This window comes from Drosophila guanche, unplaced genomic scaffold (assembly GCF_900245975.1).
Source record: "Drosophila guanche unplaced genomic scaffold, DGUA_6, whole genome shotgun sequence".
Classification (NCBI taxonomy): Eukaryota; Metazoa; Arthropoda; class Insecta; order Diptera; family Drosophilidae; genus Drosophila; species Drosophila guanche.
The window spans coordinates 4,691,616-4,763,704 of NW_022995744.1; the positions used below are offsets into that span (position 1 = coordinate 4,691,616).

Consider the following 72,089-nt stretch of genomic DNA (forward strand, 5'->3'; position numbering starts at 1 on the left):
TGCTGTTGTGCACGCTCCGCTTTGTTGCCTGCGGTGAGGCTAAGGACAATGCCTCCTCATCCACCTTCTGTTCCCCCTCCTCACCGACTATGTGCAACTGCAGCAGCAGCAGCAGCACAGGCAGCCGCCCTCGTTCCACTTACGCGTGTGTGTGCTCAAGTAGCGAAAGGCCCCAAGCAAGAAAATCAAGCGGCGCAACATTTGTTTTTCTCTCTTTTTTTTCTATGTTCTCAACAGCCTCAAATCCCCCGACTTACCCCCTTTGGATGCACTGAAATAAAATTAAATGGAGAAAAAAAATTAAAAAAAAAAATTGTATAAATAAAAAATAAATGGATTCGTATTTTTTATTATAAATATATTTATAATTATAATTATAAAATAAAATATTAATTTATCATATAAAAAAAATAATAATTAAATTAATAACATATATTTGAACCTAAATCATTTTTCTGTATTTATTTATTTTTATCTTTGTATAAAAATAGTAATTGAAAAGTTATTTAATTTTATTTTGTTGCATACAAAAAATAATATTTCTTGTTATATTATTTTTAACGCAAAGATTAAAAATAAATGTATTATTATATTTTATTTTTCTCATTACAATATTATTTTTATTTTTTTTTAAATTTTATTAAAAAATAAAAGTGTTATACATTTTTTAAAAAACTTGTTTCTTGGTATTGCCGTCTCTTTCAGTGTAGCTCAAGTTTGTTAGTTTGGCGCTATGCCAGCATCTGTCTCAGGAGTCGTGAAGGGGAGGGTAGGGGTGAGGCGGGAGTCCCCGCTGTCGCAGGAAGCCAATGTGTTGCACTCATTTTAAGGCCACGACGCGACGCACAGCTGAGCGGACAGCATTTTGCAACATGTTTCGGTGCACCGAAATGCAATGCAACGCCATGCCCCATGCCCCATGCCCCATGCCCCATGCCCCATGCTGCCTGCTCCATGTTCCCCGGCGATCTGGTTTCGGTTTTGCGGTCCATTCTGTCCGTCTGTCCGTCCGTCTGTCCGTCTGTTTGTGTGTCCGTCCCGCTCTGTGCTTGACTCTTGCAGGTGTGCTTCACACGACTTGTCAGTGTCAGCGCGCGAATTTTGTTCGTGTGCTTCTCAGTTGAGCTACACTTTTTTGTGGCATAGACAAAGAGTGGCTACATTTTTTGTGGAAATACTTTTTGGGTTAAATATTGAAAGAGCTTGGCAGGAATTTGCATGCAGCCAATTGGAGTGCCTCCAGATGTGGTTTTTGGATTGAAAACGGGGCAGAAGGCATCAAGAAGCGATATAAAAAAGGTTAAAGTTGCTGTAAGCTCTTGAAGAAAAAAGAAGAGGCCTTTGGAGATTACACAGATCCCTTTTCAATAATCTTGTACTGCTCTGAAGATACTCAAGTACACGGACTGTCAAGAACTTTGAACCCAAGAGGCCAGCGAACCCACTCACTGTCACCCCCAAGAAGTGATGTTCCACACACGACATGGGATCGCGACTCGTGATCTGCATATGCGTTGAAGAGGCAGTCAACCAATTAACTAAACTGCGGCTAATTAAGAACTTAATCGAGCTTGAAACTGCAGTCTGCAGCTGCCTTAATTAGCCGGACTCTCACAGTCGTCGCTCTCTTTTGACTCACTCATAAATTTTCATAATTTGACAACAAAAATTGCAAATAATTTCTAATGCTTGATCAAAATCTTTGACATCAAAAGGAAAGACGACACGACGCGCTTCCTCTCTCCGGCCCAGAGAGTCTATTAATTCGAAATGGCTTGAGATAAATTACTAAATGACTGCCGCTTACGTGTGATCCATCCATCAATGCCATCATTAAGCCAAAACATGTGACAGAGCAGCGAAGGCATCAGATTCGTTGGGGTTGGGAATCGAATCAGATGGGAGCCGCTCTCGCTATCTCTTTTCCAATACCCATTCGAACTGCAAAAATTCGCAATCCCAGTCCCAGTCCCAGTCGCAGTCCCAGCCCAAGCAACAACTCACTTCTGGTTTGGTTTGTGTTTGGGTCTCAAAGAAGACCAGAGACCCCACAGTAGTCTCGACTCTTCTCTCTCTGTGTGTGTGACATGGCGACGACGGCTTCGTCTATGTCTTGGCTGTTGTCATCTTTGGCCTGCCTCATGGGTCTGATCTGCTCTGCTCTGCTCTGGGCCTGGGTTTGGGCTTGTACCCTGTTTGTCGGAGGGTATATCAGGGAGAGGCGATCATAATAGAAGTATTCCTGAGGGTTTTTGAAGAGGTACTACAGCAGTCTCTTCGCCCTTTGTGGCAAACCCTCGCGTAGGGTGCTGTCAATAGGTTTCCTTCAGCGGTTCGCAGGCGGCACAAAGGCGGACCGCCACGGCCAGTGACTGCACTCAGGCGTGTCCAGGTATTTGCTGTTGATTACGTTGATAAGTGGCCGCCACATATTTTCCAACTGCACTTGTAATAATTTGTTTGCCATTCTGCCGCGCTGCCCCTGAAGTGGCTCTCTTGTAATCAATGCCCTGTTGAGGGAGGCAGAAGAGGGACAGAGAGAAACACAGAGGGAGGAAGGCACATAGAGACCCACACGAGAAGCGGCATTCCTTGGGACAAAAATGTTGCCTCTGTGGGAGCAATTTTTTGCTGCCGCTGCTGGAGCTGCTGTCACCCCGACTTCCAGGAACTTCTGGGATCTATTTCTGTCGTGCCGGGGTTATCTTTTTGATTTCGTTTCGTTACTTTTGGTATTTTAATGAGTTTCAGCTTTAAAAAAAGGTCTCCTCACATCAAAAAAGTTTATGAAAAGGTTGCTATTAGCAGCAATTTCGGTTGGTCTTTGATGTGCACGTGGAGCCTCAGCTCAACGCACGCGTGCACTGAGATTTGCCAATACATATCGCCTCGATATCTGCAGGTCTCTCCATTCCCTCCATTCAAGTCAAGTGGAGCAGCCGAAACAATAGCAAAATATATTCAGATATTCAGGATACATATATGATAATGAAGCATAAGCAGTGGAAACTATAGCCATGGATGGATGCCAAGGCATAAATAAAATCATGGCATGCAGCATTTAAAAAGGGGGAACAGGGATGTAACTATCTTCATTGAAAACTTTGCCGAAGGTAAAGCTAAACTCTTGATCGAAAAACCTTTTGACGGACAGATTCCGATAGTTCCATTAACCTTTTGGGACTCAATTATAAACTTTTGCCTGATTTTTCACAGTTTCGCCAGCTAGTCCTTTCCCATTTGCCTGGCACCTTCTAAACTAAAGCTCCACATTTCAAATTTCCATTGGCATTGAATGGCATTCAAAATTCGCCAAACCATCGAGGGGCTGACCCACCCAGCGAAATGGAGCCGAGCCGAGCCAGCCCCAAACTTTCGCCAAGGCCTAGATCGGGCGACATTCACCCAGGGAAAGGGCGGCGGCGGCACACAGACTTTGATTGCAATTATTTCGTGTACTTTTTCGGTCTTTCACTTTCTATTTTTGGCTGAGCAAAAAACCAAAAGACCAAAAGTAAAAAAGAATTTCGCATAATTTAGTCGCTTTTGCCATGCTTTAAATGGAGCACAAGTGTAACTAATCTCCAAGCGACGACGGGCCTGCACTTTTTGCCGGTGCCTTTCACAAAAAGCAAGAAACTAACAGAAAAGAAACCTGAATGGAGTACATGGATAAAAAGGCCACACAAAAAAAACAGACAGGGGACAGGGACACTGACTGTGTGACGGGGCTCTGGGCCTCCTTTTCTAGGCCAGCCGCAGAGTTCGACCGAGAGAGAGAGAGAGGGAATGAGCCGTGCACCTGCCACGTAGAAATATGCCAAAAGCGTTGACATTTCGTGTGGCTCCATTTGCAATTAGAACCTGTTAAAGGCATCATCCCAAGCAACTGTTGGTATGTCTATGTCTGGGACTGGGTCTGGGTCTGTAGGTAATCGATTGGCCATGTAGGCACATACAGAGGCAAATAAAAGCAGACCAAAATTGAATTAAATATTGGTTCAGGCCCAGACCAAAGCGTATATCGGGCTGAGCGAACATTTAAATTTCTTATAAACAAATCTTTTCCATTATCTGCATGCAAACACGTGCCTGCAGCGGGTCAGCTGAGGTCGAAGCGAGCTATCCATAAGCTCTGCATGGGATGCGATGGGAGAGTGCCTGCCAAACTATTAAAAACTTTGACCCAAATATAATAAAACATAAAATTTACTTAGGAAGAGCTTTCGCTTTTTCCAGGCAAAAATAAATTGCAAGTTACTCAAAGTCGAAAGAGTTTTGCCGGGCAGCCGGGGCCTGACATTCTGTATGTGTGTGTGTGTGAGGGCTCTTGCCCGTATCTGTTAACAGCCTTCCAGCCACATCCACAGCACCCAGTCCCCACCCCCAACTATTCCCAACACTGCCAAAGTAGAGCAGAAAAAAGTTATGATTTAGAAATTAAAGTTTGCATAGTAGCAGCATTTTCTACAGCATTTTTGTTTTATTTCTGATAGTTTCACATGAGAAACTTTCCTCTACATGGCACAGAGGGAGACACACACAGAGAGAGAGAGCGAGAGAGCGATATGTTAGATGGTAGTCAGGATCCCCGTGTAAAGCTTCCATAAAAAAGAAGCTTGCTAATGACAAAAGTATAAAGATTGTCAGGTTGTTCCAGCTAATCCATATGGAATGCACACTCTCTACACCCAGAACGCACAAAAGTTTTCGGTACACAAGTTTCTGGCATGGAGAACTTTGTTCTGGACAGCAGGTGGCAGGTTCCACTGCGGATGGAGCTGAAGCCATTGAAACAAAGCGAGTGGTGAATGTTGCTCCTGAATTTAGGATACAAATTTAATAGTGCTGCAAAGAAATGAATGAAATTTCTTTCAATGGCTTTCAATGGTAAAAAATTAAATGGAATTTACTTTGATTTGAGCATAAAAGGAAGAGACAAGTCTCTTTCAATATAAGAAATAATAATTTAAACTTTCTTTTCACACTTTCCACTCAAATAAACCTGGCTAAATGTTACCTTTTCGGGCTTTTTTTTCTCTTGGATATATTAAATCTGACACCTTTACTTTGTACTATTTTTGCCATGAAGTACACTGTGAGTAAGTCGAGCTTCTATCTGCTCTACTAATAAACATCCCAACTATTTATATGTGTACTTCAGTTTTCCCCGACACATTAATAATTGAAAAATCCCATTCGAGTGCCAGTGTTGGTCAAGCTCGCAACGTAATGGCAACGAAAGCCACTCGACATTAAAACAATTGCGAATGCATTTGGACTCCATTTCAATGCCAAAATTAATACGCTCCATAAACTACATGCAGCGGTGGATGGGTCTGGGCAAGGGGCTGCTGTGGGGGACACACACACACACGCCCAAAAGCCAGGCAGGGCAGGATCCATTCCAGCAGCAGCAGCAGCAACCACAACTACGGCCAGGACGGAGAGAGAATATTCCCCAGGTGAAAGTATGTGAAAGCATGCCATAAATCGTTTGCCTTGTTGTGGGGGGCGTTGTGGGTTGTGTGTGGGGGAGTGAGATGGCTCTGGTGAGTGTTGGACCATCGCTTGGTGGGGTCGTGGCGGCGGGGTGGTGGGGTCGTGCTGGTGGCTTCAGGCGATTAGAATTGATGTGGGTTACTAAGCAAACATGAAAGGCTATTACGTTAAGCGTTGCGTTACGTTATGTTTCGTTATGTTATGTTCGGTTTTACGCTGAAAGGGAAATAGTTTTGGCCAGTGCGCACCTCTGTCAGGGTTTAATACCCTTAAATAGTTTACCAGTTGACAGTTGCAGTTAGGCTGAGAATTGTGACTCGGAACGGAAGGGATTCCATGGGATTGGATTGAAGGATTACCACTCGAAGTTTTGATTTTGGCTTTTTGGCTGGAGAAGATCTAAGCCTGAATCTGCAAATAAAATGTAAAACAAACAAAAACCTTTTGCCGTTTGCCCATTTTATTCGTACTTAATTTTCGGACCTGCAATGCAGGAGGATTGGACGTACACGCCGGTCACATATAGAACCCACAATCCCTGCTCGAAGCCCAAAAATATTAATTACACATTATTAATTTGCCAGCTCGGGGATACAGCGACAGCAACAGAGATGCACACGAAGGATATGAAAAATGATTTGTTTCCTCCTGTTGTTGGCCAGCAAAGTGGTACAGATATTATTTAAATGAATTGTTTTTAGCCAACCAACAGCAGGAACAACAACAAACGTTGATAAAAACATTCTTTTTTTTTCGCTGCTGCTGCTGCTGCTGCTGTGGCTGCTGCGTGTGGCGGGAAAAAAAGTTCCGTTTTCTGCGTGGGCGAACAACATTTCGATGGGTTACACGGCTCCTCCACGGCTCCTCCACGGCTCCTCCACGGCTCCTCCCTGATCGGACCGGAGGCCTATCTCGATTATTGTTTAATACGCTGTCATTAATCAATTTGTTTGCCATTGTTTGCTGTTTGTTTGGTTCGTTTGTTTGCTGGTTTGTGTGCAGCCTCGTCGTTGTGCTTGGCCAAATTAATTATGGCCCCAAACCGACGTTCTCGGCTCTCGTTCGGTTCTGGCCTGATAAGCAGAGCACAACAAAACAACAACAAAACCCGAACAAGTGCAGAATAGTGACAAATTTTTTTCTATAGCCCGGGCCAGGGCATAATAAATGACTTTGTTTTGGGCCTGTCCGCTGGAAAATAATGGATTATGCTATGCAGAAAACTAGTTTGAGTTGAGCTGAGGTGAGATGTGGAGCAGAAGATTTGGTTGGGGATTAGAGGGATTAGACTAGATCTTAGGAGGGGATTCACAGGGAAAGAGGTCAATTGAAGGTGAGTGGTGGGTGTCGAGCATTTTATAATGGATGAGGAATTGATGGAGCATCAGTTAGTCAGAAAATGTTTGCAAAGCTTAAAGCAATTTCGCAAATATTTTATTCATAAATTTGAATTGGTTTGTCCAATGTGTAGTTTTATTTACATCAATCGTAAAGGATTTACTTGTCCACAAAAACGAACTCAATTAAATGCGCACTCATGGCAGTACATCACTTGCCCGAGAGAGTCCTTGAACGAGCTTTGAGCTCTATTTTTTTGCCAGCATTTCATTTCATTTCATTTCATTTCGTTTCGTTTACCTCAATTGCACTTGATCAAATGCAAATCAGCCACAAAACAGAACAGACAGAGAGACGTGGCAAAGCGAATGGAAGTACATGTCCAACCGATACGAGTGTGCACAAGTACTCGTATCTATGAGGTTTGGTTTGGGTTTTGTTTCTTTTGGCCATTTACAAATTGCTCAATGTCTGAGAGTAATAAATTATTTATATATTATGAGTATGGGGCGGTGTTGTCAATAAAGACATAAGTGCGCACAATCAAAGGCGAAACCCCACCAAACAGATTGACACCGAGAGGGAGGGGATCAAATGGCTGCAGGCGGACCTGAACACGCAATTACCACAGCCACAATGGAACTCGACTCTCGATGGCCTCTCGGCTACAAAAGCGCAGCCCAAGTGCAGGCCATAAAAACAACAAAAAAAAGACCTCAAAACTCATTTGACACCGAAATCAAATTAACATACAAACTTACATTCCACATTACATTCGGGCAACAACGAAGCTGTTTGTATCCAACAAATTTAACAAAAAAAAGAGCCTAGAAAAAAAAAACAAAATCACAGTTGGATGTCTGACAGACAGAGGAGAGGCCTGTCATATAACACTTGTTCGGCTCGGTTCAGGCATTTTCTTGTGCATGGCAAAATATCTACTGCACAAAACAATTTGTTTTTCTTGTTTTTTCCCCCTTATTTCTATATTCAGTTTCTTTTTCTCTTGCTTTTGGCATTTACAAAATTCTTGTAGCTGTCGCGTGTAACGACAAATTGGCAGCCAGTATTTGTTGGGTGGGGGCGGATCGCAGCGAGGGCTCTCAAAGTGCATTCCAACAGGTGGCAGTGACAGTGCAGGGGCCAGGGGCAGTTTTGGGTGTCGCTTTGGGTTAAGTCCACATTACACATTAATCAGACTCTGTCGAATTACACATGTCCAATGCTCAGAAAGAAAAATTTTAGCGAGTATTTTAGTGTTTAAAGTTAGATAAGAAGAAAATGCATTAAAATTTAAATTATGGATAAAATAAATATATACTTTTTGGTTGAATTTCATATTTTCATACTGTGATTCAATTTATTTCCTTTAAAATTTAGTATAATTTTCATTTTAAGTGTTTTAAAATTATTTAATTTATGATAGAATTGGATTTAACTCCACTGTGTTTTTATTTAACCCCCGACTACTTGATTGGTATATGGAACCACTTGTTTTTACTATGTTATCCATTTTAATAATATTCTTGTAATATCAGTAATATCTAAGAGACACTCAGTACAATTTCTATGGGGGTTTTGAAGCCTTCTGAGCTGTTCCAGTGCCACTCAAACTGCAATTAAGGCCAAAGCCTTTCTAATAACTCCTGCAAAACCTGAAAACAATGGCCTGCTTAATTCTTGAGCCGTGAGGCATATACTTTTTTGTGCCCGAACATGGATAATAAATATGTCCCCGACACTTGAGGCAGCGTTTATGCTGCAGCACATACCCTGAGGCACACACACGGGGTGCAAGCAGCATCCCCCCAGTGGCAACTCCTGTTCCTGTTTCTGTTCCTGCACTCGAAACGTGTACGATTCCTGCCCTGCACTCTCAATTATGTCTTAATTCGTATCTAATGGATATTTTCTGTGAGAATTTCCATGATTAATCGCAGCCCTGAGGGTAGGAAGTCGACCATTTTGGGGGTGGCTTTCCACCAGGCCCCACACCCGCATCTGCAGACTGCAGTTGTTCACACATGTTCACAAAAAAAGAGTGTGTGCTTTGAGTGGGGGTTTCTGGGGGGGGACACTCATGGAACAATGGTGGAACCAGGCACCACCCGAGCAATAACTCAACTCCACCAAAAGGTTTTCAAGTCTCCTTCTGCTTTGTAAAATACTCTTGCCGAAGCGATTCTGATTTATGTTGGATGTTTGCTGCTTTTGCATGCTCCGCTTTTCGTCCTCCCTTTTTTTTTAATTCAAAACTCTATAGAAATCAGACTTGGAATATTTATAACCTTCCTAAGAAGCTTTTACAGTCCTCTCCAACTGTACCAAATTCCTAATATGATGCCATTGACGATGGTTTTCCAAGGGTATGCAAACCTTCGGCTTTCCAGCCCGCTTTCTTTTGCTTCCTTTTCTTCTAAAATTTTGCAATGGGTAAGCGGGTGGATGGTTTTGGTTAGGCTGAAATTTGCAATTGTTTGGGTGTGGCAGGTTCGCTTATGGGCGGCATATGCGTAGACGTGTTGCAACTTCCGGAGACGTCGATGGCGGAGGCAGCGACAGCGACTGCGACTGCTACTGCGAATCGACTGCCGACTGCCGACGACATGGCACAAAAAGTGATTACGCGGCATTTGTGGCAGCAACCGGCAAACCGGCGACGCTTTTTGCAAACAACATTTCCAAGAATGCAGTCCGCAGTTGGAATACCCTCCCTCCCCACTACACACAATCTTTCCCCTCTCCCAGAAAACCATCAGCCTCGACTACGACTCCGATGCATTTATTATGTTCACGTCACAGCAGCGCCATCTGGCCGCGTTAAGTGGAACTAGCTAAGCAATAGACAGAGAGAGAGAGCGGGAGAGCGCAGTTCTAGCTCGAATTTTTATCTGAGTGGAAAAAACACGTTTGCTCGCTCTCTGTCAGCTCGCTCTCTTGCTTTGTCTCTCTCTGGCACTCTCTCACGTTTTGTGCTTTTCCTCTCTGTTTATCTTTTCCTATTGCACTTTTGTGCATTTTCGGCGTTGCTTCTGGGACCGCTCCCCAAAATATACCGATTTACTTTTGTGCGTTTGCTTTTTTGTCTTTGTTTTACTTTGCTAACGATTCTGATAGGAAGTCTTGGAGCTGATACATGCAGTTTGGTTCTTATTGACAGCAAACCCAATTAAAATCGAGTAGTTATCGGAACAGCTAATAGGAAATATTATTATTTTTTTATATTTAACAAAACATCAAACAATTCTGTAAGTTTTCCGTCGCTTACAACACAATTTATGAGTGATTGTGGTTTCCATAGTGGCATAATAATTAGCACAAAGAAGGCATACATATATTGCAAAATTATGTACAAATCTTTACCGACTGATCTTTTAAGGAATCCCAACAATCAGCACACCTGTGTCCCAGTGCAGTGCCAATTCCCGGACAACTTAGTCGAGTTTCAAACCAATCCGTGCAATGCCTATCAGAGGAATCCGACTCAATAAGAGTCCAATTCGAGCAGCACTCAGCGCTGCTTTCGTAGCTTATTTATCTGACGCTCTCGCAGTCGCTCTCCCTCTTTCGATTGCGCTCTGTTTTAGCATGTTTGCTCTCTCTCCCCCCACTCACACAGCGAGAGCACGAGCACACAAACACAACAGCCGACAGCTGGCCGCTGCGTTCGTCGGATCCGTTATTATCCGCATTCGTGTTTGAAATTTTGCCGTGAGTGGTGTCGGAACGGAACAGTGTGTACCAAAAAACAGAAGACAGAGCAGTGCAGAGCATAGCCAAAAACCACAATTCGCGCGCGTGCAAATTCTGTGCCTCTCACCCTTCCAACTCCTAACCCGTTGGTGTAACATTGCTGTGGTGTGGCGAGAGAGGAACTTGTTTTCGGGGCGGGGCGCCACCACAGTCGTCCACAATAGTCAGCGGTCTGGTCCGGTCCGCGGTCTGCCGCGTGCGTGTGTGCAAAAAATTAATGAAATGTTTTCCCCCGCTTTATGAATGATTTGCACCCGCGAGCATTTCCCATAGAAAACATACCACAAAAATTATTATTGCTGTGTGTCGTCTATTTTTGTTTGATTACTGTGCGTGCCAGCAGGAGGTAGTACTAGTACTATAGCTCCCCCTCGATCCGGCCAGATATTGCCAATATTTTCAGAGACGTAAGTTTTGACTAGCTTTAAGATCCCTCACGTTTAAAGTCACGGGAAAACTCTTTGCTTTGCAGATCAATCAATGAGCTTTATGAGTTTTCGTTGTGAAATATTTGTGAAATCATTAATTATGTGTGCTCTGGGTCCGGGGTCCATTTGGGTTCCATTCCCGAGAACAGGTTTCGTTAGAGCGAAACACTCCTCGTAGCTTAAGAAGTTTTCGAGCGAGAAACGTTTGTGCTGTGCTGTGCCATTCCAAGAACTTGTCGTGTTTCGCCCCCCATCCACACTGCTCCCTCGATGGAGATGTGAATCTTTATGAATGAAAGAGGTGAGGCCTCGCGCCTGAGGCGGCTGTGCGGTCCGTCCTGCCCGTGTTGTAGGCTTTTCTCGTTGACACTTTTGAGGAATGTTTGGATGAGAAGCTGCCAACGGGAACGGGAATGGCCAAGACGTGAGCTGGCATCAGTCGGGGAGTCGGATTCGTGGCGGAGTTGTGAGGATAAGTTCCAAGAATGCGCATAGTAGATGGAAGTTTGGAATGAAATTTCAGTAGAAGCCCATAATAAGCAGAAATGTTTGTATATGTTAAAGGGTTATAAATATTACTATGGGGAAATCTGAGATTATATTTTTGCTTTAATTGTATAGAATTAAATTCAGAATTCCACTTTTTCCATTTATGTTTTACAGCAGTGTTCTTAGTGTGCAAAGGGATTTATTTCCATGGTGACTTATCACCCAATGACCATCTTCGTTTCCGTTTGTAACTTCTGTTCTTTATCGCGCTGTGACCTTCATTATCTCATCCGAAATCCTCGGAGTAACCTCGAAACTAAATCTTAAAATAAACCCTGGAGGGGGATATCTCTCTCTGCCACTCATTGCAGCAGTAACGGCTTAAAGCTTTTTCTGGTACTGCTGTTATCGTATTCCCCAGGTGCCTCTTCAGCACCCATCCCCCTTCCAACCAACGCCACCCACTAGGCAAGGCCACTTTTGAGAATTTTCCACCTGCATTAGCTAATCCAAGCCAGCAGACAGGCGGGGCAGAGAGGGCTGAGTGAAGGGTAGGGGGAGCTGAAACAGAAAACTTTTTAATTACCAACAGAAAAAAACATTTAAAATAGCAAAAGCTGTTAGGCAGGTGGGTGGGGGGAGGTTTCTCTCTCTCTCGGTCTTTGTCTTTTACATAAATTGAAAATATAGCAACTTTTTTATGCGCGACTTTATCTGTTTTGGATGTGTCTCTAACTGAACCTTTTCTCTCCCTCTCTCTCTCTCTCTCTCTGTCTTTGGGCTTTCCTTGGACCATGGGCAGGGGCTCTAAAAAGTATTTATGACTTTTCCAAATAACGAAAAACTCCAGAGAAGACTCGAGTCTGAAGAGGCAACAGCAGCTTTTAGCCATCTTATGGCCACACATTTTACAGCTTAAATATTTTTTAGCCATTAGATAAACAAACAACAACGAAGAGAGAGCCAAAACAGAGTTAGAAAGAGACACGAGGGGGAGGTGAGCCGCAGAAAGACACCAAAATATCTTTCAAGTACAATGTTAGGTAAATATAAACAAAAGTTTACTTCTACTCCACGCACTCTCTCTCTTCCTCTCTTCCTCTATCTATTTCCACCTTCTCACACCTCCTACTCCTTTTATTTTTTACGAGCATGCTTTGGTTGTGGATGCTGCACTTTGCTGCTGGTTTTTTGTTGCTCTTGTACCCTGGATTTGTAAATGAGGAAGGTATATGCGGTCTCTATTCATGACTTTTATCCATTAAATATGAGCAAAGGTAGAAAATTCCTGCGCTGCAAATTTGTTGTATGAGGTATGGTGCGAGGTATCCTCTAGTCGATATATGGACCATGTTATTGCTACTTTCAGCTACTTAGGGCTCTTAGAGGTAGCACCAGCATAAGATGTCTGAAGATGTAATATAAATTGCATTAGCTAAGTGCCAGGCGGCAATTAAAAACAAAAAATGCCCAAGAAGTTTTCTGTTGTTGCTGCTGTTGTTGATTATGTTGTTAATGATGTTGCGGCTGCCACTGCCACTGGGGGCAGCATCAACATCTACATCATCGGCGGCATCATTAGGAACATCATTGCCACCATTAGCAGCACCATTAGAACGTCAACTTAATCAAGGTTAAAAAGCATGTGGCGTGCCCCTGTCTCAGTTTTTCCACACATCACTCGCTCTCTCTTTGCTCTGTTTATTCCTGTATATATCTTCGATTCTGATTCTTTTGATGCTGTAATTATTGATGCCGCCTTGCCTGATAAACATAAACAAACAATCATTCGTATGACGAAATTTTGGAGATTTCTTTCGGTTTTATGCGATTAGAAAATGTTGTGCAAGGATTGGGCAAAATGTTGTAGGGGTTGTGTAATGGGTTTGGGGAAACTAAAATCGGAGCATGGAAAATTTAATTAAAATGAAATGGAGTGGAATTCCTAGTGTGTGGAAAATCTATGAGCAGAAAACAAACATAAATGGGAGAACCTTTGGACATCAGTCTAGTGGGGAAACTGAAACTGAAGTCGTGCGGGCACACTTGACCTATGTGGAAATACAGCCAAAAATGTGCAGATTAAATGGTATCTTCCCCAAACCTATCATCATCATCACAATCATCATATCTGCCAGCTCGCAGCATTAACTCTCAATTCAAAATGCTTGCTGCCTTGACATTTATGCGAAATACCTCTAATAGGAATACGTAGTGCCCAAATTACAATTCCAAAAGCAACCCCTCGATTACCACCATTAAGCTTGAATCGAATCATTTTATACAACAACAACAGCAACAACTATGCTACAATTTGCTGTGTGGCATAGAAACAAAGCCAAAGTCAAAGTAATTTCTATTTTAATAACCGGGCCTCGGCCAGGGCGCAAGTCCATTAAAAAATAAATATCTCTACATATTCTGCAATTAAATCAACAACAAACTGCAAATGAACAGAGTCAGAGGCGGGCAGAGGTCCATTATATAGGCATTATCTGCCTGCCTCGGCCATAACTATCTGCTCAATCATAAATTTAATTAGCATAATTTCCATTGGGGCGGATGTTCTTTTTCGATTTCTCGTTTTGAGAATTTCGCTCACGTTTCGGCAATTAAAAATCGCCAGAGAATTTCCAAGAGAGAGATTTGAAAGCTGTTGCGCGGCATATGTTTGCTCTGGGAACTGTTGAGGGAGTAGCAGATAAATCCCATTAAAGGATGGAGGAATTGAGAGATAGGTCTGTCCATTTAATTAGCCAAAAATCACCAAATGATTTCCCAGTCATTTTGACCCAGTTTCCATTTTATTTTCCTATCTGTCTGTCAATGTTTATGTGTGTTTTAGTTTAGCCCATTTGATGAGGCCCATAAAATGGAATTTTCATTTTCATTTTCATTTTCATTTCCATTTTCCATTTCCTATTGCTCTATAATCTTTTTTCTTCCACCATAAAGAGAGGTGGAATCATATGCGTCATTTGGCAAATGAGTTCTCTGTGTTCTCCGTGTTCTCGTGTTCTCCGGGTCTGCTGTGCTTATCTTTTGTTTACCTTAGAGCGATAAGGCGCCAGCGATAAGATATAGTTACTGTTCTATGACTCGATAGGGCAGCCACAAATGGACGGAAGGTGTGACTGGTTCTGTGACTGTGCTTTGGCTTCGATTTCTCTGTAGCCGACTGCTGCATTCTGGTGTTGTGCAAGCGGCTGCCATATGGAACTGGAGCTCTGAAGCTAATGAACTGTTTGCTTATTTATGGTCCGCCCTGAATGTTGGTCAATATTTGTGGTGAGCCACAAAGACACCCCCTAGAGGCCCTGGCTTACTGTTCTGCGGCGATCGGTAAAGGGGTGTGGGGCACATAATGTAGAAATAATTTATTGATTGGATAAGACTCGAGAAAAAATGAACTTTCGTTGTTGTGGGATTGACTCTTGAAATGAGTGAAGCTCATTTGGAAAAATGCCAAAGACTCTGCTTCTAAAATTGATAAATGAGCTCATTGTTTAGCAACTAATTTTTGACTGATTTTGCATGTTTCCCATCATTTTCACGGACAGCAAATGTAAACACTTTGGACAGTAATACATCCACGAACTGCCACGACACGACCGGCAATAAAAATTCATTAAAATAATGTTGGACCGTTTAATGGCTTCAAAAACTGGCAGCAAAACATAACATGATCCATATAATCGGCATCAAGGCTGGCGGACAGAGGCGTACAATTTATGTCAAAATATGCAAAAAATTAGTTACAAGAAAACACACACACAGATACACAGTCAGCAGATACACAGACACATGCTCGTGCAATAGATGAACGGATAGATAGACAGATAGATGATGTTGTGGGACGCCCACAAAATACGAACAAAAAACTCGGAACGAACATAAATAAAGGCTGACAACAACAAATTTATTTGAACTTATATTCCACATTTATTAAGAGCAAGGGAGAGAGAGCAAGAGGGAGAGGGAGAGGGAGAGAATATACATATTTTGTGGCGTGCTGTTTTAAATTTATGGGTTTATTGATACTTGCCCCAAAGTGGGGAGAGAGGGAGAGCCTTAAAATTTGTTTTATCAGCAAGTCTCAGAGACAAGAGGCCAGCAAGAGGAGCAGAGATACCCCAAACAAACCGCAATCTGTAAAAGTATTCTCTACGAAATGATTTAGCTTCCGTCGAGTGCCCCCAAGTCTGCCCTCTGTCTGAAAGTCTTTTTCTCTCTCTCTCTCTCTCTCTCTCTCTTTTCTTTGCCTCTAGTCGAGCAAAAATATGTCAAAACAAATTGTTGGAAATGGGGAAAATATATGTATTTGAGTACGTGATAATGAAAACGAATTTGCTGTCACTTTTTGTATGGCCACTGGGAAGTGAATAGAGCAAGAAAATTCCGGGAGCCCTTGGGGAATTCTTTGAGAAAACTAACTGAAGATCATTTGATGATTTCTTGGCAAATTGAAAATATTTCTAGTACTTCTGGGGTTATTTTTGCATACAATTTATAGTTAAAAAATATTTAAAATATATTTACGATTTATTTGTGACTACTTTTATTGATTTTTCCTTGGGAAAACTCTCCCTGCACCTTGTGACCCACCCAAACTCTGCCAAGTTCAACGAACGGACAGAACCTTCGCCTGGTGTCTGCAGCAATTTTGGCTAATTCTTTGGTTCACACCACACTGTTTAGTGGCCATTTGATTTTGCATATCAATTAACGAGATTGGTCGAAGGCGCGGGTCTCCGAGTATTTTTGGCCACTCGGTTAATCAGAGTTGATGGCTCCATGCCGATACAACGATTAATTGGACTCTTCGAGTGGCTCGTTTAAGTTTTGCGACCTTGGCAGTCAGTCTGTCTGGCCCGTCTAAAAGTTTCACACAAAAAGATCATTAGTTGGAGCATCAAATAAAACGCTTTGATTACCCATAATTATGGCCTGGGCTAAGAGGGGGAGCAAAGTGCTCGGGAAGAACGTCGCCTGTGATGCCTTCATTAGGGCGGTGTGCGGTGTGCGGTGTGCGGTGTTGGCACTGCTTATGCTAATGTCTGACAGTGTACCACACGGCGTATGCATAATCATATAATTAATTGCCATAAATGTTAATTGCGCATACGGCGTGTGGCCGCGTCTCTGGCCTAAAAGGGTTCCCATGCCAAGAATATGCTCCTTGCGCCTTCTTTGTCCTGGAAACTTTTTGCCAGTTAATTAGGCAAATATTCTGTTGTGTTGTGTTCTGTTTACCCAGTTAATTCTGGTTCCCTTTGACATGTTCCTAAGCTACGAGTAGTAACTTGTTTCGTGTTCAAGTTTTGGTCTTGGCCCAAAAGTTTTGGCCTCCCAGAGTGTAACAGGAACTTATTGGATTAGTCAGGTGTTTGAGGGAGTATTTTATGAGCTTATAAGTGTTCACACAAGCTTAATAAGTTCACGTGGAGAGGGGCCGCAGAAAATGTAAAAGAACTGAGAAGTTTTTGGGTTAATTTTTGGGAAATTAAAGAATATGGCAGGAGCCACTATGTGAATGCAATTTCATTGTAGTCTCAGTCTCGGTGCAGTTTTTGTTGCTTGTTGGCTTAACCTAAATAATATTGTCGATGCAAGCAAACAGAAAATCAACAAACAAACAACCAAAAGAACCAAACAAACAAATGAACAACAAATCAGCGAAGCACCAATATCAAAATTATTAGATAGAGATCCGATCCGATTCGGTCCCCTCGACTTTTTCTTTGGGGTGTCTGTGATTGAACCCTCTTTAAAGGGAGACAGATAAAAGTATTTGCTTTTCATTAGGCTTTCTGTAACGTTTATCTATTAAATGTTTACTGGACTTGGAGCTAATTAATGGGTTAGGGCGGACAGTAGTTCATTTGAATATTTAATTATTGTCTCCCTGAAGGGCGGAGCAAACACCTGCAAACAAAATTATTAATCAATTATGCAAAAAGTTCTCTTTGGAAGGAGTACGGAGAGCCTCGTCTAACGACTACTATTCAGATAGAAAACACTCGTATTTGTTAGGCATTTGAGTCACCTTGACTGGCCAGAAGCAGACAGCAGCTACAGCAGCTACAGCAGTAGAAGCAGAAGAATGAAGTCATTAACAGGCGCTTTTGAATGTCATTTTGCAAAACAAGTTTCGCTGTTTTCAACACGTAAATGTGAAGCGTAACCAAATGCTTTAAATAAGTAAATAAATACAGCTGAAAGTTGGAATGCAAATTTGTAGCTGCCACGGGAAGGCTGTGAGAGAATTCGAGTGATGTAATACACCGCAACCTGGGGCCTTTTCGGTTAGTCTAAACAATTAAAGCTGAACACAGGCAAGCGACAAAGGCTTTAAGTGGAGTCAGGCATAAATGTGCTAAAAGGTTACACGAGAAACCAGAAGAGACATTCTCTGAGACACACAAAGCGCGTTGCTTGAGACATTGCGCCATGTGAAATAAAATGCTGAAATTATTCATTTTGCAAATAAGCAGAATAAATATTTAATTAACAACTCAGCAGTCGAGTCAGGGGAGCGAGCAAGAAGAGCGTGAGATATGGAAGGTAGAATGTGTCTTGGGTCTAAGGTTTCCTTTGCTTTCCTTTGCTACACTCTCCTCCGCTCCCCCCTTGTAGCCAGCGTGAGGGTAATATAATATTTATTTATATGCCGCACAGTCGCAAAGTCACCTACAAGACGGGACAACAACGGCAAGGGCACGGACTGTACGACGCCCTAGAAATTGTCGCAAATTGTGTGTCTCACACTCTCTCTCTCGTTCTCTCTCTCGCTATCTCCCTCTGGCAGCATGTGTGAGTCAAAACAAAATGAAACTTTTGCCACTGCCTCATGGGGCAGCCCCTAAGGTGGAAGGTGTGAGACATAAGCAAAAGTGATGGGACAGGGCCACAAAAAGGCAAAGGGACTGACAAAAACATTCCTAATATTTAAGCTTGAAGAAACTTCTCCAAGATGGAGCACGTTTTGTTTGTCTACACACATTTCTGGCACCTTTTGTGCGTGCCTGTGTGTGTGTGTGTGTGTGTTTGGCATTCTTAAACATTGTCCCGCTTCAAGTCTGATTTCATTTGGCGCGTCTAACTAACCAAAGGCGAACCCTCCCCCCAGACCCAGACCCAGACCCAGAAACAGAAACAGAAAGGAATGTTTGAGGCACCTTTCCCTGCCTGGGCACCAGAACTAATTAAATTACTTTGGTCCGTAGTCGGCAGTAGGAAAACGGCTCTGTTTGGAACTTAATTGGTTTCCTACAGATTGGATCCTTAAAGCTGCGAACTCTGAACTAGTTCGATAACAGAGAAGGTTCCGCAGCGAAGCAATTATTAATGGTGAGTGGCAGAAAGAGTGTTGCAGCCTTGCTCAATGTTTCAAATGTGAATGTATTTTTTATGATTGCTCGTTAAAGGAGAGAAAATATTCTTATTGCCTTTTCGTTCCTGTTCTGTTTCTTCTTGGGCTTGAGGCTTAGCCATTAAAATGTCATCATGCTGGGAGATGGTGGGGTTGCATGCCACATGAACTGTGAGAGACGCGATAAGTCAAAACACGCAATTTAGGTGCCCCATGAGCCGCCCGCTTTTATCGACAGAGAGCCGCCGAGCGATTTCTTGACGTATTTATTATTTAACACCTAGAGAAAGCTAAGCGGGAAAATGGCTATAAAATGGTTGACCTTTTTTCCATTTGGCACACGCACAGGCACAGGCACAGCCCACGCAGAAAGTTGCTTTCCCAGCGTCTTGGGTGGTCTTGGGTCTTCTGCCTTTACGACTCTGGCGGTACTCCAGTTCTTTTAACGATGCCGCCACATAGGTTCAAATATTTAAAAAGTGTGCTTAATTATGCCCTGGCAAAAAGTAAAACAACAAAACAGCGCAGAAACGAACGCAATAAACTTTGAATTAATGCGCCAGAATTGCCTCAGAAAATTCCGAACGGGCACAGGGCACACGGCATTGGGCTATAAAGTAACTTCCACTGCCACTGCCCCACCGTCTGCAACACCTGTCTGGTGGGGCAATCAACAGAATCATCAACGGATTGGCGTACACTGAAACGTGCTTGAAAACTTCACTTGGGTGGGACTCTAAGGGAGTTCCTAGAAGATTCAGCGAGGAACCAATTGGAAATAGCTTAGATAATGTCTTGGATTTATTCAGGATACAAAATATATTTCAAGAACACTTGTCTAACGCTTCTTCTCTCCGTCTTTGCTTTAATCTCTTTACAGTTTGCAAATATCTGCTGCTTAGAGAAGGGTAAGTAAGAATATTCGGACCGAAACTTATGCCAATCCAATTGCCAGGCATCTAATGGGATCTCAGCTGTCCGCAAACGGTTGTTTTGCAACATGTTTGCAGCCCGATCTCAGAGGCAGAGAGAGAAGTGAGGACATGACAGCGCCTGAATGCCTGAGATCACCTCAAAAATGTACAACAAAATGTTGCAAGTGCAATAGCGGCGGCGGCAGCAGGAGGGGAGGCAGGGAGGTTGCCTCTCAGGTGATATATCTCACGACTCACGAAACTAGTTTACGCAACATGTGGCAGTTTTGCATGCCACAAGCAGAGGACGTGCCACACAGACGAAAAAAAATAAGAGAGAACCGAAACAAAAATTGACATTTTGACATGCGGCTTGTAGCCGGGCGGTACTTCAAGATTTGCCTCCGATAAACTACAAATGGTTGCACACACAACACACACATCTAGACAGACAGACTGTGGCAAGACTGTAACCGGTTCGGCGCTGCATTCAAAAGCAATCCGTAAAGTGTCTTTTAAATACAAATGTTATCTGTGCGCTCTCTGCCAAGAGCAAGACCCCGGCGAGACTCGAGGAAGCGGTTGAAATAAAACCGTACGTGCCACATTTGTTGTTGGTACAATTTTTAATGGATTGACGGCAGACAACGAATGCACATTAGAAATCCAATCCTTGGGTACTGGTCCCTGGGTCCAGCTCCAGTTGCATCTGCCAGTCCCGTTCCCATTCGCGCGGCTCTTGGTTTGGGTCTGGGTCTGGGTCTGGGTCTCCCAAGTCATGCACACACATGGGTCCAAGCCATGTCGGCTCGTTGCATGCCACGGAGGAAAAACTTACCAACTTCCTTCTGCCCGGCTACTGCAGTTTTCCGTTGTGGCTTTTGCATTTCAATAACTGGATAGGTCAGTGGAATGATGATGGCTGCTGCACCTCCCCTCCTGCTCCTGCATCTCGTTTGAGTCTTGTTTGGCACGTACCCGTACACCATAAAGTATCTGTCTCTGGGATATCGCTTACTGCCCAGACTCCACAGGAGCAGCCGTGTGTGGCTCTGTCTGCATATATTTCGAGTGTTTGAAGCTGCTACCCTCGGTCTCTCTCTCTCTCTCTATGAACAAACTTTGAATTGGGTTCCGGCCTCAGAATGGACTCCGAATCTATCGAAACCCCAACCCATATCGCAATGCGGAAGGTCAGCTCGTGTCCGTGATTTTATAGACCCTTCCGGCTAATAGAAACGACCTTCGTCAGAGATCGAATCAAGTGGCGACAAAATGTTTTATTGACAAATTGCAAGTCAAATATGTCAGGGAGCGCACAATCAGCGCCTCAAATCAAAGCGAATCCAAACTGTCATAAATATGTTTCGGAATGCATAACTAAACACTCGCAAAGGGCTGTCGCTCGATTCATTTTCAAATTCAAATTAGCAACGAATCAGAAATGTGTCATCGCCAATGAAGATGGAGTGGAGGAAGGAAGAGACTGGTAGGGTGGCTGCCATAAAAGCTAAACAAAAGCTTTATACAACCGACTACCAAACAGCAGAGACTCGGATCACAATCACAGACCATAAAATGTGTTGAACAAATATTTGCATACTGTCATAAAAACAAAGGAACAACAAAAAAAATAAAAAACATCAAGCTGCAGGAGCTGCAGCGGTCCAGGAGGAGCCATTAAAAACAGTCCAACGACTATCAAAAACTAACTTTCCACGACTATTCGATAACACATGGCCAGAGCTGTGGCAGCCATGAAAAGTTGTTGGATATTTGAGCTATTTATCCACAGGGTATACCCAATTCGTGGGCTTTATGGCTGCCCACAGCCTTTCCTACTTGTCTTTTTTTCTCGCTTTTCTTTTTTTGTGTCGCTGTGTCGTTTGGCTTGTAATTAAAACTTGTTGGCAGACTGTCAGGCAGCGAGTTAACAAGTCGGCGGCATCACAGATAAACAGATATATAGCGAAAGAGTGGAAGAGTGGAAGCGTGGAAAAGAAAGAGACGCAAAGAAAGAGACGTAGAGAGTGAGAGCAGCAGAGTGAGAGCTGTGAGTTGGCGAAAAAATATTATTTAATTGTCAGGCCAGGCGCTAATTAAAGTCCAAGCCTCCTCCGGCCGCTCGCTTCTCTCTGCCCATTTTGGCCATAAAGCCAAACACTTAACGAGCCAGCGAGGGTCGCTCTACGAGCATCTTCTGTTGGATATTTATGATTATCGACTGCTGTCCGCTGCCTTGCCGGCTGACATCATCATCAGCAGGCTAAAGCCACAGCTTCCAGCTTAGATATAGCCTCATCCCGAGCCTCAAGTTAGTCATAACACTTTGGCCAGCCCCAGCCTCAGCCCCTGCCCGGTACAGATGTCAGCTCAACTTATGGTAATGGTTGCAAATTATTTATTTATGCATGCTGGCAGAGGCAGCAGCCAACAGCCCCAAATCCGGTGGAAAATCCAACGCGTTTGTCGCCTGATTATGTGCTTATTTATAAGAGCCCCAGGTACATATAAGGATAAATGCCAGCCACTCTGCCTGCCCCTAATGAGATGCATGCATAGAACGGCATTCAGGGGCAGAGCTGGCTGCATATGAATATCAATGCCAGGGCATAGTCGGCAGCCAGATCATACACGTAATCCTGCCGGGCGTTGCAGTGGCTTCCATGAACAGGAGTTCATGGCAGACGTCTAGACGCTTTTTGCTTATTTTCGTGGTCATAACAGAAGCTTTTAAGCCAAAATGTTTGCCCATTTGCATAATAGAAAAAGAGTGTCGATAGTGTGCGACACTTTCTAATGATTTTTGAGAGCAGATGGAGAGATGTTTTAGTAAATTAATTAAGTTCGAAGAGAGGAATCTTCGATGTGTTGTAATTTATGCAGCTAAGAAACCCTCGAAATTGTGTGCATTAGCTGTAAGCTGTTGTCATTTCCATTTCCACTTGAAGGCACACTCTCAGCTCGGCAGAGGGCTATCAGCTGCAAAACGGCAAACCTTTTGGCTCAGTCCGACACTTGATGACAGCGCCCAAGTATCCCTTTGACCTGCCACACCCACACTGGGTGGGTGCGTCCTGCTTATTTACAACTTGACATTTCACTTGCGAGTCGCGGGGCACTTTAATGCGCTCCAATTGCATTTTATGACAGACCAAACTGACCTACTTAAGGCACTTTCCAACACTCAAGAACAGCCACACACACACAGACACTGCTGGCACTTTTCCTCCTTGGCTTGCCTTTCCCTTCCATTTCCATTTCCATTTCCATTTTCAATCGCATTATAAATTTAATGTGTTTGACCTTTTTTTTCCGCATTTCGACGTTCGACCGCAATTCCGATAGCGAAATTGGCAAACTGCTGAAGAATCTGAGGCAAGCGAAATCGACATAAAATTTAACTAAAATGTCCCATAAGTAGCTCTGACGCTTAGGGGGCGTGGCTTGGCCGATCCACAAGTGGAAGAAGAAATTTAAAACTTTCCCATGGCTTAAGATGCGCTTTAAATGACCAAAGCAAAGTCTCTTTCGCTTTCATCCTCCTGTGTGTCTGCTGTGGGTGCTGCCAGGGTTGTCGCATTTCACGCTGGATGCACAGCAGCAGCAGCAGCAGCAGCAGCTAGCCAGGGTTACGCCCCCATCCGACCGCCCGTCCACGCCTGCCATTGTCAATATCCTGGCAGCCATTTCCTGCTTTGTTTTGTGTGTGTCCTCGTCGCGCCTTTGCCTTTGTTATTGCTGCCAAGAAAGGTCGAACACTTTTTGTTGCCACTGTCCAGTCATGGGTGAACATTATTGTGACTAAAGAAAAGTCTCTCAAGTAAGTTTTTGCCTGAACCCCGAACCCCCCTCCACACCGCATTCGGCATTGAATAAAGCTTCCTCAACTGAAAGCAAAAAAACATTGAAAATTGTTTTCCTTGTTCGCCCCCTGCGCGCGCGTGTGTGTGTGTGTGTGGAAGGACCTGTGGAGGGATCTCGGTAACCCATCTATTGGGATTTATTTTCGCTAAATTTTCTTTGCCTGTCATCTTTATGTGCTGCTGCTTGGTGCACTTGAGCAACGCTTTTTTGTGCTTTCCAAATGTTGACTCAATGCCTGGGCCACTTTTTTTTTGTGCTGAGTGCGAGTATCCCGTGGCACCCTGTTCATCCTTTCTAAAGAGGATATCTATGCGTTGTATTGAAATAAAAAGTACCGGGCTGCGCTTGAATGATTTTTTGGTTCGTGCAAATATTTTATTGACTATTATTCTGGCTGCTCTTCAGCTCGGCTCTCTGTCCTTGTACCTTTTGTCTGTGAAGAGGAGGACGGTCCTTCAGGGTCTGTCTCAGTGCTTATATATATTTTCAAGGGTTTATTTTGGCTCTGTTTTTCCTCGATACACACTTATTTTTGTTGCGCAATTTTCCTTCGTTTTGCCCAGATCAATATAGAGAGAGAAATAACCCAGACTGGAGTTTATTTTCATAGACAGGAATGGGAACAGCAGGAGAAGGAAACTGCCGAATTATGATGAAATTTATGGACAAAAATTGCAATCATTTTTATGGCATAATTTTTTGTTAACTTAAATACAAATTTGTGGTGGCTTTCCGCCTTTTATTTTGCCATAAAGTATCCGAAATTGCCACTAATTCGAGGCGTTTCGAAATGCTTTCGCATAGAAATAGAAAATCCCATTGGATCGGGCGCAATTATAGCATTTAGCACGCATTTCGGCTTGGCTCTCTCATTTATCATCGTGACTGGCAGGCCGTCTGTCTGTCTGTAGTTCATCTGTATCCCCCCATAAAAAATATCTGCTATATTTCCAATATTTGGTTCTTAATTGACTTTGTCCGAGGGCAGCCTCAAACGGCGCGAAACTAATGAAAAAATCATCATCAAAGAACAGCAGAAAGAAATGGAAAAATAAGGCAATGCCTGGGATGGGGAGGAGAGTGGAGGCTGTCTGCAAAACAGGGCATTTTCAAGCCATTGCTACTAATTTTATGATGCTTTCCTTTTGGCACTTTTCCTTTCGCTTCTTCGTTTCCTTCGGTTCCGTTTGCTTCCGTTTCCTTCCTTTGCTCAAACGATTATTGCCCCGCCATAAAAGGAAAATGAAAATGATACAGAAACAGTAACAGAAATGGACGCAGCTGAAATGAAACCATCCTTGAAATCTATTGTCTGTCTGCACCGTCCCGACAATTGCGGAATAAACAAACGACAAACAAAAAAACAGCTAAAAATACCCAAATGCTCCGGCTGGAACCAATGGAGGAAATTCCTAAAAGCGGGCGACCCTTAACATAATTGAAAAACATCAAGAAACCCCATGAAAATCAAAGTATATTTGCTACAAAAAAAACAAGACACATACAATGCACCGCGGAAAAAACATTTGCATTTTAGTTGATTTAAAAACATTAAATTTGTAAAAAAAAAAAAAAAAGATTTGACATGTTGCAAAATATAAAAACTAAAGGAAATATTTTCATTTATTTTATCCAAGTGTAGTTTTACCATATTAGATTAATAATAAATATTTGAAATAATTTATTTTGTTTTAACCAACAAACTTTTATCATTACTAGCATTTGAACCACTGACGTTTGTTCGGTTCGGTTGTGGCAGTCAGATGAGAGTTTAACGCTCAGCACCATGGCTGGTGCCAAAACATAAAAATGAATTTTATTTTCTTTGTTTGAACTGCATTGGAATACGGGAAATCAATGAAAGTATCGAAGTATTTGAGTACTTTGTACTATGGCATCTTCAATTTTTATAATCAGAGTAACAGAGTTCACATAACAATTTCAATGGCTATTTGTTTTGATGTTGTTTTTGGTTTAATGATGGTCTCTGGCTCCCCCATTTCGTTGTCTCCCTCTTGGACATTGCAAATGAAATGAAAACATGCAAAACAATTAAAAACAAACAACAAAATGACCAAAACAGCAATAACTGCAATACCAACGCAGGAGCCAAAGGCAGCGCAAAGCGGGAGAGTTGGAGGGAGAATGGTGGGTGGAAAGGATTAAAATAACAAGACCATGTCGAACACCTAGCCAAAGGTATACCCTGTCAAAGCAGCCCCATCAACACTGAACAATACCTTTAACAAAAACAATAACAACAACAGACACACACAAGCAAGAAGGAAAGTGGAAGAACAGCCAGACAGAAGCAGCTAATACCCTTACAGAATCAGAGATCACACAACAGCTAAAGCCACTTATCATATTTATTTGGATATTTAACAATTAATGTTTCAATTTATCTACCCAGTTCTCGTGGTGTTTCACTGTTTCTCGGCATAGTTCTTTCTGTTGAGGTTAAGGTTACAATTTCTCGGAGACACATATATGGCTGCTTTACTCTCTCCATTATTGAGAACCATGTTAGCTGTCTGAAAGAGTATACGAGCAGCAACAACTCCAGTGCACTGCATTGCAATGCTAAAATAAATAAATATTCATGTTGAAAATGTACTTGTAAACATGCAAATTGTAAAGCAGCCACCAATAATGGTTTAGTGGGGGTTGTGGCACCATGGAAACTGGACGGGCATGGGTACCGGGTACGGCAGGGCGTTGATTCTTTTGTTTTGGCAGTTTCAAGTGCAGGTCAAAGTCGGGGGCAGGAGAACCCTCAAATGTGGCAATAATAAGAGGGCGAGAAAAAGAGAGAAGGAAGGAGAACGAAAGTGATAATTATCGATCAAATTAGCAATGGATTTGTGAAACTTTAATATATTTTAAGGGATTTAAGGAACAACTTTTGTACTCTGCGCTGCTAATTAGTATAATCCGCTGGCTAATTAGGAGGCTAAATTAACGATTTTAAAAGGCCATAAAAACATTCTCTGCTTAAGCTAAGCTTATTACAAATTCAATCCATTTGGTGTAAAGGGAATTTAAAAATATGTTTCGTTGTAGTAAATATTTATTTATTAATCTTCAGACCTTCATGGCCATTGAAGCCCTGGGGCGTATACAGCGCCAAAACTCGCTCAAACTGAAAATGAAACTGGCCCAGACCCACAGGCAGAGGATGAGGCAAGGGCAAGGGAGTGGCAAGACCGTGTACTGTCGCACAGCAAGTGGATTCTACGTGGGGCTATATACGTATATATTTAAACAGGGACACGTACGCAATTAATTGCAGAATTATTACAAATTTCATTACATGCTAAAATATGCAAATTGTGGACCATACCCTGCTCCCTTGTAGCCTGTCCCTGCAATTAAATGCATTTGCATACAAAATAAATAAATAATGCAGATGCAACAGCGGCAACATTTTGCCGCATTAACTTTGTCGCCGATGTGCGAAAAATGAAAGAGGGAATTTTCTTTTAATTATCATTTTAATGTGTTTATGAAACATTTGGAATTGTACGCGAAAATTGCTCCCTAAATTGCAGCGGGGCAGCTATCGAGGGACAGCGTGTGTGTGTGGCGGGGGTGAGAGGGATTCACATAGAATGAAATTACAGGGTGTGCAGTGGTGGAGGGGGGGGGGGGGCAGATGCATTAACTGAAATGCCATAAAATTGCAACAAAATGTTCACAGGCAGCTGTCGCCGAGCCGAGGGGTGTTCGAGTGGTTCGCCATTCCACGGGGTTGGAACTCGCCCCCCGCTCTCTATCTCTTGCTCGGCAAATTGTTTGCTGCCTGTCTACATAAATATTGCATGTCCACAAAATATTTGGGTTAAAAACATTTGCACAGAGAGAGCCAAAAGAGAGAAAAATGTATTTATTTTATTTGCATGATTGCACAGGGCGATGTGGATGTGGATGTAAATGCGGAGTCGAGTGAAGTGGCGGGCTGGACGGAAGGCTAGACGGCAGCTCGAGTGACGGGCCGAGTGGCGTGTGGCATGAACAAGTTTTGAGTACACGTTGAGGAGTGTGTACCTCCTCCTCCTCCTCCTCCTATGATTCCTTCTCGCTTCCCTTGTCAGTCTCTGAGGATTTAAAACATAGCCACCCATGTTTTCGGGGTTTCGTGGGCTTCTCCTTCTGTTCGGGCTTCTCCGTCTGTTCGGGGTTCTTTGTCGAACTCTTTTCATTCTTCACACGCACTCGTGGCTCGGGCTGCTCTTGCGGCTCAAGATCAATCTCCTCACCGGGTGGAATTTCATCGGGCAGCGAATCCTTGGTAGTCAGATGTTCGGGTCGTCGCGGCAGCCTCGGATCACGTGAGCGCTGATGGGGGCTCGTGCCACAATCCGGTGGACCTCGACCGCTGGCACAGCAGGCCAGTCGGACAGTGTCGTCCTCGTCCAGGCGGCCAAACTCGCAGTAAAGTTCGTCCACCTTCCGCTGAAGAGTGGTGTGCAGGTTGTTCTGCTTGCAGAGCATCGACTCCAGCTCCTTGATGCGCTGCTTCTGTGTCTTGATGACCTTGCCCAGCACGCGGCGCACCTGCTGCTCGCATTCGCAGCCGCAGGGCGGCTGCTCGTAGTGCTCCTGGGTGTCGGGGCAGCAGGGCGGGTTGCAGCAGTCCTCGTCCGTCTCCTGGAGGCCCACCGTCGGCTGCTTGGTGCACTGCTCGCACTTGCATGGACACGCGTCGGTGGGGTGGGCGCCACGGCCGAGGACCAGCACGTCCGTGCAGCCAGGCATGCAAACGGCGCAGTCCCCATTTCGCTTCCTTCCTTTGACGTCCGTAGAGCTTCGCTGCCGAATCTTCTCGATCTTTTCATCCTCCTGCACGGGCGTGCGCAGGACGGTGACCTCCGTCTCGTCGATGTCCGGGAAGCTGGCGCCAATGTCCTCGAACAGGGACTCCTGCACAAAGATCTCCGTGTCCGAGTCATCGGGATTGTAGAGCTTCGGGGCGGATCGCCTCGGGGCGGGCCCCGCAACGCCTCCGTCGTTCTCCCCCGGCTCCTCCTTGATCTCAACGCAGGACTGCCCCTTGCCACAGTACGACGGCAGCGAGGCTCCGTTGATCAGCAGCACGTTAACCGCTGGACACTGCGGCGGATCCTGATCCGGGCACTCGCAGCCATCGGTGTCCGCCTCCCTCTTCTTTCGGCGTCGCACATCCTCTGCCCTTTCCGACACGCGCTGCTTTCTGCTGATCCTCTTGGAGCGCCGCACAAAGTCCGGGATGTGCTCGACGCAGACGCAGCAGTGATGCTGGATGCTCTCCACGCACACATCCTGGGCCCCCATGCTCTGCTGCCAAATGCGCGCCTCCTGCTGCGTCTTCGGGTAGGTGTACTTCTCGTTGCCCTTCGCATCCACCTCATGCAGGGGCTCCATGCCACAAATCACACAACGACGAGCCATGGGCATACACAATTTTCAATCAATTCAAAGGGTTCAACTATAAAAGAGAATTTTGAAAAAGAATTTTATGGAAATATTTTGACATCTTCGGAAAGGAAAGGCAAAGGCAAAGGCAAAGGCATGATATTCTGATTTGTTGTTAAAGAGCTCTGGATCCAGCTCTAGCTGCAGCGGCAGCGGCAACGGCAGCGAGTGTGGCAATCTCGTGTAATTGTTGCTCTCTTTTTTGTGGTATGCACGCTTTGAATGCCTTTGGAGGCACCACTAGTCGTAGTATAACGACGCACCTTGCGGTTTTTGCGGCAAGTGAATTGGGCTGTGAAAGCCAAACGCAGTCGTTGCATGTGGCGTGGACTGGCGTGGAATGGAGCGAACGAGTGAACGGAGCAGAGTAGAGCGGAGCGGAGTGGATTTTTCTGATGACTGTTATGAGGTGGGAATGATTTCGAAATCGCTGTGGGACTGCACTGCATCTCTGGGGAGGCGGGGCTTTGACGACTGCGCTCCGCAATTCCTTTGGTATGCCGCATAAAGTGGAACAGAGGAGATTGTTATGTCGAAAGCAAAAACTGCAGCAAAAGCAATTGATTGTGGTTGAATGCATAAAAAAGAAAATCAAACCAAAGAAACTGGAAAACTGTGAAAAATTGGTCCAAGAATTTAAAGCAAAAAAAAAGAGAGAAAAAGAAAAATCCGAAAAAGTGTAAATGGATAGTTATCCCAAGTGGGCTTTGAACCTCGGAATAATTCTTGCAATTACGAGATTTCTGAAGAGAGATCACAGTTATCGTTAGTTATCTTTCACACGTCAAATGATCACGCTTGTCAGTCGGGAGAGTGAGGTTCAATTCCTCGTCGGGGTGGAGTTGCAACAGAATGTTCCAGTTGGCTTCTTTTTTTGCAATTTTTATTATGGAATCGAAATTCAATAAACCTCAACGCAGAAATTCATAAATTTCCTGAGCTATTGCGATATTCCAAAGCCTCGAGGCTGCCGCTGGAAAGTCACGCCCACACCCAGAAATACCCACAATAGACACGAGAAATAAAATAACAAGTGCGTTTCGATTCGGTCAAGCCTAAAAATCTGCGCCAACCGCAAAACAATAGATGGAATAGTTTTTANTATTTTGTGGTGGGGAAGGGGGGGGGGGGGGGGGGGGGGGCGACAATCTACGACCAGTGGACCACAAAAATCACGTTATTTCAATCAGAAATGGGTCTCTATCTATGAATCTCTGTGTGTGGTGTGTGTGTGTGTGTGTGCGTTTATCTGTATCTGGCCTGGTTTGGCATTCTTCAAATGCCTTTTTGTGGGTTAACGCCCACAGGCGCACGAAAAATTTGAATAATCTGCTGCCGTAATATCGCCAATTTATCACTGGGCGTTAGTCCCATTCCAGTTCCGATTCCAGTATCCAGTTGCTGTCCCAAGCAAGCAGCCAACACAACACTCTGACTGGACACATAAAACGAAAGCAAATGTGGGAAGTTCACATTTCACTTTCATTTTGGGGAAGACAAGAGACCGCTCGCTCGGCCGCCTCTGCTCCATTGAGTTTTCCCAATTTATCAATGGCAACACGGAGGCGCGCTCTTAATGAAGAATTATGTTCATAATTTTCAAATTTATTGTCGCACATCTTCCCGGTTGTTCCCGGCTTGCTCATGCTCCCACTGAAGATCAACATGATGATGATGATGGTGATGGTGATGGTGATGATGATCAGCACTGATGATGGGGGCTGTCCAACACTTAAGTGTGTCAAAATGTTGTTGCCGCCACGCCATGTGGCACAGCTATGCTGGCTATGCGGCTGCCTCTCCATGCTCCTCTGCCTTTGGTGGAGAACCATCATCGTGTCAGTTACAGAGACACTTTTCAAATATTTATGATGCGTCTAGTCGAACACACAATCCAATCCACACACACTACACACAACACACAACACACTCCACTCCACACTCAATCTGCTGCTCGCTGCCATAACTCCATGTTCGGTTCACAGTTCAAAAAGTCATTTCAAGTTTCTTGTTACCGATTCAAGTGAAAGTTTCCCCCAGTTTTCAGTTTTCCCTTTCTCTCCAGCTCCAGCTCTAGCTATTAATTTTCACTTAGTCACAGCGTTCTAGTGGGGAAAAGTATTCAATTTCCACTTTGTCTTTGCAATCCTTTAAATCGAAACAGATGCCAAAACATTTTCATTCTACAACATTCGGCAACAGTTTTCAAGTGGATTTAATTTGTGATGGATTTTATGTTGGATTTTCTTTCATTATATTTTGTCGAATTATTTTTAGACTTTTCTCCTCTCTCTCTCACTAATTTAGTGTTCGTTCAAGCTGAATGCGCTTTTCGGGCTGTCTTCTCGCGTGGTATATAGACTTAAGTGCTCATGAGAGAGTGGAAAATTTATGTGACAGCTTATTAAATTTATATGTTTGCTCTTTATTACAGATTATTCAGAGAGAGAACGAGAGCCAGAGAGTGATTGGAAACGCATGTGTTCTTCGGGTAAGTGGTTCCCTCTGGAATGGGCCTCGAGTCAATAAGTTGGATTAAAGAGCTTTTAAACGGCAGTTTAGGTTAAGCCGGATTGATCTGGAACACATGTATTTGAGTGCAGGGAACATCTCTTATAAAAGTGGGAAAATGTATCCCAAATGGGAAGGGAGTTTATCCAGTCATTAGAAGATCTTTAGAGCTCTCACTGCCCCAGTAAACCACTCCTCTTAATCTGTATTTTCTTGGCCCAAAACCCCATTCGATGCAGAGTTAACCCAGTCACACCTTCGGCTAAATGGTTAGCTCCGGCATCCACTGGAGGCTCCTCCACTCATCCCCACGCGATGCAAAACTCTTTATGCAGACGCAAAACTGCACGAAAGTTGATGTGAAAATTCACACTATGCGCCGCTCACACATGGAAAGCCAGCCAGACGGAGTTCGTACGCCTGCCCCCGAGGCTGTGCCCAGAAAAAAATGGTACTCGGTTGTGGCACTTCATTAAATAGACGCCATGGCGGCGCGTTTCCCCCAACAAAGTGAGGAAAAAAACCGAGCAAAAAAAGAAGAAAAATCCGTTGACTGCGCCACACCCCCCACATTACGAGCAGCTCCAAAAGTTGCTTATTTTTCACACATGCGCGTCAACAGAGGGACACACAAAAAAAAAGAAGAAAACAAATTACGAGAGGCAGAAATTTAAGCAACAAATTTGGTTTCTTTTCTTTTTTTTTTACTGCCTCTGCCCCCCTTTACACATTGTTTATGATGACAATTTTGCTGTTGTTGTCGACATGTGGCCGTAAAGTTGTCGGTAAATAACAAACAGGCCTCGGAGTCTGTCCTTTACACCCCGTAAAACTCCCTCCCTGCCACCGCTGGCAACCACAAAATTTGCGCTAAAATTCTAGGTGAAACTTGAATCTCTACTCGGAAATTGTTTATAATTATTTGCATATTTATCTGCGATCATAATTTAAACCCATAATTGACTGAGTAAAAATCATTATAGAAGCGGAACGACCTTCAAGCCTCCTCCACTTGAAGCTGGAAATACTCTACTCGTAATTTCATAATTTTCTATGCTGATTACTTCCACGCAAAAAGCTGACAGCGCAATTTGTTTGTGCTTTTTCGAAATATTCCTATTCCCAACATGTAATTGTCGTTTTGTCAGGCAAACAATGGACTCTGACAAAATACACAGCAAATAAAACGAAATACAGAGAAAAATCAACAAATCCAAGAGCTAGAGCCAGGCCCCACCCATAAGCTGTCTATTGTATTGTTTTGGCTTCAGCGTCGCATAAATAACCACAAAATTAGCAGGCAAATAAGTCAGGTCGAATGTAAACTCGTTTTTGGCAGTGGAAACACCTGCAAACAGCTGCAGAACCCGAGCCGATTCTTGGCGTATTCCATGTGCTAAATCACCTGCACAAACCACGCTCCAGCTCTGGGCCCGGTGGGGCCAAAAGTTTATCCAACTAATTTAAATTTATAGACTAGAGATCTACGCTAAGATGTGGCTCGGGGTCTCGAGCCTGCTGATTTATGCCCCGAGATTGTCACCAGAGATATGGAAAATGATATACAGAGCGCAGATACCCTGCTAACCAATGAGAATTCTATGTAAATTGGATCCGCCACAGATACCAGTCATGTGGAATGCCCTTAGCACAGGTGCTGATCACAGCGAGTGGCACTTGTTGAAGGGTTTTGTGTGTGTCTGACTGAAGGTCGATGACAAAAGCCGCTTACATTGGGGATTATTTTGTAGGATTGTTCTGCTCAGCTCTTTCGAATCAATCGGCATACGCAAACAACGCCACAGCCATAGCCAGAGCAGGGGGGTACGAGGCACGTCTAAATCTCACATCAAAAATAAGTTCATCTTCATAAAAAGCGAGCGGGGAAAGGAGTAAAACAAAAACAAAGAGATAGACTCGTAAAAACCGGCAGCGAGTGCCCCTCAAAGACCCAGCAATCCAACCATCCATCCATCCATCCATCCAGCTGCGAGAGATAGTTTACTGGCGGTAATCATTTCCCCACGCCACCCTCTTGGAGCCGTCATAAACACTTGAAAAACTGTTTGGAAATTTCTGATGTACCACTTACAAGTGGAGCTCAGGAGCTCCACGGGCATGGGGCTCTTTGGGCCTTTGCCTGGGCCATCCTTCAATTCCTCCAAATTATATATTTAATGTGTGTGTCTGAGATTTCGATAGAGGCGTGAACCTGTTGAAATTCGTATCCAGCAGATACCTCTGGTACTTTCAAAAGTATCTTGTGGCTCCCCACCTCAGGCAGTGTCTGTGCCTCTGTCTGAGCTTTGATTGAAGATGAACTTCAATGGAATACCCAAAAGGAATGGCCGAGAGAAGCGCAGACAGACCCCAAACGAGAACAACAGCACAGAATCATCATTTGTTAGAACCTGTCGATTTAGATTCAGTTGGCAGCCCATCGACCCTAATAGCATTTGAAAGTTATCGCGTCTACGAGTATGACGAGCATCTATGAGAGGTTTTCTGTTGCTGTCTTGGCTTTCTTTCGGCAAAGTTGGCTAATTGCCATATTAACCTTTGGGCCCCCTACAGGCACAGGCACAGCAACAGCAACAGCAACTGCGATGATGATGATGATAATAATAATAAACTAAAGTCCGACTGTGTCGGGGCACGCTTTGTGCGGCTTTGCCTTATTTGCAAGTTGGATTTGATGACGGCCCTGGACCAGTGAAAGTAATTACTTGACTTGCTCCAGGGTGAAAGCTGAGCATTTAATTGCTGCCACTGCCACTGCCACTGCGAGTTGTGCCACTGCATAATCAATCAGCGAGCGGGCCACATGTGTTGTAATTGTGAGGTTCGTTGGCTCGCTCGCTCCGTGGATAGCGAAAGTGATCGCTTAGAAACTTCTGTGCGTGTCACGACCCGAGGGCCAAAGAGCTGGGAGATATCAATGAACGGTTAATTAAACGAGCGACAAAGATCTAGCGGAGAGTGTGAGAGGACGGGGGGAAACTAAGGCACAAAAAAAGAATAGCAATGATCTGCCAAACTTGAATCCAGGGGTGGAATTACCCCATGAAGGGACAGACAGTTGAAGGATCAATAAGTTTGGGATATTGATTCGCTTACCATACCATTTCCTCTGAATATACCCCACAAGTTTCATGATCCAAAAACTCACACAGTTGTCCATATCAGGGATCCATCGACTTTTATGCAAATTTCTGAAGATGGAATGGAAATATTTAAAGCAAAAGCAAAAATCATTACATGGTTGAGTTTACTTGAATCTTTATGCTTGAAATCTTTGCATGATTTATGGTTTGATCGGCCAAGAACGAAGATCTTTAGAGCGAGACTCTCACGGTCCGCACCTCCGAATGGGACGATGCGTTACCCCACTTAGTGGCATGAGAAGCGGACTCCTTTCCCTTCTTATTTGTCGGAGTCCCCGTACTAAATCAACCCCCATCCGAAGACATTCCCAAGTGTATTTCGAAAAACTGTGCCAAAGATCTCCTTCAGCGATCTCTTTCTGTTTCTCTCTGCCTATCCCTGTCTCTCTGTGTTCCGTGGTGTCTCCCAAGCTGATTGTATCGAGAAGTGACCCCATAGCAACACACAAAAGAAGAAGTGAGCAGCCACCGATCTGGATCAGAGATCATCAGCGGGGGGAAAGAAACTCGAAACAAAAAGCGAGTCAAGAAATGAGCATCAAGCTGAGATGATTGTCATAATTAAGGATGTTGGATGTTGGATGTTGGATGTTGGCATCTGCCAGACGAAGACGGAGACGCAGAGATCCAAGGGTGGGGGGAGCACACACCACTCCACGCGAGGAAAACCAAACAGATAACCGTAAGAACAAGTTTGTGCCTCTTGTGATGCTCTGCTTTTGATTCACAAAAGATCCACAAACGCACACAAGCAAAAGCTTCCGGTGGAGTTCAGGTTTGCCTTTTCTTCTTCATCTGTGCACCTCCATCCTCCAGCTCGTTGTCGTTGTTGTTGAAGATCAGCCCCTGAACATCTCATAATTGCAGCTAAGCAAAATTATATAGCCCAAGACGAGATCCAGATCAGAGAGACAGAGCAGAGAGAGAATGCGACTGGGTTTCCCTCTTGTCTGTGCAAATATTTCCAGGCGCAATCCACAGCAACAATTACGGCGGCAATCTGTGTTGGGAGCGAGTGAGCGCAAAGAGGGGACCGCAGAATGCAAGAGAGACAGAAAGGCAGAGAGAGGGAGAGACAGACGGAGAGCGTACCCAAGAGGGTTGCCTTACACTCAAGTCGCACTCGCACTCGCACTCGAGACAAATGTATATCATTCATCAAATTAAAAGTTCAACTGCATTGCAGGCCTGGCCTGTCTGCCGTGAGCCTCTTCGTCTTAAATTGATAAACGGGTGGCTTGAGCACTTCGCACAGAAGAAACCACAACAACAACAGCCTACTCCACGGTCAACCCTCGCTGCCTGGTGGCAGCCAGCCTGTCATCTTCAGCGTGCAACATGACCGCAGCTGCAGCAGCTCAGATGCAACAACTGTTGCTGCCGCCGACTGTTGCTCTATTTTACAGCCAGTTCTCTTCGCTCTCTTGTGTCTCCTCTCTGCTCGCTGTTCTCTGCTGACGAATGCCAATCATTGGCCTGCCTGACTGTGGCCTGAGCCTGAGCCTCCGTCTCTGTCTCTCGGCTGCTCCTCATCTTTCGAATTCATTCACTCAAACATCAGCTGAAGTGGCTTCTCTGGCCCATGCCCGTGCCTCTCGCTGCCACTCTGCCACTTGTTGCCAGCCAGAATGCAAGTTTTTATTTTCATTTTCCTTCAACTCTGGCCAAAATGCTTATTAAAAGGGCTTTTCAACTTGAATGGTTTCCTTTTGGGTCGGGGCGGGGAGGCCACTTCTCTCTGCCACACACACACACACACAAACACACTCTGGGATTATTTTCATGGCTTCATATAACCCATCCCCCCCGCTCTCTCTCTCTCTCTCTCGACAGTTATTTCTGTATTTGAAAATAACATTTATGAGCTTAAGATGGCTTAAGAATTTTTATTGGTTATTAGTTTGTAGCCATTGCGGGTTTGCCATTGCCATTTCCTCCCATTCGTGTCTGTGTTTATAGTCCCAGGATTTACGTCTTGATTTTGGACACAAGGAGTTGCAGGAGGAGCAAGAGGTTGCTGAGGTTGCTGAGGTTGCTTTTCGCTCTATGAGAAATCAAGGCTTCTAATAAGCTTAGCACGTGTGGGTCATCCATTGCCAAGGCACAGACGGACCAAGTCCAAGCGGAAGGAGTATCAGAATTTAATCTTTAATTGCTTTTATACACATACAAAGAGACGGTGCTCTGGGGGTGCTCCAATGTACATAAAAGTATGAAGAGGAGCGAAAGTTTGTTTAGGTTTAATTTATGTGTGCTGAAACGATTTATGTTCAAAGGGAAACAGTATCAAAATGTATAGGAAATGGACTGGTAGAAGCAGAGGTTAAGGATTGGGAATTGATGGAGATAGATAGAAGAGAGCAAAGTAGTTGTGTTATTTTAACCTTTAAGCAAAAGAGTGGCTCATCCCTTCTATTCCAACTGCATAGTCCGTTCGCTTATGGTACATTTTCAGCGGCTTTGAGTGAATTTATTCCACACTGCTCCGCTCCTAATAGCCACGTTCTAAGAGACTTGCCAAACTTGTTTCGCCCTGAATGTGGAGTCAGATGTAAATAATGAAATCGCATATAGCAATTACCCAAGAGCCAATTTGAGTGGAGGAACGATTAATCCGCCGGGCAGTTTCAGCTCAGTGAAGCCATGCGGATCTTTGGATGAATCATCGGAGCAGCAATTATCCGCAGCATGGCAATTATGCAATTTCGCACAGGCCCCCAAGCCCCGAACACTTGTCGCACTTTAATGGGCAGTGGGCAGAGAGTCATGGAGTCTGAGCTCGGAGTCTGTGTCGGATGATTCACACGCCCCTCAGGTATTTGGATATGTAGCAAATTCCAGCGGCACAGATGCAGATACCCCGACAGATACCAGATACGCTTACAGATACATCTATCTAAGTTTACACGCGGAACAATAAAAATCTGAAAGTCTCGACTGTGATCAGATAGCGACATGAAGACCACCGGCACATGACTAAGACAAAAACGGAGTTGGAGTTGGAGATGGAGATGGAGACGGAGAGATGGGGCAAAGAGAGAGAGAACCTGAGGCACTGGTGGAGACATCAAACACAAGTGCCGCCGATCAAGTCTCGATGCTGTATAGTTACAGTACACACACTCGACTACATATCTGCGCGGCTAACTGTAATTGTATCTAACAGCTACGTTTGACAACAAGCCAGAGCCAGAGACAGAGACAGAGCCAGAGAAGCAGAACACCAGCAGACCAAGAAGCGCAGGAAAGAAAAAACCAAACCGAAGCTTGGAGCCAGGCCAGGCGGTTGGGACAGCTTTGGCAACGCGTCGCTCTGGAACTTGTCTTACTTTTTATGGCCAGAAGCAGCAGCAGCAGCAGCAGCAACAACAAACGGCATCAACGCGTGCTTGGGGTCTGCTCCTCGTGCTCCTCCTGCGCCTTGAATGTTGCTCTGGCCATCAGCCGAAGAGGCGTTGCTGTCCATGTTGGTTGGGGGCCACGGCCACCCAAAAATGGTCAACAAAGCGCCACTAAATTGACTCTGGATACCGGGAAAAGTGAGCCCCTACGCCCCCTTGGTCACTCAGTTGTACCTTAGATCCAACAACTATGTAGCTGCAGATACTTCCACGACTCGATTGCTGACTTTTGCCATTGAATTATAGTTCGAAATCAAAAAGTAACCATTATTTATCCCGAAAAGAACGAGAGAGAGAGAGAGAGAGAGAGAAGGAGTGCCCTGGAAAAACAAAGGAAAACACAGAGAAAATGCAGGGAAAATCGAATGCAAATGCCAGACAGGGGATCGGGGAGTAGTGCAGCTGTGAAATAGTTGGTTTAAAGTTTGGCTCCACAAATTATAAACCAAAAAGAACACGAACCCGCCCTCTGGCACACAAACACGGAGCTAGGGATAAGAGCAGGGTAAGGAGAACCCGGATAGAGTCATGGCTAGAATAGAGTCAGAGCCAGAGTCAGAGCCAAGTCAACGACAACTTCCAACACGACAAATACTTGGCAGGCTGGCCGATAACAGCCCCGAGGGTGCAGCGAGTGGCACGGAGCCCTAGTCCATAGTCAATTGAGTGGCAAACTGGGGCTGTAGCTGGAAGAGTGGAGTATCCTGGAACCCCGAGACCCCTCGACTGCTATTGTCGGAGCAAATAATAACTTATGTGTGGTGTCGAGACCGAAACAGGAACGGAAATACTTTCTGTGTGTATGCTTTTCCGGAACTTCAATGGAGGGGATTCCAAATACAAAACACACGAAAAGAAAATCCAAGCAAACGCGGGGGGGAATTGTTTGCCCCCCCCCCCCCAGTGGGTGGATAGTTTTCCATCCATCAGGAGGAAAACCCAAAAAAAAAAAAAAAACAACTTTGGCTTTATGAAAGGGAATTTCGGATGAAAGTAACCAAAACCAGAAGCGAGAGGGTAGGGAGTGGAACTCCTGGCAGTTAAGTGCAAATTATTGGTTCGAAATTAGTAGAGCGAGAGCTGGAGGAGCTGATAGATACATTTACAGCCAGAGAGCAAAAGAGAGAGAGAGAGAGAGAGAGCAGAGCTTTTGTGGCTGCATTTGCTAATGGAAACTGTTGGGCTCGCACCCGCTGCTGTTTGGCCCTTTTTTGTTTGTTGGTTGGCCAGAGCTTTCATTGCGAGTTAACCAAAAGTGGAAAATAAAACTGGAGAGTTGCATGCCTCTGCAGACGCAAAGATTTGCACAGAACTGACCAAATTTGACGTAAACATTCCCACAGCAAATTTCTTGCAGCTGAAATTTGATTATCAAATGGAATACTTGCTCGTAAAGTGCAGCCCTCAGCGAAAACCGAAAGTAAACATTATGAAAAGAGGAGCACAACTTCTGGAGTGGATGTGGATGTGTGCTCTGGAACTTCAACGTCAAAACTGAAACTGAAATCGAAACTTGGAGTGGAGCAGAGTAGGAAATGGCTTCGACGCTTGTTAAGCGCCTTAAGAGTTGTAAATAAAATCAATTGATTTCTTATTTATAAAGCACATTTCGTATTAGTGAACAGAGCCCGCTGCCACCTTCTAAGCCCTGGGCAAACATGACAAAGGAACCCCAGAGTCAAAGCCGAAGCCAGGAACAAGTAAACAAGCACATAAATAAATTATTTACTTAGGAGCTGGAGAGCTCAGCCGAGGGAGATTGTACGAATATATATATATATAGATATATACTTGTGTATTTTTTTTGCTGTGTGTTTCCGCTTAGTAAACAAAACTGAAATGACAAAAAGGCAGCCCAGCTGACAATGTCTTGACCAACTCGAGGACCACTCTTCATCTGCCACCCCTCCTGGCAACATTATCAAGACAAACAGAGGCATAATGGAGGAGGCCTGCAAAGAGAAAAAAGAGCAGTCAAGAACTAATAGTGGTAGCCCTCTCTGTGTGTGGTCCAAGGAGTGCGAATAGGGCTGGGTCATTGTGATAAATAAGTAAGCAGCCGGAGACAGGCTCAGACCTCAGATCGATTTATGCAAAGGTTCCCCCTCGCTGTCTCCCCAACGCTTTTAGTGACATTAAGAGGCCTGGCCCTAAATGTTTAATGGCCTGCAAATAAAAGTTATGCACTCCCTGGCCGAGCGGGGGGCAGGCACATTAGCGACGCAGGAAGATTATATCGCTGGAGGGAAAAAAGTGTGCAGAGGAAATGAAGGAAATCCGCTGATAAGCCAGCGGCATCAACAGGGAAATAATTAGCATAAATCATGTGTGGAAACCAAAGCAAATTATACCCTTTTTCCCTCGAAGAATGACAGCAATTATGCAATTTATTTGTCACTTGAGTTAATACGAAATTAATGATGAATAAAGTCAAGATTTCTTAGAAATGCTTTGCCAAATCTTTACGGCATTAAAAATATATATTTATAAAGATTGAAATTATGTCATTGTTATTCTCATCTCAGCACATATCAGCAGCCAATTAACCTTTGCAATAAATTGATGGCAACAACAAAAATTCACTTTTAAAGCTTATCAAGCGAAACACTCCCCTCTACATATGCATCTATATATTCATATGTATTGCTGTTATTTATATAGATTCATTTTGGTGGGTTCGTAATTACGCTAAACGTTATGCGCATTTATTTCCCATTGATTGTGCATTTTTAAACTATTTTGTTGGTGATTGTGATTGTGTTTCCACGGAAATTTATATAGTTCGCCGCTGTTTAAGTATGCAAATCTCGTGTTTTGGGAACAACTTAAATATGCAGCTTACAAAAGAGTCACACAACTAGTTTACGGTCTTTTGTCGTTTCCCCCATAGAGACATAATAAACGAGAGCAATCTGAAGGTGGAAGGGGTGGGTCGCATCCTAATGAGGCCATATATTTTGGCTTGCTTTGGTCACTCTGGTATGTTTTTTGCATACAATCTCTGGGCTGAGAGAGCTTTGCATTGACCCAATTCATTTATTTATTGAAATTGCTTTTATCAAGAGTCAGGCACTGAGGCCTTCAATTATTATTTATCGATTCCGAGTCAATTTGTCAAATTTATTTTCCTGCTCCTGCTGTGGGCTCTCTCTCTCTCTCTCTCTCTCTCTCTCGTGCGTGTGTGGAATCCTGGCTAAAACATTTATGCTGAAACATACCAATATTCAGGTTAAGGCTTTTGCGACTGTCTGTCTGTCTGTCATTCTCTGATTTTGGATGCATTTCCAGAGAAATTAAATTATAAATTTACAGGGCACATACTCGTACTCCCCCTCGTTCTCCTCCACCCAACAATCGGTATAAATTACTCTGGAGCTGTCTCGAGCGTTGGGTGTTCTCATTTGATCAATTTATGCGCTTACTTTTCGTTGAACTGGAAACCGTGCCTGGGAGCGGGGCTCTCCATTGTCACCTCAGGTCTATCTGTCCGTCCATTTGTGTTTGGACTAATTTATGCGAGGCGGACACACAACACAAAGTCAATGTCGTTCACCAAATGGAACAAAAAAACAGACCACAGCAGAGTGGAAAATGGAGGCCTGCACAAGTACATGGAAAAGCGTTTATCTAAGCGAAAATGTTACCAAATGCCGTAATTACAATTTACTGTGGGTAATTATGTAATTTTCGTGACGGTCCTACGTTGGGCAGACGACAAACAAAGTGCGTGCCTAGGTCAACATGCGCCTCATCTCCCTCGCACATTTTTAATGAGTTTCGGCTGAAAACTTGCTGTGCGCCATAGCCAGAGCCAGAGCCATAGCATGTGGCATGCCACAAGCACAGATTGGGAGAAGAGCCTCTCCAGCAAGTTGTTTGATTGTTCTTGTTTGCTCTGGCAACTTCTCTTGTCATTTCCTGTCAAGGGAAAATGACTGGAGGACTGTAGGATTTGTTTTCTTGCCTTATTGAGAGGGAGAGAGAGAGATGTTCTCGTTTTGGTTGGCCAAGACACGCATTTCCTGCCGCGATCGATTAATCGATGTGGGAAACAGCAAAAGAAAGATCGCAGATCAATGATATTATGATATGATTCGCTCTTCAGCTTTATTCTGCTCCGCTCCATAAAATGTTCATTAAACCCAAGCTGCCAGACAGACAAAAAAGTGTTTTCCCCCCATTCAAATCACATTAGCAAAAAGGAAAGAAAACCTTGTTCATTGAAATTGAAATTGAAATTTAATTTGCCGAGTCCGGGAGATTTCGGGAGAGTCATCGTCAGCGGCCAGACATTAGTTTGCACATATTCAAATCAACTTTTTATTCAATTTTATTCAATTCCACAAGCGAAAAAACGGGGGAATCATTAAAATAAAAACAGTTGAAGAGGTGTTGCGGTGTAAGCGGCAGAGGATACATGATAGAGAGACAGGAAATACGTTTTGGCCAACTAAGCAGAGGGAAAATGAAGAGGCAAACAAAAAAAACAGACAAACAAACTGGAAATCATTGTGTGTGTGTGCCGTCCCCTCCGCGGGCATCATTAACATATATTTGAAAACGCAGTAGAATTCCTCGAGTGAGGTTTCCCCCTTGCCAGCCACTCCCGCAGCGGGTTTCGTGGGTCCCCATGAAAATTTGTAAGTATGTTAGACTTGTCACTTGCACACTTCATGACCATATTTGTCACATTTGCGCCATGTTCGCCCTGGCCAAGGAGCCCGCGGGGCAACCACCAGCATCTATCCACTCGTACTCGTGGCATCCAGCATCCAGCATCCAGCAATCAGCATCCAGCGCCAAGGATGGGGTCGGGTCCGGCATGGGGTTCGCTTCCTGGACCCGGCCACCCCCCCACTCGGTGGGCAAATCAGATGCGCAACTAACGAGCAACAACCACGACAACGGCAACGACAACGACAACGACAACGGCAACGACGACATGGAAATTCGTTCGTTCTGCGTTTTGCCATATAGAGTGACCAGAGGGTAGCAATGGTCATGATGGAAGCCACACAAATAGCTGAGATATCAGAAATATCCCATCGAAAAATACGTTCTGTTTCGAATGAATAATAATATTTAATTTGAGCAGATAAATCTGCAATCTCCGAGCAAGATATTCATGGGTCCACAGTAAGTCGAAACCCTTTCTGTGCCAGCAACTTGCTTTTATTGTTTTGCCGGCTGCTGCTCCTCCAACTGCTGCTCCTCCAACTGCTGTTCCTCCAGCTGCTGTTGATGCTGCTGATGCTTTCTGCGGTTGCCGCAGACGCCTTCTGGCCATATTTGTATGAATAAATGCGTATTTAAGCACATACTTACAACACTTGCCATGTATGGTGGCCCAGCAGCAGCCCAAAGACAAGGGACACACACAGGGGACAGGAACAAGGGACTGGTGGGACTGCGACTGCGACTGGGATTCAGACAAGGGACAGTTCCCAGTAGCAGGCAGCAGGCAGCAGGCAAGGGGCCAGCCCCCTCAACATTTTGCATTTTCCCTTTTATGCTTTTCCACATTTTCACATATTTTTCTGTGGCGGTTCACATTTGCTTTCTGCTGGCAGCCCTCCCACCCCTTTCTGCACCATATTTAATTGCGGAAATATTTCAGTTTCGAACGAAAAAAAATGAGGATAAAACATTTTATGAATTATGCTCAAACAATTTGTTAAGCACTTTTTTGCAACATTATTTAAATACCAAATTGCCATTTGAGTAATTGAATATTAAATAATTATCCAGAGTTTATCTATGCCAAATACGAACCGAAAGTCAAACAAAAAATATAATTAATGTAGAAAACTAAAGTGGAATCAAGGGCCCTTTCGGGGGTTGAGAGTTTTGTTATTTATGCGCTGGAAATAGTTACAAGTGGAATTGATAGATTACTCGTACAGTATATCGTAATATCTGATCTCTGGACATCCCTTTGATGCATAGAGTGGAACCATTAAGGCATTAACATAAATAAATAATTAAAATGAAAACAAAAAATGTAATTCCTTGTTGAATATGGAAGGGAAATAAATTGAAAATCATGAAAAATAATTTGCGAAAAAGGGAAAAAAAGCAAGAATAAATTTGTATGAATATTTGAAGCGAATCATAAATTGCCGATACGCAAACCTCTTTGAATTATTATAACCATTTGCCCCAATGGGTTGTCTTAAATAATTTATGCATTTTTTACACATTTTATTCTCGTTGCAGGTATATTCGAGCAACAATATGTTTGACAACAAAGTTCCGGCTTTCAAATTGAAATTGAATTTAATATAATAAATACAAAAAGAGAGACAGAGAGACAAATACACTGTTTGAATTGTTAATGAGCCACAACAACAACAACAACAACGGCACAACAATAAAAAGTGTTAAATGCTGATGACGTTGGAGCTGCCAGTGTCACTGCCATCTGCCACCAGAAATTGCCGCTGCCGCTGCTGCTGCCACTCCTGCCACCTATTCACCAGTGCTGAAAAGTCAATTAAAGGTAATCAAATCGAAACTGATTGCGTTACAGCACCAGGCGACAATAATTTTAATTCGCATTGATGTTGTCACTTATTTCATTTCATTTTCTGCTAAATACAACAATTAATTGGGGCCACAGCGGCTACCCCACCCTTCTGGCCTGTCGCTTGCGGTTTTTGACGCTCCGCCTGACAAGTGCGCGCGGTTTTTGCCGCGACTGCGATTTTTTCGCTTACCCTGGCGATTTTATGTTTGTGCTGGAATTTGAGGAATCTGTTAGGGTTCCTGTGGTGCACATTGTGGTTTATATGGGCATAAGAGGATTACAAAAGAGAATCTGATTATCGAAATTTGATTTTGGGATTAAATTTGAATTGAATGCCCTTCGGAAGTGTTGAGAATGGCGATACGAAAAAGGTTTTGAATTATTATGAATTACCACTAAAAAGGAGTGAAGTTTGTAGAGAATTACGTTCCAAAATATTGCCAATTGGCAATTCCCTTTGCTCCCTCTGATTCCATTCGGGTTTGACTTTTCCAACTACGTGACTTTTTTTTTGGGGTTTATGGTTAACCCCCAAGGAAAAAGCAACAACTATTGAACACTAATTGCAAGTTGTTAATGTTGTGTTGGCAAAGCACAGCGAGGCGACTCAATTGAGACTTGTTTTATTTTTCTTTTATTGTAGAAACTTTTGCAAAGTAATATAAATCACCCAAGGGTTGAGCGCAGTAACCCGAGGAGAACCGGAGAAGGCTCTCTCTTTCCGCTGAATGGTCGCCCGTTTAATGACGCAAGTAATTGCAACTGCAACTGGCAACTGGCAACTGCCACTGGCAACTTGCAGCATGGCAAGGCAGAGGGATGGGTGGAGGCTAGACTTAATGAAAATCAAACAAAACGAAGCAGCAAAAGCAAGTACAATAACTCAAAGTCGGTCAACTGTGCAGGGGAACACGCGGCCGTTGCCGTTGCCGTTGCCGTTGTCGCTGTCGCTCTTAGCTGCCGTTGAACCCCTCTTAGTGACAGAGATTCGAGCATTTCCTTTCCGAAAAAGCAATAATTGATAAACGAACATAAACGAACAGATGTACAAGCGTTCGGAATGAATGAATCAAGCTCAATCATGATGTTGATATCCAATTCAATGGATTGAAGGGTGGGGGCTGGTATGTGTCCGTGTCCATGTGTGTGCATGGCAGCTAAATCAATTGATTTATGCAGCTGGAAACTGCATTTGATGAGTTTTCATTCGCGTTTAATTGAAAACAGTAATTAAATTAATGGCTGCCAGGCCAGGGAAAACTCTACGTCTTTAATTAAGTTCAAGAATGACAGTTTTCCCAACTGCTCCCAGACCAGACTCTTCGGCAGACTCTCTCTCTCTCTACTAATTGTCACGCAAGTCTTCCACTGACACCCAACTGAATGCGGAAGCCAACTTCGCACATGAAACGCGAGCGCCAATACAAAAAAATGGAGCAAAGCCCCAACGCGTTTAAAACAGCGCCAGAAACGCGTTGGGAAGTATTTTTAGCTGACAAAAGAGTTTCGGAACGTGACTTTTGTGGAAAGTGCTAACCATGTTTAATGCGGATTAACCAAAGAGACACTCAGATACATACAGTTTAGCATTGTTTAGCAGACAGCTTTATTGGTTACACATTTCCCCTAAGTGGACAAATATTTGAATAAACTCTCTTAAGATCTTAGCTGCTTGTACATTAATACCCTTTAAGGTGCATTACAGGCCCTGCAAATGCTAAGATTTTTCGCTTCCTCTGACCTTTTTGTTAATTTATTACGCTTTAATCAAATTTACAATTTTATTGCATTCCCGGAATGGAACACCAACCCCAGAGCGAGAGAGAGAGAAGCCCTCTGTGGCTCTTCTTGCTTACCTCTCACATATATCATGTGTCTCGCCACTGCCCCACTCTCGCTCTCTCTCTGGTTCGCTGCTGTCTGCTTATGTATTCATAATTAAATTAATTAAATTCTTGCGCTTCAATTAAAATCTTATTAAGTTTCACTGTATGCCTAGCCACAGCCCCACAGTCGCTCGTGAAACAATGGATAATTGGGAGAAGAGAGACAGCAAGCTCTCTCTCGCTCTCTTGCAGAAGGGAGGGTATGAGAAATGAGAAATGAGCAGACGAAGAGTAAGAAGCACCGACTGCAGACTGAAAATGGACAAACTTCTTATAGAGCTTACTTATTCACACATTGCAGGCCCAACAGAGAGAATCAGAGTAATACACATAGAAAGGAGGGTTTTCCCACTGGCAAATGCTTTTCCATCGCCTCATCGCACAACCATGGCCACATCCCCCATTTGGGTGAACATTATTCAACAGAGCAAAAAAGAAAAAGGAAAGAGACTCCCGTGTTGGTCCTGTGCTGTTTTTTTTTTTTTTTTGGTGCACTGGCAACACCGAAACCCACAGAGAAGAAAAGAGGAATGCTGGCAGACCATGTGGTTCCGTTGCCGTTTCTGGCTGCTGGTTGCTGTTCTTGTTGCACTCGTAGTACATATTGCCGTGCTGCATTCTTCGCATAAATTTCGCCATCGCACTTAACTCATGTCTCGGGGTCGGGCTCTCTTTAAATGAGTCTGGTTAGCTCTCTCTCTCTCTTTCTCTGTCCCCCCCTCTCTGGCGCTGTTTAAGGCAAAAAACCACCGTTCCAGTGGCGCTCTTCTTTGCACACTCTCTTTTCCCCCCGCTCTTTGCTGGCACACCTCCAGCCACACGTATAACTCTTGCACACACATGTGACGTCCCTCCGCTTGCCGCTGCAGCGTTTGACGTTGGTTGTTGAGCAGGGGAAGGGGAAGTAGGCAAAAGTTTCTTCTTGTTTCGCTCTTTTTTTCTGTCTCTTTTTTATTGTACTATGTTGAGCGTGGAAATTTAAAAGCAAATGCAAACAATATGGAACATTTTAAATGCACAGTGGGATGCAATCAAGCTGCAAGTGGAAGTGGAGAACGATAAGTTCAAAAGGAAGAATAAAGAAGGATTAATTATAATTTAAAGGAACATTTTGTATTTTGATTGTAATGTTACAATTATTGGATAGTTATTAGGGACTGTTCATGGTTGTGCAAAAGGTATTCGAATACAAATATACAATTTAGATAGTAACAACTGAACGCTTGGGAGGAAACTAAAAATAGTTATTATTTGTTTAATTATTTTTGAATTAATGAATTAATTTTGTTTTATTTTGGGAATGCTCTGAATCGCAAATAAATAATTAAATTCAACATTTTAGTACATATTATTCAACGTACGAATTATCTTTGAGTTAGTTGTGACACTATTGCTGCTCCCCCTTGGTTACACTTTTTGTTTGCCCTTGTCCCACTGTGACTGGACTGTGGCTAGGTGAGAACGGGCCATGGCCAAGTAAATCAGCGCAACTGTGAAACTAAAATTCAAGCGCACTAAATTTACGCACACCCATTTAAGCACAGGTTGCCAGTCCCCGCCGAAACCAGCTTCTGCACCGGATCCACCCACCCGCAGCACCACACCTAACCCTAGACTGGAGAAATGTAAGCTGCCCGCTTAGATGCTTTCTCTCTCTCCCTCTCGCACTCTCTCTCTGTGTCTCTGTGTCTCTGTCTCGGGTATCCCTTTTGTTACATCCTTGCCGTGCAATTTTCACCATTTTGTGGTGCACTTTGCGCCTGGCCGCGATTTTACGAAAGATTTATGGGCCACGACGCTGTCCTGGCCACTAAGTCCAGGTTCAGGCATACCCCCACTCACCACCAATAGAGCCTTCCTCCACCTGCCACGGCTTGTCGCAGGTGAGGCGTGTTGAGTCAGCAACAAAGAGGAGGCCGCAGGGCGGAGGGCGAACGCAGGACATCCGGTTGGTGGTGTCGCGACTGCTCCACTTCTAATGCCTGTCAGCAAATGCCGCTGTAGGGTCCCAAAAGCCGCCTCATCCTTTCTGCCGGACATACAGGAAAATCCCATTGCCCCTGCCACCACGCCGTCAAGACCGTTTTCATTAGCGTTCTTTACCTTTTTACTATTTAATGCTTAATTTAAATACAAATCCGATCTGTTTGCTGACTTTTGCCGATAAGAGCTCGAGGCCCGCACCCGCATCCGCATCCGCACAAGAAATAATGTCCAAAGTTGGCAAACTTTTTTCAACCCGGCCAAAGGAAAAGCGAAGGCAGAAAAAATCATTTGTGCTTGGGCCAATGGCAATTTAATTTGCTTTGGCTTAGAGCTGAGCAAACTTTTGCCGCACTTCAAACGGCGGATTGGCTTCAAGGATCTCTGCTCTAGAGTTCACTTAAAGATTTAAGTCCAAGGTACACAGGGAGTCGGGGATTTATAAGGGTTGAAGGACCGATCTGTTAGTGTTCTTCAAGTTCTCTCTTTCCTACTTACTCTTTAATCCTTGTTTAACTTCATAAGATACGCACTTCCTTTTCCACTTAGGGTCATCATCCTGCCAGACTCCACCATTCCCATTCACTCTCTCTCTCGCTCTCTGCATACAATTTATGTCTCAACTTCCTAAGCCGTGTTTGTAGTAAAATTTCCACTATCGCGCCTTAATTTTAAAGCCCTCGACACTAAATGCTCCTCCACACAAAATCCCTGCCCCCCCCTGGGGGAAGCTCCTTGCAATCTGCAGTTATCCGAGGAAAGTTTATGTTCGACATGCTGTTACGGGCGCCATATGCGCGTCTATCAAAAAAGAAAAGCCCCACTGGCAGACCCACCTCCTCTGGAATAAGTCCAGTATATATATGGGTTAGTTTTCCGTTTGCCATATAAATTTGTTTAAGACATATAGCAAGGATCAATAGCTCGGGATTTATTGTCTGCCACATATAAGTTTGCCTTGGCTTTAAACTCCCAGACACACGGAAGTGCGCCGAGTGGGGAATGGGGAATGTAAATGTGGAGATTGCTGCTAGATGGCAAGGTCGATGGGCCAAAATGTTTTACCTACTTTTGGCTGTCGCCGCTGCCATGGATATTGGGCATGGAGCCAAGCCGAAATGCGCTGAAAAAAAAGAAGAAAATTATGGCTAAAATGGCGACGTCGTCTGGGACCTCCACTACGACATCGGCTTGCGGTCGTTTATATGTAAAATATTTGGTTTACTTTATGACTGCTTTGGGTATTACTCTTTACTTTCTTGCCATGCCAATTCTCGCTCTATCGTGCTCCATCTCTCTCGCTCTCTCTTGCGCTCTCTTTTTCTGAGGCAAAGTTTTTGGCAAGGCAGTAAAACCAAAAAAAGAACAAGAGCAAGAGGAGTGTCGAGTACGGTGCTAGGAATTATGCCATAAAAGCCATGGTCGTAGCTCCAACTTTTGACAAAATTCTTGGCTTGTCGTCGACATCATCCACCTTCTCCGTTGCCTCATATTTCTCCATCTCCAGCCACAAGCCTCCTCCTCCTCCTCCTTATGAGCAGCTCGTGGCCGTCATCGTCGTTGTCGCCGTCTCCTAGTAGTCTCAATGTTCAAGGGACCCATAAAATACTTTTTGAATCCAAAGCCGCTCACCATTGTTGTTGGTTTTTGTGGCCCACTCTCGAGCGGGGGTGGAGCGAGAGATTACCTACAGAACAGGACCAACAAATGAGCCAGCTCACTGGGAGACCTCTTTAAGTGCTCATTTCGGAGTTGTTGAACTTTGCCATAGGAGAAAGTCCTACCAGCTAAATGTTTACCTAAATTTGGAGATCGCATTTCAGTTTCTGCTTCTAGAATGCTAGAAATATCTTAGAAACTCTTTACTTAAGAGCAGCCTTGAAATCTCATTAGAAATAGCAAACTCAACCCCTTGGATCCCCCCCGAAATTAGCCAGCTTTCGATGATTCCAATCACCAGTGCCCCCTCCGGTCTGTCTTTTTGCGAGCGTGGCTCTTGTGTGGTTCATAAACACAAATCAGCTGCTGCTACTGGCAGAACCCAATGGAAACCCCGTTCGATCCAGATCCCCAGCTCAATTCAATTGGAGGGAAACTTTTTGCCAGCGATTACCATTACTGCAAAATTGAAGTAACATGTGTGGCGACGCGCAGTTGCCAAGCGGCCCCCGGCGGCCACTCTGCACCACACCACACCACAACTCTACTCGACTCGACTCGACTCCATTCCATTCCATTCTAATGTGCCCCACCTAACCGCCACCAATACCGCCCGTTCCCTGTGCCACCCATGCCATTCCATACACAATCCATTGTTTCGTTTTCTATTTCACAGACGAGTGGATGTTGCCACAGCGACTTTCACTCTGGCACACAGCCTTCAGCCTTCAGCCTTCAGCCTCACGTCGCGAATGGTTGGTGGGTGGTTGGGTGGGGTGGCGTGGGGGATGCTGCTGCTGCTGCTGCTGCTGCCCCAAATACCGCTTCCAATTTGGCAGAGTCTGTGCGTGAGCTTGCATTTCTTTGTTTTGGTCTCTTTCGGATGGCAAATATTTGGTGTGCTCGAGTTGAGCACGAATAAAAAGTATCTCCCCGATGCACAGACTCTAACTCAAAGTCGCAGCTAAAAACTGAAGCTGTAAACTGTGCAAATAGTGCAAATACAGCGGGAGGGTACCATACGATACGATATCAGCGGAAGAGGAGGTGGCAGGAGGTTCGTCGTGATACATGTCTCGAGCGGAAACTGTGCCAAAAGACGTATGGCACAAAGCAGGATAAATTTGCCGAGTTTATCATAGCATATACTCGCTGTAAGCGGGGGAGTGCCAGAGCTCTCTCTCTCTCTCTGTCTCTCTCTCTGTGCCTGGCTGTTGGCAAAACATGAGCCAAAGCATTCAGCATAAAATATTGTCGGCGATATTTTAACGCGCGCTCAAGCGAAATTGTCATATAAATAACATCAGGGGGAAGGGGTTCAGTTCGGCAGGGTGTGTGGAGCCTTCCTCTCGGGGGTTGGGTTGCGTTTCTGGCTTAGTGGGCATATTGGCTCTACTGTCCGGGGACTGGCTGGGCCGGTGGCAAGCATTACTTTGAAATATTAAACATTTTTGGGGCAGAAAGGCAAACACAAGGCACAAGTTGAAGTTTATTGCTGACATTTGATGGCTGGCTGGCGGACAGCAAAAGTTTGCTGGAAATTGGAGCACAGGCAGCAGCAGCAGCAGCAGCAGCAGCCGTGGAAACCGGGAAGCCTGGAAACCATTACGGACCAGTCAATTTTTTATATACATTTTCCTAATGCTATTTTTAAAAGCGCCAAACTTTTTGGCCCACAAACAGATGAAACACGTTGGCATCCCTGCCGCTTTTAGGCACAACTGTACCAGCTCTCTCTCTCTCTCTCTCGCTCTAAATGGGCCATAAAAAACATTAAATCAAAAGAAACTTGCATTTATTTAGCCATTTCCACCAAACTGCAACTGAAAAAGTTTCGGCTTCCCCTAAAACAAGAACAATACGGAAGAGGTGTTGTGAAAAGTGGTGTGGCACAGGGGGAAGGATGAAAAGGGAAACGGAAGTCATAGCGCTAGACCAAAGCAAAAGCAGAACCAAGGGGAAGCCCCAAATCCAAAACAAGACGGAACCGGACTGCGCGCAGACAGACAAATATAATAAAAAGAGGTTCCCAACACCACACCACACCACACCACACCACACACCCCTTCCACCCGCCACTTTGCCACTGTCCACTCACCCTCTTGGTGCTGCCCACTCTCTGTGGGGCCATGGCCGCAAAGGCTGCACAGTCCTAGTCACAGTGCGAGTTCAACTGACAGCCAAACATTTATAACAATGGCTGAAAATAGTGGCTAAAAGGGGATGGGCGGGTGCGGACACGGACGGAACTAATAAATGAGTTTCGGCAACAGCAGCAAAACCAAATAAAAATGTCCCCCAAAAAAAAGAAAGCGAAAATAAAATCTCGTCGGCAGACTATAAAATATTTAGAGCATACTTTCAGGGGGCGGACAGACAATATCCTGGCTGCAGGGAGCGGCTAAAAGGTAGCACATTTGTGTGTGGGTGACAATTTAAATAGCTGCAACCAAAAGGAAATAACCCAAATACCATTGCATAGTGCAATCCCAAGAGATAAAAGCTGAATGAAAGGTGGAAGGCGAGTAGCGAGAGTGGCAAGAGGAACGAGTGGAACTATAGGAGAAAGAACAGCGAGTAACTGCGTTAATGTAAAGCAAATGGAATTGATTAATGATGGATCCATAAGCATGTGAGAGCATCACTGGAAGAGGTTCCTAAATGTAGTTTAAGGCAAATAAATCCTCTGTTGTAGCTTTCACAACCCAATCTCCTCTGGCAGCCTCACCCAACCGATAAATTCTGAGCCACTTGAGAGGCAACAAACAGCCACAGGTCTTGGGGTCTCACCGAGCTCAGCATCAGGCCTCGGGCACTGTGTTGGCCATTTAACAGGATTTTAGCAATTTAAATTTGATTTTTTCCCCCACTTTTCCCCGCCATCCAGCCGTTTAGTCTCCCCTTCCCACAATATGCATTCCACGCAGCTGTGCTCCGGAAAAACTTCACAATTTCTGTTTTTATTTCCCTGAAATTGTTGTCAGTTGTTTGTTCTTCGTGGAAGTCAGTCTTTCCCTCAACAAGTTGCTTTATGGCATATGCATGATAATGATGAGGAGTCCTGGTCCTGGTCCTGTTCCTGGTCCTCTTCCTGGCTCTGGGACTGTTCCAGGACCCTTCTCGAATGCCATTTTTTTGTGTTGTGTGCGTGTGGCGCCGCTTCATATGATGCTCCCGGGTGTTTATGTGTTATTTACATAATAAAAAGCGAGAGTTAAGAGAGATGAGAGGCAGCCTTTGCAAGACAGTCGCTGCTCCACTGCCACTCTGCTCCTCTCTGCTTTCCTCTGAAGTATGACCCACATCTATGATTATTTTCATAGCGCCTTTGGGGCCGGCCACGCCTACACTGCGTAAAGTTTTGAAAAATACAAAAAGGGGCAAGCTTCCTTTGTGCTCTTTCCCCTACCCATTCCAAGGAAACAAAACAACAAACAGAGCAAGAAAAAAGGAGAATTTTGCCTTTTGTTTTATTTATTTTATGGCCCCCCCTTCGGGGACCCTGCGCCGATAGATATCTCTTCTCGTACGCAGCATCATCCTTGAACTTCCCGCAGTTGCTGCTGCCGCGCTAAATTAAGTTTTGTTTCCCCGTAGTCCCCAGATCCCATCCCAGAATCCCGAACCCCGAACCCCGAACACCAGAGCTCGCAGCTGATAAATGTCCCCAAAGCAAACAGAATGCAAGTTTGTGTTTTAAGTTTTGGCTCAAACTATGCGGCATGTCTCTTTGGCCTGTTCGGGGCGGGGTGTGTTCCCTCTGGGCCATGGACTCTATATGGAGGGTTTGGGTTCGTGCTTGGGGTTGGGGTTGGGGTTGAGGGCAGGAGGTTTGACTTTGGGGACTTGTCAGTCGACACAAAGGGTTGGACCCCGGTTAGGTCCATTGTCTGACACGTGTACGAGGAGTGTGTGTGTTTTAGGGGTGCGGTTGACTTTGAAGAACTTCCTCGGGGTAAGTCTGAGGGGCCACACACACATTAAAGCCTTTGCAAAGCCTCAGTTAAAGCCAACTTCTGGCTGGCCAAATGGCTGTCCTAATGCCATTCCTAATGTCGGTGCCGTGGCCATTTAAATTGTCTTCATTTGCTTACTGTCAGACAGGGCACACAGCAACAACAGGAAAAACGAAAAAACGAAAAAACGAAGCAAAAAAGCGGAAAATAATCCACAAAACTACCGATTAACTCCCGACGGGGTTGGAGGGGGACAAACGGCAGCTCCAGCGACTGCAGCAGCTGCCAAATCCAATGAAAATCCAAAAGCCAAGCCAAACCATTTTCGAACTCTAATGGAAAATCAATTTAAAGCGCTCGAACCAACCTCTAACCCCACTCTCTTCTCTCTTCCCTCTTTGTCGTTGCAGGCGAATGTCGGAGTCGAAATACGAAAGCCATTGGCAAACTTGGCCAAAGCGTATTTAGCCCGATATAAAAGCGGGCACAGCAGACGAGGAACCAGCAAAAGACAGTCCACACACAGCAAAACCACCATTCAACAGAGAGACAATCACACAGGCCGACAGGCAGACAGGCAGACAGAGAGGAGACCAGACGGTCAGGCAGGAAGGGCAGAGCCCAGTGTCCAGTGTCCAGTGTCCAGAGGGGAGACGTGAGAGACGTGTAATGAGCAGACGACGGTCGTCGTCGTCGTCGTCGTCGTCGTTGGCTAGGGCAATTACCATGTCGTCGTCCTCGCCGACCTCATCGCTGTTGTCGCTGCTAGGCCTGGTGCTGGTGGTGCTTGTGGGCTTACTGCAGCCAACAAATGGCCTGGCAAATTGTCCAAATGGCTGTGAATGCGATGACGACACCCTGATGGTCAACTGCGGCGAGGGGCGGCTGGATGTCCTCCCCATAGCCCTCAATCCGGCCATCCAGCGGCTGGTCATCAAGAACAACAAACTGAAGACCATCGACTCGTCGATGCAGTTCTATGCGCAGCTGACATTCCTCGACTTGTCCTTCAACGACATGGTAACCATACCAGAGCGCTCCTTCGCCTACCACGCCAAGCTGCAGGAGCTCCATCTCAACCACAACAAGATTGGCCAGGTCTCCAACAAGACCTTCACGGGCCTCTCCACCATCAGTGTGCTCAATCTGCGAGGCAATCTCATTGCGGAGCTCGAGTTCCGCACCTTCTCGCCCATGGTGCGGCTGGAGGAGCTGAATCTGGGCCAGAACCGCATCAGCCACATCGATCCGCATGCCCTCGACGGTCTGGTCAATCTGCGGGTGCTCTATCTGGACGATAACACCCTGACGACTGTGCCCTCGCAGCTGACATTCCAAAGTCTGCCCAGTCTGGCGGAACTCTACTTGGGCACCAACTCCTTCATGACCATTCCCGGCGGTGCCTTCCAGGACCTCAAGGGTCTCACCCGGTTGGATCTGCGCGGTGCCGGACTGCACAACATCTCGGCCGAGGCCCTCAAGGGGCTGGAGTCGCTGCGCTACATGGATCTGTCGGACAATCGACTAACGGCCATACCCACGGCTGCCCTGCAGCGTCTGGGCCGCCTGGAGGAGCTGAGTATTGGCCAGAACGACTTTGAGGTGGTTGCCTCGGGCGCCTTTGCCGGACTGCGTGAGCTGCGGCGGCTCGAGCTGACGGGAGCCCAGCGGCTGAGACGCGTCGAGAGCGGCGCCTTCACGGCCAACACCAATCTGGAGCAACTGAATCTGTCCAGCAACAAGCAGCTGAACGAGCTGCATGCCAACGCTCTGGGCGGTCTGCCGCATCTCAGCTCGGTGATCCTCAAGGAGAATCAGCTGAGCACCCTGGCCGAGGGCCTCATACCGTGGGCCGACCTGCAGACCCTCGACCTCTCCGAGAACCCCTTCGTCTGCGACTGCCAGCTGATGTGGCTGCGCAATCTGCTGATCAGCAAGAACGCCAGCAACCAGTACGCTCCGGTGGTGTGCGCCTACCCGGCCACGCTGCGGGATCTGCCGCTCGCCCAGCTGTCGGAGCCGCTGCTCGGCTGCACCCACGGAGCGGCCAACAAGCAGGCCATCATCGGGATCCTGGTGGTGGCCTGTGCGGCACTCATCACCACTCTGGCCCTGGTGCTGTACACCTGCAGGCGGCGCATTCGGGAGATGCTGAAGGGACACTCGGCGCTGGGCAGGAAGGAGCGCGAGTACCAGAAGACATTCTCCGACGAGGAGTACATGACGCGACCGCCGCCCGGCTGCGGGGGAGTGCATCCCGCGGGTGCGTATCCCTGCAGCCAGTCGCAGTATATGGGCAGTCGGCCGATTCCAGTGACCGAGCTATAGCTAGAAGCTCCACCCCCACCTCAGATGCGGGGTAGGGGTGGCATCGCCTCCACCACCAGCACCACCGGTAGCAGCACAGCAGCACCGCTGCAGCAGCTGCAAGTGCCCAGCCCCGTCGATCATGCCGCCGCCGCCTCCTCCTTTGCCCAGCTCAGCCACATCCACTACATGACCAACAACCAGACCCAGATTCCGAGCCCCAGCCAGACGCAGATGCACCACTCGCAGCAGGACATGCGCCTGCTGGCCAACGGCGGTGGCAAGGCTCTGAACGCCGCCTCCCTGCCACGCCACAGGATGCAGGAGAGCACCCTCTCGCACTACAGCCAGCCCCTTGCCCTTGCCAACGGCATTCGCCTCACCCAGGACCACTTCAACCACAACCACAGCCACAGCCCGCACAGCCCGCACAGCCACCCACACGGCCACAATGGGGGCGTCTATGCCAAGCCCTGCGATGCGATGGCCGAGCCGGGCTATATCCACAACAACTCGCACTACTCCCTGCCCCTGGATCACGATTTACCGCCCAGCCCCACGCCCACACCTCCACCACCGGCCCTGCCTTTGCGCAATGGCGTTGGCATGGCCCTGATCCATGGCAACACAACCGGACGGCGATCCTTCAACAGCAACAACAACAACAATGTGGCTACTCTGTCGAACAACAATCATGGTGTAGGTGGAGGAGTGATCCTGGCCAGCGGCAGCAACAACAACGGCAGTCTGCGTCGCTATCACTGATATACGGGGAAGACGTGCGGCACCCTGGGCCGCACCTTTAAGCCGAAACCCAATCCGGACATTGAGCTGTACCATTTCTACAAGGGTTGAGTTTGAGAGGATGAGCAGGAGCCGGAGCAGGAGCAGGACCAGGAGCAGGATAAGGCCTCTTGCGGATGACGATTTATGTGTTATTCTACCTACGATCTGTGGATCCATTCTATGATCTAATTTATCTAATTGTATATTCTTATGTTACGTGTATTCAGGCGAAAGCATTTTGTATAAATTAGCATTTAGTTGAGTGATTATGAGGAGGGGGAAAAGCGCAGCGCAGCAGCAGCAGGGAAAACCAAGTGTAAATACAAGAGCGCGCACGGTTTGGCATTCACTGGAAAGTGGCAGGGAAGCCAGCAGCAGCAGCAGCAGCAAGAAAAATGTCACAAAAACAGCAACGAGCCGGCGCCCTGCCAACTCTCCTGAAATGTCATTTCATTTGCATCCAGTGATCTTAACTATTAAGTTCTGCTTAAATTACAAACAAACAAAGAAAAACACTTAAATTCGTGTAAATAATTAGAAGCTTTTTCGAGGAAAAAATGGGAGAACAAAATTTACGGAAATTTCACTAACGAAAAATGCAATTTCATAAAAATACTTACATTTAATTTACGCGCTTAAGCACCAGTCACTAAAACTATGTATGTATCTAGACTAAATTATCACCGTAAAATAATCAAAAGGTCAACAACAAAAACAAAGAGAAAGGCATACAAATAAATAAAAAATAAAACAGCAAAATATACAAAACCGAAAATAAAACAATCTCGATTTTTATAGTTAATAAATTCCGTAAAAGCCATAAAGGTATCATCCCCTAAGGTAAACTACAGATTGGAACGATAAGCAAAAGCAAAAAGATATGGAAAACACACCATGAAAATCTGGGAAATGTTTACGTACTCGAATGTACTGTATGTAGATCCCTTGAAGAGTTCAGAAAAAATATGAATATACATAAATACATAAGCAATTTATGCAAGATAAACAAATACGAAATAAATATTAAAAGTAAATTTACAATATATATAAAATATGTGTGTAAATAAACAAAACAAATACATACATAGCTATGCGAAAGAAAAGAAAAAAAAAACAACTTAAAATTTTGTGTTGATTTATTTTGGTTATTTTTTTTATTATTTTAGTGTTGTGATTCAGGTTTGTGTTTTCACTTGCCATTGCAATGAGTTTTCAGCACTATTGAACGATTGTACATACATACATGCATGCATACATGCATTCATACATATATACATACATATGTACATATGTATGTATTAAACAATTTAATGGAACAAATTGCAAAACCAATACAAGGGAGTTTAAAAGTAACCTACAAGCAAAACAAAAACAAATGGAAAATGAAAAGAAAACTTACTTATTCAAACGTAAATTTCATATTCATATTTCATAGCAAATCAGTAGCTCTCTCTTTCATCTAGTTATTACAGAGAGAAGCAAAAAGGAAGGCAAACTACATCTATGAATAAATTAAATCAATTTGAGAATACAATTTAAGCAAATTACAAGGGACAGCCATAGTTAAACAAGCAAAGCCAGGCAGACAGCCAGAAAATGGTGCGAGTGCTCGTATGAGCGTATAAACGAGTAAAAACAAGTAAAATACACAATACATATAGAATGTAGCCGAAACTGCGAAACAAACCAAATATGTGGATCATCATCTAATCGTATCACTAAAAGGACAAACACAACACATACAAGGAATTCTCTCTCTAGTTATTGTAAGGTAAAATCGCAAACGAGCGAATGAAGAATATTTCAACCATGTTCAACAACTAGAAGATAAAATCAAATAAAGAACAAATTTAACAATATCATGCAAGAGTTTTTCCTAACAATGTTTTCCTATATATTCGCATTTTTTTCCTTTCCGCTTGGGACAAAATTGTTAATTTTGTGTAGGGGTTTTTTTAGATTTTGCCATTGAGCCACCCACTTTATGGGGTAGCGTGGCCGAGCGGTCTAAGGCGCTGGTTTAAGGCACCAGTCTCCTCGGAGGCGTGGGTTCGAATCCCACCGCTGCCAGATGGAGCCATCTATTTTCGTTTCCTTTCTTTTGGATGAAAGTTTCGAGCGTGTTCGCCAATCTGTTAACGATTCCGAGGGGCTACACTTGCCTCTCAACTGTTTTGCTGCTGGTGTCAAATGCAAATACCTAAAAACACTTTTCTATGGCAGTTTAGTTAATGCGTCGCAGAGAGGGTTGGGGTGATCCGAGAGAGCAACATCGTTGGCACTCATCTGCATAATTTAATTACATTTAACAATAACAAAAACACGTGCACAAACACACACACATGGCTCACATGAACGTGCAGCGTTTTGCGCTAATAAGCGACAGGGTTGCCCTGTCCCCCCCAAACTCCCTTCAGCCATGTATGTAAGTTGTCAAGCGATGCGCGATGCAATGCTACTCCTCGTATGAACAAAAATCTCAAGCGAGCCACTAGAGTAGATCGCGTGACACGCGTAAGCACGAGCCAGCACCGCAACGATTGAGAACGATAGTTTTTAATAATAATTACGCACAGAAGAGGTAGATTGGCCCTCTCACGCTCTCACCGCTAGACGAAACAGATTGTGAGAGAGGAGTGCCAGAAGGAGAGGGCAAGGCAAGTGCTCGCTCTGGCATAAACAGTTACACATTTGCATGCGCCTCCCCGTCTCTTTCTCTCTTGGGATGCCTTTAGCTGCTGCTGCTGCTGCTGCTGCCTGCTGCTCTTGTTGTTGCATACTCGTATGCGACATTAGCGCACGCAAACAACGTGCACACAATTAGAAGAATTAACAGCAGTTAAGGCAGCAACAACAGCAAGAGCCCCAACTTACGGCAAGATGTGCAGCTCAGAAGAGTGCTCTCTCCTCTCTCATTGCTGGCGGCTGTTGTTGCTGCCGCTGCTGTACTTGTAATTTAGTTTCGAAACGAGTTGCCGCTCCCGCACCCTCTCCCCGTCCGCTCTTTTGGCCAATCTTGGGTTGTTGTTGCCACAACTTATTGGCCACAACATGCCAACTTATTAGGCAAAAGCGCAAAAGTTATAAATTGTTTTACAAGGCGCACATTGTGTTGGCCATAAACATGAGCGGGTGGTGGTAGGTGGCAGGAAGCCAATAACTTGGTGCAACAAAATTTGGACTTAAGGTACAATTGCAACGGGATTTGGCGATAAGAGATAATCACGGGAAAGCTATCATGACCTCTAGCAGCCAATTGCGTACCCTTGGAAATTCGTACGGGGCCTGAGATTTCTGTAATATCCTTGAATAATGCATAGAAATGGAATTAAATCAGCTTGAGACTGCATTTTTAATGGAATAACTACTGCAGACCAGACTTTCAAGGCAAAAGAGAATTTAGTTTCCTATTTAAATGGATTGATTGGTCCCCGCCCTTCTGTTTTATCTAAAATCGGACGCTCTGCGCTATTAAGTGCACCTGGAATTATGTATTTATCTATTTTATTTCGCAATATAATCATATTTTAATTGATCTAATTTAATTTCATGCAATATGATTTTCCCAACACTGCTACTTATCCCACTCTCCCGCATTCGAGAGACATTAAAAAATGTTTTTAATTGCCAGCCGTATATTTATGCTACCAAAATTGTTTTGAAAACAAAAGGAGACCGAGCGAGACCTTCCTCTGCTCCTTTCCGAAGCGCTCCACAACATTTTGTCTGCTGTGCTAATTTATATGTTAATTTTTTTCATATTTTCCCACACAAACCGAATATTATTTTTGTGCTGCGAGTATTTCATATTTCGTTGATGCGGTCGCTTTATTTTGAATACAAAAACAGGAAAGGATGCCAAGAGCTGGCAAAAGTAACAGCAACAGCAACAGCAACAGCAACATAATGCCATCGTCTATTCAAAAAGGCGTTTTGGTTTTTTCTGGGGTTTTATTTTCCATGAAATTTTCGCTGAACTCGCACAAAAACAAGCCAAAGAGTGTGGGTAGGGAGGGTAGGGCTGGTCATAGGCAGCTTTTTAATTTTCGGCATGAATTAGAATAATAGTCAACGGATATTACACAATGGCAGACTTCACCTCCTCCTACTCCTGTGTCCTTTTGCGTCCAGGGACGTGGTCAGCAAGGAGAGCGAATGCTAGAGGGACTTTAGGGGGAGATGCTGTTAGGGATTTCCGGTCAGCTCGGTTGGGCTTGTGGGGCTGGGAACGTTGGCCATTAAGGGAATAGTTGATAGAGGAATCTTTAATGAGAGGCTAGCAAAATTCTGTTTCAGCTGGGGATTAAGCTGGGAGCTAGAAAAAGAGACTTCATAGAATTTTCGATCAGATAATTGCATATTTAATACGGAATTCATTAACCAGCGCTCTCTTCCCCACAATCATATTCATACAGCCACATCTCGTCTTTATTTTTGGCTGTGACACATACAAATTTGGCAAAGTATTTAACACGAGTCGCACGGTTCGTGGAGATGCGAAAAGAGCATAAGAATAACACAAACGAAGAACAAGGACATAAAAAGTGCTGACACCTTTGAAAAATTTTCACGCTAATAAAACACAAAACATGCCAGAGAGCAATGTGAAAAGCGTGGAAGAGTCCCACAGCTTTCAGTCTCGCAGTGCCGGAGATGGCGATGGAGATGGATGGCGATAAAGTCAGAGGAGGTCCAAGTGTTGGGTGGGGGGTGGTGAGAAACCCAACAAAAGTAGCAGCCCCCGGGCAACCGCAAAGGGAACGGTACCAGGACTTGTTTTGTATTTGTCCCTTTCCTTACCGAAATAAAAACCCACAGAAAAAAGCGAGCAAAAATTTGTTTTAATGCCGCACTCTTTTATGCTTTTCTTTACAACTTCTTTTCAGCTTTTTTTCTCCTTTCTTTTTGTCATGTTACAATTCTGCAGCGACAGCAGTACAAAATAATACCTCAAACCCAGCCAGAGTCCCATCCCAGTCCCGAAGGCAACCGCAACTTGTGCAACATCATAAACCCATTTGCGTTTTTAATTAGTAACATCGCAACTTTGCCAGTAGTAGGAGACTGCTCGGAGGGATTGTCACAGAGGGAGAGAGAGTGAGAGAGGCGGACAGTGCGAGGGAAAAGTAAATGACCATGCACAAAATGTTGCACTCCAGCAACAACAGAAAGAACAGAGAAACAGATAGCAGCAGGAAAAAAAAACTGGAGCAAATAAGGTAAAAATTTTTAATTGCCGCAGAAGCAAAATTATTAAGCTGCGGTTTGTGCGGGTGCAGATGCTCTCGCAGAGAGAGAGAGAGCACCAGGGGTCGGGTTAGCCAGTCAAGTACCCACAGTGAAGGGAGAAGAAGACACAGAAGCGGAACTGGGATCAGCGTGGGGTGGGGTCAGAGGCCATCATAAAAGAGTCGGCAGGCGAACAAAGTTGAAAAAGCGCAACTCAAGTGGAGCAGCCGCCTCCAGTCAGGAAGGGATTCTCTCGTTGAGGGGATTCTTTTTTTTCGGGTCCTATCCATGTATATGGGGCAATGACCGAGGGTTACCACTGCTGACCAGTGAAGAGGACAGCACTGGGAGGTGCTGACAAGAGCCCCTGAGAGAAACTCTGCTTAAATTTTATGATAATCCAAGTCTACACAGAAAATGCCCCAAAAAACGTTGCGACATTGGAAAATTAATAAGCATCCTATGGCAAAGTTGCTTTTAGCCTGATTCGATGTTGCCTTTTGGTCAGGCGGGCAGACTAAATCCACAAGTTTATGGAGCATCGAGCACTAAACGCTCCTCCGACAAGGGGAGCCAGCTAGCTTATGTATACGCTGTCCCATGTGCTCGCTCCAGTCATATTTTATTTTGCCGAGTTTCCTTTTGCAGCTCTTTTTGCGCTCGAGCCACGTACGAAATAGTCCAAGGTCCTTGGTCGCTCTCCATGTATTTCCACCAACAATTGACAGAAGTCGCAGTCACAGAGCAGTTGCCACAATTAACACTACGGGAGGAGGAGGTTGCAAAGGTCCTGAAATAAGTCAGTCCAGCAGTACGTGAGTGCGCAACAAAATCCGTGAAGCACGTTGCACGTGTCCTCAAAACAGCAGCGCCCTCTGGCGTCTCTTTAATCTGACCCTACTCTATTCGGTTGTGTTCTGTTCTGTTCCGTTCTTGTCCCTGTGCCGTTTCTTTATGTTCCGTTTATTACGGATTTTTGACGGATTTTTAATCGTTTTGCCATCATTTTATCATCCCCAGACTGACAATAATAAATTGTGTTTTGACTTTTACAAGCAACCCTCTCTCCTTTTCATTTCCCTTTGCCTTTTGCCTTTTGCCTTTCGTTTCCAGAAACATTCACCTCGCTGCTCGTAAAATGCGTAACGCTTTTGGCCTCCGACAGCGACTATTAAAAATTACATAATTGCTTAACTGCAGCGCAGTACCCCGAAAGTCGTTTCTCTCCCTTTTCCGTAGCAAATTGCATTATTTACTTTTCAATACATTGCCAAAAAGAATCAAGAGTCGGAGTGTGAAGGAGAGGGGATGGCAGCACTAGCAAAGAACTCGAACAAATTTGCTTATGAAAACTCAAGTATGAAATCGACCATGACTAATCGATTATATAAGCGGACAAGCGGGGAACGACTACGCGAGATTAATATGCCAAAATATTATTACAAAGTTTGTGTAGGGGATAAATGGGAGAGAGGGTTTGCTAAGAATTAAAAGCAATTATTTATACTTGAAACGGTTGTTCCGCAATGAACAGTGATTAAATACGGCTGAGATCGGAGATGCAATTGTTGCAGCTTCAGCTGCGGATCGTGTTCATAAAAGAATAGCTCCAAGATTTATTGCTGGAGAGTGAATGTTACAACTAAAAGCATCCTCTACCTCCAGAAATTTGTATAAAACTCAACTGATTTGCCGTAGAAGTATAAGTACACATGCAGATTCAATGATTTATTTATTTTTACATATATCGCTATATTTGAAAATGAATATTATTTTTACTACCGAGCAACTGATATTTAACTATTTTTTGTGGTGTATATATTTGGTTTTGTACCAAAAATCACAGTTCCCCCGCTGTGTTAACATTTATTTAAGCTGCAAACAAAAAGATGAGCAGCGTAGAAGAACCCGCTGAGAGCTCGGAGATTTTTGAAATTGCTTGTAAAAAATATTTACAGTCGAACCTGCAACATTGATCATAATTACATAGGCCATAACTGGGGGTATCATAGTTTCCATCAAATGGTTTGTGACGCATAAAGGCAGGACATGTGTACTCCTTTAGCTATATTTATAAATAGTATCTTTTATCTTGGAGCAAAACTAGGAGAGATGCATATTTAAGAGTATCTGCAGCTTCGGTCTTTGGCTCTGGCATTTCCATCTTGTGTTTGTATTGTAGTGTTTTTGCTGCTCAATAAACGTGTAACTGTATGGAGTGGTTGTTTTTTACAATCTGGTTTGTGTTGCGGGAGGTTGGAGGAGTAGTAACATTTACACAGCAATTGAACTCTAAAGTGCCAAAGGGTTAGGACCCCCCAGAGGCGGAGGCAGGGCAAGGCAGCGTTCGAGGAGAAGGCGTCACCATTGCAAAAATTGCATTTTATTACACGTTCGATTGATTCCACTGTGGCCAGATGGGGTTAGGGCAGGGCATGGCATGGCGTCAGGGCACTCGACTTTATTAAGTGGAGAGTTTATGTTTATATTACAACGGCCAGGGGCAGGCTGTGGGGGCAGACATGTGTGAACTATGTGTACGAGTGTGGCTGCCCCCGGGAGATCCCTGTGCTCGCTTCAAATTGAAATTGTCGATTTAACATTTTGAATTATCGTTTAGCAAATGGTCAATATTTTCCATTCGTTGTTCCCCATTCACCCTCCCCCCTTGAAAATGTGCCACACATAAATTGTATGACCATAAACAATCAATTACTTTGTGTTCTCTCAGTCTCTCCTCGAGGGACCCTCCTCGCCCTCTGCCCTCTGCCCAGTGCCTCTCCCTGCGTCTGTGTTTGTGTCTGTGCTTGCAATTCTCTTTTTGTTTACCAAATAAAATCCAGTTCTTGTTGTTCTTTATAGTTGATGTGTGCTTTATGCCATACGGATTACAGCTATGAGGCAGTCAACACATATCACGGCACTGAACTTTAAATGACAGAGAACCCATCAGGGATATAAAGTCAAGGACAGTCGTAGGAAACTTTGGTGATTTCCCAACAAATGGAGAATGAGGAAAAGTCTCACGCTGTATATTACAAGGGAAAACGCAGGAAGGGAAATATTTTTTAAACATTATAACAGCTTAAAAACATTCCTACTCGGCAGTCAAAGTTTATATTTGATTTGATATTTGGTATTATAATATTTTTTTAATGCATAATTTGTATTTGTCTTCACATTTTCGTTTTATTTTCAGCAAAACTAAATGCAAAACGAGTTTCGAAAATAATTTCCTAAGCAATTCCAATTCCTTTGATCGTTGCAGAACGTTCATATGAGAGTCTGTCGAATCCACAGCAGACCAACTAATTATCATCTCCGACATCTTAATTGTTTTCTCCATGTGGGTTATCTTCATTCAAGGCCCACAAGTTGTTAATGGCTTTCACACGCTGCTGCGGCTGCTGCTGGCAAAAAACTTAAAGTGATATGCAAAAAGTGCCAAAAATAGAAAAAACCATCCACACAAAAAGAGTGTTTCCACGCTTAATTAGGCATAATTAAAGCTCAATTAAAACCGCACACAAAACCAGACTTTGATAGCCTTCGCCTTCGACGCACCCACCGCAAAACAAAAAGCACCTGAAAAAATACATATCTCTCTTTCTTGGGACTTTGATTTCTGATTTCTGGCAAATAATTATGGTTTAATTTTGATTAATGATTTTTGTGCAATAGACGGGGGGCGGGCAGTCGGTTAAAACGTGACTTTAGCCAGAGCAAAAATGCTGCCAGCAGCAGAAATTCTTCGACTGTGACTGCCCCTGCCAGTATAGCGAATTCTGGGGAATTATCGTACGTAGGGGAGAAGCTCGAATCAATATGTTTGCCCTGGACTCACTCGTTCGCCTATATAAAGTCTATAAAACGCTTTCTGATTGTAAACAATACAGACGATTTAATATTGTGCGCTCGTTGACTCTGCAACTCCGCTCCCCCTGTCCACCCCAACAATCTCTGGGGTCTCTCCGCCGATCCAGCACTCGTCTGAACGGTGCATGGAGGGAGGGCGGAGGTACCGAATCCAGCTCCCAGCTCGCAGCTCTCGGCTCCCTGCGGAAACTTCAAATAAGCAAACAACACGCTGAGCACGCGGCATACCAGGAATCAGACCCACCAGCGGATACAACAGAGAAAAAAAAGAAGTGGAATTGAAACGCATGTGCGCAGCGGAGTCGCTTGAAGCGGGAACGGGTGGAATGGGTCGGGAGTTGTTTTCTATGTGTGTGCTGAATGGAAATGAAAAAAGTTTAAGTTTAATTTGAAACGCAAAAAAGAGAAGAGAGAGAGAGAGAGAGAGAGTGGAGTAAGTGAAGGCATCGGAACCGGGAGCGGGAGCGGCAACGGGTGTCATGTGTGCTGACAGAGTAAAGACTTATTGACAGTTGGCGGCAGCACCAACAGCAATGAGACGGGGAATAAAAAATAAAATAAAAAATACATATAAATGGCCACAAGAATCCTTTAAAGTCGAGCAACGGCAAACAAACAGAAGGATTGCGGATTTCGAGGAAAGGAAAACAACGAGTCAAGCGAATTGATGCAAGCAAATGGCATGGAATCGAGGAAAAATCAAAATGAATTGAGAAAAAGTTGAGAAAATGTGTGGACAATTCTGGAGAAAGAAAGAAATTGCTTTAAAGATTTTTCAAATCACTTTGGCCACCAAAGGTACTCAAAGTCGATCTAATAGTTCAACTTTGTTCACCACTTTAAACTTTATACTCGATTCTTATATCCATCATAATATCATTAGTGTTATAGCTAGCCTCAAATCTAGTTTAAAATGTCTAATAAATCACTAAAAAGTCCTATGATTACTTTATTCAACCATAAACTACAAATCTGCTTCCAAATGGGTTTACATTCCAGGTTTAATCTCTTATTCAACTGCTTTGGTGTACGAGAGTACTCCCCATAAATGGATCAGCCGCTCAGCGGAAAAGTCGTAAACACACGAAAAAAAAAACACTGCTTGATTTACGTTCTTCTAATGATGGCTCGCAACAATCAGCCGCAATTGAGACCTAGAACAGAAATGCCAACCAATAAAACAGAGGGGAATCAAAGCCAGCAAATCAACCGAGAACATGGAACCTGGAACCTCGAACCTGGAGCTGGGAGTTGGACTTGTGGCTGAGGCGGCAGACTCAGTTTGATTGCAGCAAAAGGTGCAACAAAAGAGCCAGGGAGAAGCGGTATTCAATACTCTCTTGGCACTATAAATTATATGGCCAGGGCAAGAAATCGAAATCATGACTGAAGCTCTTTTTTTTCTGCCTCTACTCGACTCGTCTCTGATTATGAGACTTAAATTGACCGAGCGAGCTGTGGGGAGGGAGAGCGATCGCATTTCGAGTCATAAATAATCATAGTTGTGCCATTTATTATGACAAAATATCATTTGGACATTTGTTTGCAGCTTCCACTGGCCGTGGGTCTGCACTCTGTTCCATGGGTCTGGCCCTGGCCCTGGCTCTGGCTCTGAGTCCTGCCTTTGCTCCTGCTCCTGCTGCGGCTGCTGCTGCTGCTGGCTCTCCCCTCCTACTTTATCGCGATCGCTGGATCTTTCTCTCTCCGCTCCATCGAAATGTTTGCACAATTTTCATTGCAATGTCTTTTTGTGCTGCGTTTTAATATAAATTATTTTTAACAATTTGCTGTGGCCCGTACTCCCTTCCCCCTTTGGCATGGGCTCTCTCTTTTCTTGGGCTCTTATTGCGCAATCTGAGACTGGAACTGAGACGGACAATAAGCCACAAAAAAGAGCAAGAAATCAGAGCGCGCTCGTTAAGCATGGCGTACCTCAAATACCCTTTCTTTTACGCCAATTGGAACTTATTTAAGTTTCCCAGCAAGACATTGTTTCGTGCTCCCACATTTTCTATCAATTAGCTACAATGAATGTTGTCTCTTGTTCTCCAGCCAGCCCTTGAACTCTACTTTGTTTAGTGTACAAAGAAGAACTTTTTACGGCCCCCAGACGCTGCCGCGGGCCCTTGACCTGCCCTGCCCCAGCCCCAGCCCCAGCCCCAGCCCTTTGCATCGGCGGCTGCAACCAAAAGGCGCATTAATCTCAGCCAACGAATGTCAGGAATTGTGGCTATGCCGACAACTCTCAGTGCGGTGCGGAGGAGCGGTGAGGAACAGTGTGGACTTGAACCACTGAAAAGTGTAAGTTTCATTTTTTTGTTTCGTTTATTGCTGAGGCGCAGCCAAACAATCTTCCTACCTAGCATTCCCGGTTGGGACGGGCTGGGCAATGCAATTTTTGATAAGCAGCCGGCCAAAAGGGAAGCCACAGACACAGTCTCAGCGGAGGAGGAGGAGGAGGAGTAGGAAATAGAGCTTAAGGTGGTGCTGAACGGAGTGCTCGGTCTCCCCCCATCGACCCAGCCAATGTCAACAGCATTCCCTGCAGTCGCCGCAGAAAGCGGCAAACACGAAACAAAAGAAGCCTCAAGAGTCGCGATTCATTTCGACTTGCCGGGCATCAAATCGAGCCGAGCCGAGGCTAGACTCCATCCACTCCAGACTCGAGTCTTTTGTGCGAAAAGTTCACATTGCCTGGGGCTAAATATTGTCATGATTATTATTTATGGCTCAGTTTGCCTGAGAGCCGGTAATGGAACTGCTGCTGCTGCTGCTGCTGAAGCGTCCAAAATTGATACCAGGAAGTTGGTCTAATGTTTGCGGCTTCGATTTGTATCTCTGACTGTCGAGATGAACTATCTAAATGGCGATAAAACGATGGATACCTGCAGAGATTCATTCTTTATCTATTTATATTTCCAGTCAGCTTTGAGTGATAATTTGTATCATTATTCAGCCTGATCTCATTATTTAAATATTAAGCAGAGGAATGCTTTAGTGCATTCCCGGACTTTGTTCCATTACGTGCACGAGCATCGCTTCTAATTAAAATTTACAGCATTTTAAATGGTCGATGGGGCAGATGCAGACGGCAACCATTCGCCTCCTGCTGGGCCTCTCCTGTCTCTCCACCAGCCGTTATCCTCGCTCGTGTTTGATCTCTTAATGCTGCCAAGACAGGGATGCATTGCGCTCTTAATTTATGCTGCAGACGTCCGGTACCCGCTACCCGCTACCCGATCCCGCTCCCACACCCTCTCTCTCTCTCTTTCTCCTGCCTTGCCCCATCTCTCCGTAATGACTATTTTTAATTTTGTTTGCATTGCTGCACGCTGCACGCGCAACATTTCAATGTCAGGGCGAGACCTTCCCCCTGCCCTCGCCTCTGCAGCATCTGCCTTATGTAATAGTCGAGCTGTGGAGTTTTTCCAGTGCTCCGGAGCTCTCCATCTTTTGTGTGTGCGCTTCGTCACCTTCACGATTGTGTGGCGCTATTTTCGTGGCACTTGAAATGCGTTTAATTGGTTCGTTCGACTCGGCTGGAAATAGCAGCAGAACTCTCTGTGGCAGGGTGGAGTGGCGCTTCCCCCCTTCTTGGTTATTAATATTTACAACCTGGCCAAGTAATTTACAACAGTTATGAGGCTGCCGCCAGGGGAGGGCGTTAATAAATATTTGAAATACCTTTTGAAGTGCTCCCGGAGTGGGAACGAGAACTGTGAATGGGTTTGGGGTCTGAGCTAGAGGACTATATTGATTTGCAGCTATTTCTGATCACAATCGATTGGAGCTGGTCATGGCAATGAAACTCCAAGCAACCAAGTGGAAAAAATGAAACTATTCAGCCACACATTTGTCATTGGAACAAACAATTCAGCGGGAGTTGAGAAACATTTCAGAGACACAGAAATAAATTATTAACATCAATTGAGCAAAACAGAAACTGCAAACACAAACTTTAGGTTCTGGAAGATTCTGATGGATTCTGGTTGGATTTGGAAAGCAAAACGAAAGCACATTCCCATGGCTGGACAAGCTGGAAGCAGCCCAAGCGAGAGAGCGAGAGAGCCAGAGAGCCGGAGAGCGAGGCCAAAGTAAAATTTATAATATCACGTCGGTCAGTTCTGTTTGGCAAAACTCTTTCCCAGTCGCAGAGCCTCTCCACAGTGCATGGAAAATGCTGAGGAAAAACTTTTTGCATGGCATGCCGATTGCAATAAGGGAACAACCAACTGCAGGAAGGCAACTGGAACATTGGAGGATGCGGGTGGGGCATAGATTTGGAAACTCAAACTGCAAACTGCACGACTTTAGCGTTTTTTGATGAATGCGACGACGACAAGGGAGCTGGGAGCTGAGAACTGGGAACTGGGCAGAGGTTTGGTCTCGGACTGGGCCTGATTGCTGAAATTCACGCGACTCGATTGTCCAACAGACTAGACGCTGTTCCAGCGAGGGGGAGAGCAGTTAAGTCATGGCCAGAGTTATGAGCTTTAGTTTTAGTTAAAAGGCCCTGTTCTGGCTGGCCCTCATAAACAAATTTTGAGTGTGCCTCAGTCTGTGGCAGAGCCAATGGGAAAGTAATTTAAATGCAATGCCGAGCAGGCAAATTGTGGCCATTTAATGAGCGATTAGAGAGCCCCACAGAGATGATGGCGTTGCGGCACGACACAGCCGTAAAGGCAGAGCCCAAGAGATGCAAAAGTTATCCAATAAGACTCCAGTCGCCGTTATGATTGGGAGTAGATGAACATTTAAATATGCCAGCCAAGTGCGTGAATAGCCAGGAAATGGATAAGCCAGGAATGGATCAGCTCTTGCGGGGAGGAGAACCCTTTCGAGTGCACATGCCTCTGAGTCTGGCTCTCATTAATGCTAATCACGAGAGCAAACTTAATTGCGCTTAAATGGAAACTCTTAAATTGCACTCCAGCTCCGGCACTTGCCTCCGTTGGATCGAGTTGTGTTTACATGAAAGGCTCATTGAAGCTGCCACTTCACCAGGCACTAAGCCCACGCGATTAGTCCAAGACCGGGGGCAAGAGCAGAACCAGAACTGTAGCTGTAGCTGGAGCTGGAGACAGAGCCAGACCTCGGTTGGAGTGTCAATTAAATTAATATCAATTAAAAGCCATGGCAACTTGTTGCATCAACTGCATCTGGCGCTGGTACTTTTTTTGTTTGTTAGAGGAGAGAGAAAATTATGCACACGCCATGGATGCTAAGCCGCCTACGCGCCGAGGGAGTGGAAGCTGGAAGCTGGACGGGACGCCTAATAAAGGGTTGACTGGAGAGAGAGCTGCGATGCTCTTTGCTGGAACTTTAATCAGCAATTTCCTGTGGCATCTTCAAGATACAAAGTAGCTGAAAAATGCTTGCAGCTCTTTCTCCGTCAGCCATCAGGCATCAGCCAGCCACTCCCAGCTTTCACATCTCCTTCTGCCCGGTTTTGCCACAGTTTGTCAGCGTCAGCAAGGATTAATAGAGAGGGAGACGCCGCCCAAGACGCCGCCCCACCCGAAGGAAGCTCTCGGAGCTCTCAGAGCTGCCACAGCAAAAACGCTCCCGTGGGTGAAGTGTCACAAAATTTGCACGCGAACGCGGAAAGCCACATGGCAGCAGATACTCGTGCGACATATGTGCATGTGGATGGATACCCAGATAGATAGAGATGGCAGAGATACGTAT

At 44.7% G+C, this 72,089-nt stretch overlaps 2 protein-coding genes and 1 non-coding gene across 3 annotated transcripts; 2 read left to right on the top strand and 1 right to left on the bottom strand.

Annotated features, from left to right (window-relative positions):
• Positions 1 to 10,523: 10,523 nt before the first annotated feature.
• Positions 10,524 to 57,997, top strand: LOC117579072 (carboxypeptidase N subunit 2). The gene is given in 5 exon segments (XM_034264776.1): positions 10,524 to 11,000; positions 19,763 to 19,790; positions 31,552 to 31,608; positions 44,410 to 44,692; positions 54,614 to 57,997. A coding segment is annotated over 1 exon segment (2,403 nt). The 5' UTR covers positions 10,524 to 11,000; positions 19,763 to 19,790; positions 31,552 to 31,608; positions 44,410 to 44,692; positions 54,614 to 54,872; the 3' UTR covers positions 57,276 to 57,997.
• Positions 27,514 to 29,156, bottom strand: LOC117579073. The gene has a single exon (XM_034264777.1). The coding sequence runs from the start codon at positions 29,097 to 29,099 to the stop codon at positions 27,729 to 27,731; it is 1,371 nt and encodes a 456-aa protein (XP_034120668.1). The 5' UTR covers positions 29,100 to 29,156; the 3' UTR covers positions 27,514 to 27,728.
• A 1,287-nt stretch (positions 57,998 to 59,284) lies between the features above and the next one.
• Trnal-aag lies at positions 59,285 to 59,366 on the top strand. The gene has a single exon. It is a non-coding gene; the product is annotated as a tRNA-Leu (tRNA).
• The last annotated feature ends 12,723 nt before the right edge of the window (positions 59,367 to 72,089 follow it).

Coding starts and splice junctions, on each gene's coding strand:
- LOC117579073 (XM_034264777.1), bottom strand. CDS start 29,099: ATGCCCATGGCTCGTCGTTGTGTGATTTGTGGCATGGAGCCCCTGCAT.